Source organism: Erinaceus europaeus, chromosome 1 (assembly GCF_950295315.1).
Source record: "Erinaceus europaeus chromosome 1, mEriEur2.1, whole genome shotgun sequence".
Taxonomy (NCBI): domain Eukaryota; kingdom Metazoa; phylum Chordata; class Mammalia; order Eulipotyphla; family Erinaceidae; genus Erinaceus; species Erinaceus europaeus.
The window spans coordinates 186810452-186863091 of NC_080162.1; the positions used below are offsets into that span (position 1 = coordinate 186810452).

The window sequence follows — 52640 nt, forward strand, 5'->3', positions numbered from 1 at the left end:
GAAGAAGACTAGAGAGCTCTGAAACTGAATTCCATCAGGACTCAGAGAGAGAAGAAAAAAAGAAAGACACTCAGAAGTAGTAAGAGGTACAGGTGACTTAGAAAGGAAGAGAAGGTAAGACCATAGAAAAAATGGGCAAAAATATAAATAGTTAGATGATAGGTAGATAGATAGGTAGGTATAGAAGTAAGGACCCAGGGGGTGGTGCACCTCGTTAAGTGTACACACGTGCAAGGATCTAGTTCAAGCCTCTGGTCCCCACCTGCATGGGGGAAGCTTTATGAGCAGTGAAGCACAGCTGCAGATGTCTCTCTCTCTCTCTCTCTGTCTCCCCCTCCCCTCTCAATTTCACTGTCTCTATCCAAAAATAAATTAATAAAAATACTTTTTTTAAATAGAAATAATAGTCAACTCCTATCTGTGGCCTTGAGAGAACCACTGCAGTCTCCAATGAAGGAGTAAGGGGACAGAACACTGGTGGTACGAATGGTGTGGAATTGTACCCCTGTTATCTTGGAATTTTGTAAATCAATATTAAATCACTAATAAAAAAATTCTAGCAACAGTCTCCACACAAATGGAATTTTAAAAATGTGGAACTGGTGAATTATCTCAAAAATTACTCTATGCTAAAAAACTACTCACAGTCAAATATATGCATGCTTTTTTATTTAACCAAGATGTATACTTTTACTAAGTACATCTGCACCTAATCTTTATTTTTCATTTTTTAAAAGCCATTTGTATTTGTAATTCATAGTGGTTTACAAGATTATATGATAGAGTTCCACACTGCACCCGTCACCATAGTTCTCACAAAGTTTGCGACAGTTTTTATCTTTGTATCCAGCTTTTAAAATTTAATGTATCTAGACTGTTTGTGCACACTAACACATAAACATACATTATCCCAGAAGTCGGGAGGTAGCGCAGCGGGTTAAGTGCACGTGGTGCGGAGTGTGCAGGGGAGTTCGAACCCCCCCCCTCCACACCTGCAGGGGAGTTGCTTCACAGGTGGTGAAGCAGGTCTGCAGGGGTCTTTCTCTCCCCTTCTCTGTCTTCTTCTCCTCTCTCCATTTCTCTCTGTCCTATCCGTCAACAACAACAATAACTACAACAACAATAAAAACAAGGGCAACAAAAAGGAAAATAAATAAATATTTAAAAATTAAAATAAATAAAATAAATACATTATTCCTTCAACAGATATTGCATGTTAAAAACTGTATTACATGATAGGAATAAAAAGATAAGTAACGCAGACAAGGTCTTTCCTTTCATAGAATTTATATTCCAGAAGCCAGTGCAGTCATTAGAGTGTTGGACTTAAAAACTTGAGGTCCCTAGTTCAATTCTTGGCACCGCATGTGCCAGAGTACTATTCTGGTTCTGTCCCTCACTTATAAATAAATATACAAACAATAAGCAAATAAATATTTTTTAAAAGATTTGAAATAATTTATATCCCAATGAGGACAATAAAAGTATATATGTTTTTAAAAAAAGGAAATTAAAAAAAAGGTCTATCACTCAAAAATCTGGGACATATGGTTTCCCAGGGGGTTGCCGTGGTAGAACACCACACTGGCAAGCATGATTCCAGAGTTTGATCCTCATACTATGCCGGCATGATATTCTGGCCTCTACCTCTCTTTCTCCCCTCCCTTGTGAAATAAATAAATAAACTTTAAAAATATCTGGGTCCTCTGAATCCTTCTTGTAATTCCCCAATAAAAAAATAGAAATAAAATAAAATAAAATAAATATTTAAAAAAATATATCTGGAGGGAGGCAGTGGCAAACCTGGTAAAGCATGCGTAGACCTGGGTTCAAGTCTTCAGTCCTCACCTGCAGGGAGGAAGCTTCATGAGCCGCAAAGCAGTGCTGCAAGTGTCTTGCTTTTCTACATGCTCTCCCCCCACTCAATCTATCTCTGTCTCTATCCAATAAAGACACAAAGTAAAATAAAAGTTCTTTTAAAAACGCAGAGGACTTAAAACAATCTGAGGGGCCGGGGGATGGCACATCCGGTTAAGTGCACATAGTGTGAAGCAGAAGGACCAGAGCAAGGATCTGGGTTCGAGCCCCGGGCTCCCCACCTATAGGGGGAAACACTTCACGGTGAAGCAGGTCTGCAGGTGTCTATCTTTCTCTCTCACTATTTCCCCCTCCTCTCTCAATTTCTCTCTGTCGTGTCCAGTAAAATGGAAAAAATGGCCACCAGGAGCAGTGGATTCATAGTGCAGGCACCAAGCCTCAGAGATAACCCTGGAAGCAATTAATTAACTGATTGATTAATTAATCTGGGACAAGGGAATTCTGGGCAAGCAGAGTCTTTGAATTTTGAAAATTGTTTGACATGTTCTAAAAAGAATAGGCCAAAGTGATTGCTCCATAGCAAACGAGGGAAAGCAGGAAAGTAGATTGCTCATGCCATAAAGTATATGGATTTCCCCTGCAAATGATTTTTAGTTATAAACTTTACCGTGCCAAACATGTACCCATTCTCTTTCAGAATCATCCACATTCATCATATGTCTTTGTTCCATACTCTGTCTTTGTAATTTGTAATTAGAAGAGGGCTCTTGAGGCTCAGAGAAATACTCTCAAATCTGGTGAAGAAGGACTTGGGCTTGAGGTAGAAGTGCTGTGCAGACACATGGCTGGGAGATTCCAGAAACTCTACCTGTATTTTGTTCCCTTTTTTAGGTCTTTCTACTTGTGGCACTTATTGGGTCACTGCAGACTATTGTGCGCTTTCGCTTTAAGGTCTATCTTTTCCCCTAACTTATGGCTACATGGGCACATGTGCCCTGTCTCTTGGGCCCTGGTCCATATCTAGGTGTTGGGGCTTTGTTAGGAAGTGCACCACTCGAAATGGAATTAAGGTCCTATGAGCTAGGGTCAATTGGTATGGGTGGAGAGAAAGTTCCAGAACTGGGAGAGATAATGGGTTTTACAGAGGATGGGGAGAGTTCCTGTTGGCTTAGGGTTTAAGAAGGAAATAGATAGTTATTATTATAACCGAGTTATTTGGAAATTTGGTTGACTTTGAAAATGCCATTGTTAGCATTTTCTGTATCATATAAGACCTCACCATGATGTATATCTTTCAATGCTATTTACACAGAGCTGTAGCTAATATAGTGACACAGCCCGTTGCTTCTGGTCTCTCTCTGGTCTAAGACTACAGGTGATTTGATATTTCAAAGAAAAAGTCATTATCAGAAATGTACTAACAATTTAAGCCTACTGTTAAAATATAATCAAGTCACCTATTTGAAGCCTTAAGTGCTTAGATTAATGGAATATATACTCAGAACTGGGTTTTCTCCTCACCTACTTCCTATTTCACTTCCTTCAATCACTCTAAGGCTAACTTTGTCAGACAAAGTAAGGACTACAAAAGTTGGATAAGGGCAAGAGACTGGCATACTTTAAAGATGACTCTTTGGTGATTTCCAGGCCACCTGATCTCCCAGGGCCCTAGTCAGGGAATCCTAGGATTCCCACGCAGACATAATGGGCCTAGATCTCTAACAGATCCCTCGTCCCATTGTCACTGGTCATCTCCATCAGGAACAACATAGTGGACCCCTTTGTGGGCCCCTAAAGGACACTGCCCTGAATGTGGGCAACAATGGTAGTCAACAATGGTAGTGACTGCCCCATTCTCGGAAGGGAGGTTGGAACAAAATCCTCTAACACTCGAAGAAGAGGGGTCTGGCAATGGTTGCAGCCTAGAACATTCCTAGCTATGACCACAGAATGCAAACTCAGACCTATATAGATGCAGAGGTTACACAGGCTCCTGCACTGAATATAGGTCCCAGATCAAATTGATGGGGTTTACAGCTAACGGTATTTATATACTTTCTCCATATTTGGGAACTACTCTCTTTCCAGATCCAGCTTTCTAGTCCTATTTCCAACTCTGACACCATCTCCCCCAAACAATACCTTTGGTCCATTTGCATGTTAACTGTCAGGCTCAGGCAAAAATTAGTAAAGTCATGGGTCTCTTGGAATATACGTAAAATAGACCTACTAGATTTTTTCCAAAATGGAGACCCCCCCCCAAATCTTCATATGCAATATTCTTGCCTTTAGGCTCCTGATTATTAAACAGTTTGTTCTTTATATCTTAATGTTTTTTCAACCACCAAGTCCCAGATCCTACCATGACACCAACCTGACTTCCCTAGGCAGACAATCTCACCAATGTGTCCTGGAACCCCACCTCTCCAGAGCCCTGCCCCACTAAGGAAAGATAGAAACAGGCTGGGAGTATGGATTGACCTGCCAACACCCATGTTCAGAAGGAAAGTAATTACAGAAACCAGATATTCCACCTTCTACACCCCATAATGATCCTGGGTCCACACTCTCAGAAGGATAAGAGTGGGAAAGCTCTCAAGGGATGGGATGGGATATGGAGCTCTGCTGGAGGGAACTCTGTAGAATTGTATCTTATGCCCTTGTCGATACTTTTTATTTTATAAATAACTTTTAAAAAAAGGAACTACCTGTGTTAATAACTGTCATGTAAATCATTATTTCCCATACAAAATAATTTTTAAAAAACTACAACTTTTTTTTATCGGTTTAGGTTTTCATGCCATGTTTCTTTAACACAAATCTGTATCAACTTCTTATACTTCAAATGTTTAAAGGAGGAAGTACATTTTATTGGTTCAGTTGTTTATTAATATCCTTTCATGTGTATTCTTTCTAATAAAATCCTAAATCTGTCTTCTCTCTTTTTTTTTAAGTCTTTATTTATTGTATAGAGACAGTCAGAGAGGGAAGGGGTAGAGAGGTGAGAGACAGAGAGACACCTGCAGCACTATTTTTTATTTTATTGGGTAGAGACAGAAAAAAATAAAATAAAGGGGGGAGAGGGAGAGAGAAAGAGAGAGAGAGACCCCTGCTGCATTACTTCACCACTCCTAAAGCTCAACTGGGGCTTGAACTGGGAACATTGTGTTATGAATGCTTTTCTTTTAAAACCCTGTATTAATATCAATAAAAAGCAGCAGTAGTTATTGTTGTTATACAGGTAAAATATAACATCTTTTTTCTTCTTTTCTTTTTAGATAAAGTGGCAGAGAGAGAGAGAAAGAGAAAGAGACCTTTGTCATTGCACTAGGGACTGGGGTCAAACTTAGGTTCCGCACATGACAAAGCAGTGAGTTATTTCACCAGCCCCATTTTTCATCTTATTGTCGATACTTCTGTAATTTTGTGTGTGAAGAGATTGATTTCTTCTTCTGTACTGGGCTGTTTAATATCACCTGATTTTTTGCATTTAAGTATGTGAGAAATACGAAAGCAAGTGATTATGATGAACTAGGACAGAGACCCTTGCTTTATTATTTTTATATTTGTTTATTTTATTGAAAGAGAAACAGACGGACAGACACACACAAGAGCACTGCTCAGCTCTAGCTTAGGGTACTACTGAGCACTGAACTTGGGATCTCAGTGCCTCAGGTGCCTCTCTTTTTTCTTTTTCTTTTTTAGACTCATTTATTTAGTTTGAGACAGAATGAGAGGAGACAGTTGCTCTGCTCTGACATGAGTGATATCTGAAGGCCTCAGGGGTCTCAGGCATGTGAGTTTGTCCCATAACAAATTGAGTAAGCTCCCCTGCCAAGACCGTTACATATATATATATATATATATCAGCGCTCTGGTTCATGGTGGCGCAGGGGATTGAATCTGGGGCGTTGAATCCTCAGGCATGAGAGTCTCTTTCCATAACCATTATGTTATCTACTCTTTTTTTTGTAAGTTTTTTAAAAATATTTATTTATTTTCCCTTTGTTGCGTTTGTTAACATTGTTGTGGTTATTGATGTCGCTGTTGGATAGTACAGAGAGAAATGGAAAGAGGAGGAGAAGACAGAGGGGGGTAGAGAAAGACAGACACCTGCAGACCTGCTTCACTACTTGTGAAGCGACTCCCCTGGAGGTGGGGAGCCGGGGGCTGGAACCTGGATCCTTACACCAGTCCTTGCGCGCCACCGCCTGATTCCCTATGTTATCTACTCTTAAAGACCTTCTAATTTTTTTAAATTATCATTATTTCTCTATTGGATAGAGGCAGCCAGAAATCGAGAGACAAGGAAGAGACAGAGAGGAAGAGAGACAGGGAGCCAGACACCTGCAGCCCTGCTTCACCATTTGTGATGCTTTCTCCCTTTAGGTAGTTGGTTACCAGGGGCTTGAACCCGGGTCCTTGTGCACTGTAACAAGTGCACTCAAGGGAGTGGGGCTGTAAGTAGTGCAGCAGGTTAAGCGCAGGTGGCAAAGCGCAAGGACCGGCATAAGGATCCCAGTTCAAGCCCCCCCTCCCCCACCTGCAGGGGAGTCGCTTCACAAGCGGTGAAGCAGGTCTGCAGGTGTCTGTCTTTCTCTCCTGCTCTCTGTCTTCCCCTCCTCTCTCCATTTCTCTCTGTCCTATCCAACAACAACAAGGGCAACAAAGGGAAATAAAATATTTTTTTTTAAAAAAAAAGCGAGCTTGAACAAGTGCACTCAACCAGGTGTGTCACCACCCGGCCCCTTAAAAAATATTTTATTTATGTATTGTTTTTTCTAATTAAGACCAGAAAAGCAGATTCGACTTCTGGAGGTGGAGCTACGAGCAGCAGATCGCTTTCTCTCCTCTCCTCTCCTCTCCTGGATCAACTAGGAATACCAAAGGAGACCACCCGGACCGAAACAAGACAGGACTAGAATGACCACAGAAACCCAGTAAATCACCCGTGAGTACAAACACGCGTGGCTGGTGACAGAGAGGAGAGAGGGGCCTAAGGAGAGATTAAGTGACTGCTAACAGTTCGACAGTTTGTCAGTGGAGACACCACCTCCAGTCTGCTCCACCAACAAGGGGACAGCTGAAGGGAGGAAAGGACTCCCCAGAGACTCACCAAGTACAACTCTGAGTCTCCATTGCTACTACCCTCAGAATCTGGAGCAGCAACAGGGAGGGACACCAGGGCACAGAGATCTAACCGGGAAACTCAGGAGAAGACCTATACCTCGGTGGCATAGCTGAAGGGCTGTGAAAGTCTCTTTGCATAACCACTGGATTATCTCTGCCACACCCTGCTTTATCTCTTGGTCAGGAGTCATTGATTAAGCCAAGAAGCCTATTGATAGTTTAAAAGCCCTCAGGCTACCATAGCCTACAGGGGGAAAAAAAAAAAAAGGCTTTTACACCACTGAACTCCAACTCAGGGATTGAAAAAACTGTTAACTTATATAAAATGGTTAAAACAACAAGAAAAAATAATGGAGACTCGAACCAGGACAAGAGTCCAGCTAAAAGTCCTCCAGAGGGCGAAGCACAAAACAACCAGTTCAACATGCAAACATTAGCTACGGAAATAATAACAGGAGTGAGTAAAGAATTTGAAAAAATTGTAATCAGAACTGCAGGAACAACAAATGAGAAAATGGAAGAAAATTCTAATAATCTCATGGTTATTAGAGAGCTGAAAGCTGAAATTGCTGAGCTAAGAAGGCAACTAGCTGAACAAGCTAAAACAGTATCAGAGCAGGGCAACAAAATAGATGAACTCCAGAAAGCAGTAGAGGGCAGAGAGAATAGAATCAATGAGGCTGAAGACAGAATTAGCAAGATTGAGGATGAATTAGAGACAACTAAAAAAGAAGTAAGAGATCTCAAAAAGAGATTAAGAGATGCTGAAAACAACAACAGAGTCCTATGGGATGACTTCAAAAGAAACAATATACGCATTATTGGCTTACCAGAGGAAGAAAGAGAAGGGGAGGAAGAAAGCGTTCTCCAGGCCATAATAGCTGAAAATTTCTCTAGTCTAGACAACACCAAAGACATAAAGATTCAAGAAGCCCAGAGGGTCCCAAACAGAATTAACCCAGACCTAAAGACACCAAGACATGTCATACTTAGATTGGAAACGAATAAGGATAAAGAAAGGATCCTCAAGGCTGCAAGAGAAAAACAAAGAGTCACCTACAAAGGAAAACCCATAAGATTAGCAGCAGACTTCTCCATACAAACACTACAGGCCAGAAGAGAACGGCAAGATATCTATCGAGTGCTCAATGAGAAAGGCTTTCAGCCAAGAATACTATATCCTGCTAGATTGACATTCAGACTAGATGGAAGCATCAAAACCTTCTCAGACAAGCAACAGTTGAAGGAAGCAACCATCACCAAGCCTGCCTTGAAAGAAGTTCTGAAAGGTTTCCTATAAACAACCAGACCACCACAAATAGAACATATATCAAAACACTCTAAAACTCTACAAGAATGGCATTAAAATATCTTCAATCTTTGATATCAATAAATGTGAATGGCCTGAATTCACCTATTAAAAGACACAGAGTAGGAAGATGGATCAGAAAACACAACCCAACAATATGTTGTCTACAGGAAACTCACCTAACGCAACAAGACAAACACAGACTTAAAGTGAAAGGATGGAAAACTATCATTCAAGCCAATGGCCCACAAAAAAGGGCAGGAACAGCTATTCTCATATCTGACATGATAGACTTTAAAATAGATAAGATTAAAAAAAATAGGAATGGACACTACTTAATGCTCGGAGGATCAGTCAATCAAGAGGACTTAACAATTATTAATATCTATGCACCCAATGAGAAGCCATCTAAATACATCAAACTTCTACTGAAAGAGCTACAGCAATATATTAACAGTAACACAATCATAGTAGGGGACTTCAACACCCCACTATCTCAACTTGACAGATCATCCAGGCAGAAAATCAGTAAAGACATAAGGGAGCTAAATGAAGAGATAGATAAACTAGAACTATTGGACATTTTCAGAGTCATTCATCCCAAGAAACTGGAATACACATTTTACTCAAATCCACATGGATCATTCTCAAGGATAGACCATATGTTAGGCCACAAAGACAGCATCAGCCTATTCAAGAGCACTGAAATCATCCCAAGCATCTTCTCAGACCACAGTGGAATTAAACTAACACTTAACAATCAACAAAAGATTAGTAACAGTACCAAAATGTGGAAACTCAACAGTACACTTCTTAACAACTTCTGGGTCAAAGAGGAAATCAAGGAAGAAATCAAAATGTTTCGAGAGTTCAATGAAAATGAAGACACAAGCTATCAAAATATTTGGGACACAGTTAAAGCAGTCCTAAGAGGGAAGTTCATAGCTATACAAGCACACATTAGGAAACAAGAAAAGGCACAAATAAACAGCCTGATTGCACATCTTAAAGACCTAGAAGAAGAACAACAAAGGAACCCTAAAGCAACCAGAAGGACAGAAATTACTAAAGTTAGGGCAGAAATAAATAACATTGAGAATAGGAAAACCATACAAAAGATCAATGAAAGTAAATGTTGGTTCTTCGAAAGAGTAAACAAAATCAACAAACCTTTAGCCAGACTCACAAAACAAAAAAGGGAGAAGACCCAAATAAATCGGATAGTAAATGAAAGAGGAGATATCACAACAGACACTGCAGAAATTCAACATATCATGTGAGGCTTCTATGAACAACTATATGCCACCAAGCTAGAGAACCTGGAAGAAATGAATGATTTCCTAAATACCTACCAACTTCCAAAACTAAGTAAAGAGGAAGTGGATAACATGAACAGGCCCATCACAGCTAATGAAATTGAAACAGTTATCAAAAATCTTCCCAAAAATAAAAGTCCTGGACCAGATGGTTTTACAAATGAATTCTACAAAACTTTCAAAGAAGAACTAATACCTCTACTTTTAAAAGTCTTCCAGAAGATTGAAGACACTGGAATACTCCCTGCCAGCTTATATGAAGCCAACATCACCCTGATACCAAAAGCAGACAGGGACACAACCAAAAAAGAAAACTACAGACCAATATCTCTGATGAACATAGATGCGAAAATATTGAACAAAATTATAGCCAACCGGATACAGCAGTATATCAAAAAGATTGTTCATCATGACCAAGTGGGGTTTATCCCAGGCATGCAAGGTTGGTTTAATATACGTAAATCAATCAATGTGATCCACCACATCAACAAAAGCAAGACCAAAAACCACATGGTCATATCAATAGATGCAGAGAAAGCCTTTGACAAAATACAACATCCCTTTATGATCAAAACACTACAAAAAATAGGAATAGATGGAAAATTCCTGAAGATAGTGGAGTCTATATATAGCAAACCTACAGCCAACATCATACTCAATGGTGAAAAACTGGAAGCATTTCCCCTCAGATCAGGTACTAGACAGGGCTGCCCACTATCACCATTACTATTCAACATAGTGTTGGAAGTTCTTGCCATAGCAATCAGGCAGGAGCAAGGAATTAAAGGAATACAGATTGGAAGAGAAGAAGTCAAACTCTCCTTATTTGCAGATGACATGATAGTATACATGGAAAAACCTAAGGAATCTAGCAAGAAGCTTTTGGAAATCATCAGGCAATACAGTAATGTGTCAGGCTATAAAATTAACATTCAAAAGTCAGTGGCATTCCTCTATGCAAACACTAAGTTAGAAGAAATTGAAATCCAGAAATCAGTTCCTTTTTCTATAGCAACAAAAACAATAAAATATCTAGGAATAAACCTAACCAAAGAAGTGAAAGACTTGTATACTGAAAATTATGAGTCACTACTCAAAGAAATTGAAAAAGACACAAAGAAGTGGAAAGATATTCCATGCTCATGGGTTGGAAGAATTCACATCATCAAAATGAATATACTACCCAGAGCCATCTACAAATTTAATGCTATCCCCATCAAGATCCCAAGCACATTTTTTAGGAGAATAGAACAAATGCTACAAATGTTTATCTGGAACCAGAAAAGACCTAGAATTGCCAAAACAATCTTGAGAAAAAAGAACAGAACCGGAGGCATCACACTGCCAGATCTCAAACTATATTATAGGGCCATTGTCATCAAAACTGCTTGGTACTGGAACATGAACAGACACACTGACCAGTGGAATAGAATTGAGAGCCCAGAAATGAGGCCCCACACCTATGGACATCTAATCTTTGACAAAGGGGCCCAGACTATTATATGGGGGAAGCAGAGTCTCTTCAACAAATGGTGTTGGAAACAATGGGTTGAAACATGCAGAAGAATGAAGCTGAATCACTGTATTTCACCAAATACAAAAGTCAATTCCAAGTGGATCAAGGACTTGGATGTTAGACCAGAAACTATCAGATACTTAGAGGAAAATATTGGAAGAACTTTTTTCCGCATAAATTTTAAAGACATTTTCAATGAAACGAATCCAATTACAAGGAAGACTAAGGCAAGTATAAACCTATGGGACTACATCAAATTAAAAAGCTTCTTCACAGCAAAAGAAACCACTACCCAAATCAAGAGACCCCTCACAGAATGGGAGAAGATCTTTACATGCCATACATCAGATAAGAGTTTAATAACCAACATATATAAAGAGCTTACCAGACTCAACAACAAGACAACAAATAACCCCATCCAAAAATGGGGGGAGGAATTGGACAGAATATTCACCACAGAAGAGATCCAAAAGGCCGAGAAACACATGAAAAAATGCTCCAAGTCTCTGATTGTCAGAGAAATGCAAATCAAGACAACAATGAGATATCACTTCACTCCTGTGAGAATGTCACACATCAGAAAAGGTAACAGCAGCAAATGCTGGAGAGGTATGGGGTCAAAGGAACCCTCCTGCACTGCTGGTGGGAATGTCAATTGGTCCAACCTCTGTGGAGAACAGTCTGGAGAACTCTCAGAAGGCTAGAAATGGACCTACCCTATGACCCTGCAATTCCCCTCCTGGGGATATATCCTAAGGAACCCAACACATCCATCCAAAAAGATCTGTGTACACATATGTTCTTGGCAGCACAATTTGTAATAGCCAAAACCTGGAAACAACCCAGGTGTCCAACAACAGATGAGTGGCTGAGCAAGTGGTGGTATATATACACAATGGAATACTACTCAGCTGTAAAAAATGGTGACTTCACCGTTTTCAGCCGATCTTGGATGGACCTTGAAAAAATCATGTTGAGTGAAATAAGTCAGAAACAGAAGGATGAATATGGGATGATCTCACTCTCAGGCCGAAGTTGAAAAACAAGATTAGAAAAGAAAACACAAGTCAAACCTGAAATGGAATTGGAGTATTACACCAAAGTAAAAGACTCTGGGGTGGGTGGGTGGTTGGGGAGAATACAGGTCCATGAAAAATGATGAATGAAATAGTGGGGTGGTATTGCTAAATGGGAATCTGGGGAATGTTATGCATGTAAAAAAAAAAAAAAGAAGTAGAAACGCAAAGCAGAAATTGACTGAGTTTGGAGTATGGCACCAAAGTAAGAAAGCAGAAGTATACTAGAGTTTGCAGTGAGTACCTCCCTAATACTTCCTCTCCACTTTTCCAAGCTTTGGGTCCATGATTGCTCAACAATTTGTTTGGCTTTGTATGTTAACTCTCTTTTCAGTAACCAGGTTCCAGGTGTCATCAGGATGCCGGCCAGACTTCCCTGGATTGAAGACACCACCAATGTGTCCTGGAGCTCAGCTTCCCCAGAGACCCATCCTACTAGGGAAAGAGAGAGGCAGACTGGGAGTATGGACCGACCAGTCAACGCCCATGTTCAGTGAGGAAGCAATTACAGAAGCCAGACCTTCTACCTTCTGCAACCCTCAATGACCCTGGGTCCATGCTCCCAGAGGGATAGAGAATGGGAAAGCTATCGGGGGAGGGGGTGGGATATGGAGATTGGGCGGTGGGAATTGTGTGGAGTTGTACCCCTCCTACCCTATGGTTTTGTTAATTAATCCTTTCTTTAATAAAAAAAAAATTAAAAAAAAAAAGACCAGAAAAGGAGAAATTGAGAGGAAACAGGAAGATAAAGGAAAGAGAGACACCTGCAGCATTGCCTCACCACTTGTGAAGCTTCGTCCCTGCAGGTGGGGGCGGGACTTGAACCCAGGTCTTTGTACATTGTAAGGTGCACTCTACTGGGTCTGCCAACAGCCTCCTCCCTTTTTTTTTCCTTACATCATTTTCTGTTTTGCTAGGATCAATTACAAACTACAAATCATTTGTATATTTGCATATTCACAGGTGATTACTTAACACGCACGGAAGCATTAAACAGCCAACTTGTAGCTATTTGCATATTCATGGTTAGGTGACATACACACACGCACACACTCTCTCTAAGGGGGCGCACATGCAGCAGGAGCCCTGTTCCAGCCGGCTCTCTGTAGGCGGGGCGGAGCCAGAGGGCGGAAGGGGCGTGGCCTCCCGTTTTCTAGGAGCCGCAGCTGCCTGGTTTCTTCCTTTTCCGCTCGGCCTCGGAGAAGGGAGGATAGTCAGCGCGGGCAGCGATGTGGGCAGTGCGCCCCTCCGGTGTGGCGCGGGCCTGGCCTCGACCTCCAGGATGTTGGGGTTCCCGCGGCTTTACTTATCCTTTTCCTGCTGGGACTCCCGAGTCCGTGCCGAAGACCATACCCATCCCGGGTTTTGGGGGTTTCTGTCCAGGCTCCCGGGGCCTCCACGCCGCGCCTTTGCACCTTTCGTCCACGCGGACTCTGCTCCATGCCAGCTAAGGCGTATTTCGTAAGTAAATGCCTACAAATCTAGCGGACGCCACCTCAGACTAAAGGCCTTTTGTGACTCACATGGGGCCCCGAGGGTGCAAGGCCGCGCCCGGGGGCATCGTGCTCCGCCCTTCGCCGCGACATCCGTGTGGTGGTTTTTTTCCCACCAACAAAAGCAAGTTTGGGCTGTTTACATAGTTTCATTAAGTCTACAAAGGTAACAAGCACAAAGCGAGGTCTTACAAGGAGCAATACCAGAGTTAGTGCAAAATGTATAGTTAACGGCTGCTGAGAAAACAAGGCTTGAATTAAGCTCGATTTTTTTGTACATTGTTAAATAATGTAAGGAAAGCAAAATATATTTTTTATTCCTTTTTTTTGCCCTTGTTTTATGTTGTAGTTAGTTATATTGTCTTCGTTGTTGGATAGGACGGAGAGAAATGGACCGGGATCCTTAGGCCGGTCCTTGCGATTTGCGCCACCTCCCGACTCCCACATAATGATCATATTGTTTAAGTTCATTTTTAAAATTTTATTTATAAAAAGGAAACGCTGACAAAAACAGGATAAGAGGGGTACACAAAATGATCTTTTGGTGTGGAAAGAGATACTAACAGTCTGTACCAGGATCGATCTCCGCAGACAAATCTTAAGCACTTAAGCCGTAAATGTCTTTGTACCAGTGTTTGGGGTTGTGTGTGTATTTCAAATATGCTTGAAGAAAGGAGATATTGCTGCCTCTTCATAAACAAGGTGCAAGCAAATAGCAAAATAGGCCTCCGGGGGACGTAGCTGGCACTTAACGCTGCAGGATTCCACCTGCTCCCAGTGGATTCCGTTTTCTTAATACTCCAGTTTAGGGTTAGCCTAAGGTAGATTGTCGCACTAGGAGACTTGCAGGCCCTAGATGTGTTAGTGACTTTACATGGGTTTACAGAAGAGGGCAGCATTTGGTGTGTTTTCATAAGTAATTTCTGTTGTGTGCGGCGGTCCATCCCCTTTACAGTACCGAGCTCTCAGGCAGCTTGGAATATTTCTACAAAACTGTCAGTATGTCTGGCAAATGAGTTAACACATACTGAAGTCACATTTTTAATTTTAATTTACAGATGCATGAGAACATAAATTCAACAATTATGGAGGTCATCCTGTTTCCCAGAAGACTGGTGACCGACTGACTAAACCCACTAGAAGCATTACACATGTCAATAAGGTATCTAGCTTTATTGTGTCCCTTTTTGGGAGTCATTGCATTCCTAAACAAATATTTTTGGCAAAGAGTTGAATAACTGGCACAATGATGACTTAAATTACCTTTTGCCGTTTACCCATCTGAGAGTTTCTTTGAAGAAATTACTTCTAAGACTGAGATGCCAGTAACCTATGTTTATGTTGACTTCTCAGATACATATATTTTTTATTAAACTGGATGAAAATGTTTCTGTATACAGGTAGCCAACAATTTTCAAGTCTTGCTGTAATGTGGACTTACTCTTTGTATCAAGTAAGTGACATCTTTCCATCAAATTAAGCACAAAATTTTTCATTGTCACTGTTACTTTTGAGTTTGTCAGTGGGAATTGTTTTTCATTCTTGGCTTCTGTTTCCCAGGGGTAATAACATGGAACATTTGGTAAAGGAGATTTGATCAAGAAGAGGACGGAAATGACTGAAATGTTATTTTGTTATTATCATAGAATAAACTATGTAAAGGACATAGAATATTTTGAATTGCTGGATAATAAATTGTTTTCATATAGACTGTCGCTTGAAGGTGATTAGCAGTTGGGTATCTGTAGCTCCCATGCCCATGGAGACTTCTGGGGAGGACCTTAACTTTCCTAGTTTTCTCAAGACTTCATTTTGAATTGTTCACAGTGAGGCTGACATTTTGAATTGTTCACAGTGAGGCTGAGGGCGCGCACACAAAGCTAACAGACACCCTGGAATCTAGCCCAGCAGCAAGGCAAGCAGTATGTATCTGCAGAAAATTTTTAACTGGGAGGCTATTTGGTATGCATGTGTGAGGACCTTGGTTCAGCCCCCAAGTACCACATGGAAACTACCTGGCCTTGAGACAATTGTAAAATATTTTTACGGGCAGTGGGTTAAGCATACTTGTAAGGATCCCGGTTCGAGCCCACCTGCAGGGGAGTCGCTTCACAGGCGGTGAAGCAGGTCTGTAGGTGTCTGTCTTTCTCTCCTCCTCTCTGTCTTGCCCTCCCCTCTCCATTTCTCTCTGTCCTATTTAACAATAATAACTACAACAAAAAGGGAAAGTAAATATTTTTTTTTTAAATTTATTTTAGGTGGAAATAACTTGAGAGGGAAGTAGAGATTGGGAGAGAGAATTACAACAATGCTTTACCATTTGTGAACTTTCCATCCCCTGCTGGTGAGGACTGGGAACCCAGTTCTTCGCAGGTCTAACAGGTGTGCCACCACCCAGACACCCCTCCCTGCCCGTTTATTTTAATGAGGAAGGTACTGAGACCAGAGCACTGGTGGGCTGAGGGAAATTGAAACCGGGACTTGAGGCTTTATTTTTAAATGGGTTTCTGGTGTACTTCATGTTATCACCTGAAGCATTAAGTGACTGTACTGCTGAAGTAGAGCTGAAGAAAATTGTCCTTAAATTGTTTACTCATCACTAGCAAAGATAGCTGTCCCAGGTCCATACGAAGCAATAAACTGTTGGAGTTGTTGTTGGCACTGAGTCAGATAGATATCCCTTTGCTCTAAAAATTCTTCACTATATTGTTCAAATGGGAATACCGCGTTTGGAGCAACACAAAATACCGTGGCCCCTAAGTGAAGAAAATAGGGTATAGATGAGAAATACTAAATATGAAGTCAAATTCAGCAAACTTTTCATTAAGCTGTTGATAACATTTTGATACACATGATTTAGGGCAAGAGAACTAGAGCATGCTTGAGCCGCTTGAGGCTGTACTCAAGTCTGAGAGTCCAACAATACCCCTTGTCCCTCTTCAAATAATGGTAAATGTCTGGGACCTACAATATGACTGTTCCTAGGCCAAGGTTTTTTTTTTTTAGAAAGGGAAATGAGATGATTGATCACATCTATTACTGGTATAATCAACAGCGTCAGAAGTCATGACACTTGTGCATAAAGCAAAGATTAATTTTTCAATCCAATGTTAAATTTAGAATTTTTTAGATTGTGTTTAAATACAAACACCAAGTAAAACTCAACTTTTGTAGTATTAAATTGTTACACTAAGGGCCTGGCGCTAGCAAAGTGCAAGGACCAGCGTAAGGATCCTGGTTGGAGCCCCACCTCCCCACCTGCAGGCGGTGAAGCAGGTCTGCACATGTCTGTCTCTTCCCCTCTCCATTTCTCTCTGTCCTATCAAACAATGACAGCAATAACCACAACAATAAAACGATTAAAAAAGGGCAACAAATGGAAAAATGGCTTCTAGGAGCAATGGATTCAAACTGAGCCCCAGCAATAACCCTGGAGGCAAAAAAGTTCCATTAAATGAGTACATAATAAGGCAGACCAGATAATGTAATTGGTGTCTACACAGACAAATCCTGCTTTAAGTATGGAGTAAGAAATGTAAAGATAAAAATATATGTAGAGGCAGTCAAGCGGTAGCACAGTGGGTTAAGTGTACATGGCACGAACCTACATAAGGATCCTGGTTTGAGCCCCCGGCTTCCCCACCTGCAGGTGAGTCGCTTCACAGGTGGAGAAGCAGGTCTGCAGGTGTCTTGTCTTTCTGTCTTCCCCTCCCCTCTTCATTTCTCTGTCCTATCCAACAAGGATGACATCATTAACAACAATGAAAAACAAGGGCAATAAAAGGGAATAAATATTTTTTAAAAGAATTAAAAAAATACATGTAGAGCCTTTCTACTTAGTTTTAGGAATGAGTATTTCTCTTGGCACAATTCGGGATGACTGTTAACCTTTTCCTGGGGGATCATGAATCTCGAGGACATTCTCTGTAGTACAGGCCTCCCTAAGCAGGCAGTTAATAAAGCACATACATGTGCACACTTGTATATGATTTAGAATTCACAAGTCCTTGAGACTGAATCCTATTTGGGTGCTGGGGGAGGTGGCTGAGATGTGGAGTATAGTACCTGAATTATGAGGGCTTAGAATCACATGCCAACCTTGAGTGGCATCTGGTATCTCATGAAATATTTTTTAGGAAATTGAAATGGGGAGTCGGGCTGTAGCGCAGTGGGTTAAGTGCAGGTGGCGCAAAGCACAAGGACCGGCATAAGGATCCTGGTTCGAGCCCCGGCTCCCCACCTGCAGGGGAGTCGCTTCACAGGCGGTGAAGCAGGCTGCAGGTGTCTTATCTTTCTCTCCTCTCTGTCTTCCCCTCTCTCCATTTCTCTCTGTCCTATCCAACAACAACAATAATAACTACAACAATAAAAAAACAAGGGCAACAAAAGGGAATAAATAAAAAAAAAAATTGAAATGAGGATGCTTGACTTAGAGAGCAAAGTTCTATGAGAAGTTAATAGTGCAAATTTTAGGGGCCCAGTGGTGGTGCACCTGGTTGGGTGCATGTATTACAATGCCCAAGGAACCGGGTTTGAGTCCCCTGTCCTCACCTGCAGGGGGAAAGCTTTACAAGTGGTGAAACAGGGCTGCAGGTCTCTGTCTCTCTCCCTATCACCCTCCCCCTTGATTTCTGTCTCTATCCAATAAATTTTTAAAAATAGTACAAATTTTAAACACTAAAGCACAGGAAAACCAGTACATTTTTTTCCCTTTTGTTGCCCTTGTTTTTTTCATTGTTGTAGTTGTTATTGTTGTTGTCATTGTTGGACAGAACAGAGAGAAATGGAGATAGGAAGGGAAGACACAGGGGGAGAGAAAGATGGACACCTGCAGACGTGCTTCACCCCCTGTGGTGGGGAGCCGGCACTCGAGCCGGGATCCTTACTGGTCCTTGCGCTTTGAGCCATGTACACCATGTGCGCTTAACCCGCTGCGCTACAGCCCAACTCATTTTTTTTTTTAAGTCCCAGAGTTTAAACCAAGGTTTGGTTTGAAGTATGATTATCTTCATCAAAGTTTATGTCTCATCTAATTCAACAAGGAGCTTTGAGAGAGTGGTTCTCTTTATGAGCTTAATAAGGAAAATTATAATAAGCTCTACTCGTTTAATACAGTGAATATTGTAGACAGTAATATCAACTAGCAATTTAGAGAATCATGGTGATACAAGAGAGTAACATTTCTTTTTTTTTTTCCTCCAAGGTTATTGCTGGGCTCGGTGCCTGCACCATGAATCCACCGCTCCTGGAGGCCATTCCCCCACCCCTTTTTGTTGCCCTTGTTGTTGTAGCCTCGTTGTGGTCATTATTACCATTGTTGATGTTGTTCGTTGTCGGACAGGACAGAGAGAAATGGAGAGAGGAGGGGAAGACAGAGAGGGGGAGAGAAAGACACCTGCAGACCTGCTTCACCACTTGTGAAGCGACTCCCCTGCAGGTGGGGAGCTGGGGGCTCGAATCGGGATCCTTAAGCCGGTCCTTGCACTTTGCGCCACGTGCGCTTAACCCACTGCGTCACCACCCTGGAGAGTAACATTTCTTACATTACTAATTCCACTGTGGAAAAATAGTGCTTGTTATTATTTTTTTTTAAAGGAGTGGAAGAGAATTGTAGGGATATCAATACACTGTAAAGCACTAACCCCCTCAATAAAAATACATATTTAAAATCACTTCATTTCCCCCTCTACTCTTTATGAAAAACTTGAGTTTTATGCATAGTAAACAAAATGATAAGCAGTAAATCTTTAAATGTTTCTCACTGGTTAGAAGTGTATATTCTTTAAAACATTTTAAATACATGTTACATTTTAAAAACATTTTAACATAATAATTATGCTTAAATATTATTTGTGTTAAATTTTTACCATATTTCAATGTGAGAGATATCTCATATAATAAGGCTGCAATTAGTACATCTTCTTTAAGCACTTTATTCCTTAAATTCAGTCGTGCATGGGCTTCAGACAGGGAAACTCTGAAAAAAATTATAATCAGTCAACACATAATAGATGTTGACTTATGTAAAAGTACTTTGAGCAGAACCAAAGCAAGACATAAATGGGTATAGGTCACACCTTAAAGAGGGGTAGATAGCATAATGGTTATGCAAAGAGACCCTTGTGCCTGAGGCTCTGAAGTCCCAGGTTCAATTCCTTCTCCCCACCACCATAAACCAGAGCTGGCCAGTGTTCTAGTTTTAAGGAAAAAAAAAATTTCTTTAATTCAGCATATCCCATATATACACATATATGTAGTTACAAAGTATTTTTCCTCCCAACTTGAATAGACTTCTAAAACAAGTTTCTCACCCGGAAACCTGTTTTATTTAGTTGATGTAACACTAGTTTATGAGGTTGTTTTAGGAGCACAAAGCATGTGTTGTCACAACATACTACCAAGGGGCCAATATTCTCTCCACCAGTCAATAACATCTTCTTTAAGTTAGTCTTGATTACCTGATGAACTAATTTAAGCTCTCCTTAGGAAAATGTAAATGACTGAATGACCGCTGGAATTGGAAAACAAAATCTGGGTTAAATTGCTAAAACTTCAGCTGTGTGACTTTACATAAATCATTTGATTTCTGAGATTTTTAAGAAGCGTGGCTTAAAATGGGGATAATAATTCATAAGATTACTGTGATTTCAAATAAGGCATTTGAAAGTTTTGTGACTCATCTACAAAGATTATGTAAATGTAAACTGGAATTGGCTTCAATGCAATGTCTACCTACTAGTCCTACTATGTTCTGCAACTATAGAACAAGCCTGTAACTTCTTAAATGTGACAGCTCTTCAAATATTCAAAAGCAGCTTGTATAGTTGTTTCATGTTTTATTTTCTCCAAGATATCCTTAGTTCTTTATTATATTAGATACATCTCATATAAATGGAAATTCATTTGGAGGGGTAGGCTAGGTGCTAGCTTACCCAGTTAAGTACACATTTTCCCATGGATAAGGACCTGGGTTTGAGCCTTGGGCCACAACATGGAAACACCATAGAAGGGGAAGCTTCAGGGGGCCGGGTGGTAGCTCAGCAGATTAAGCACACATGGTACAAAGCACAAGGATCCTGGGCTCTCCACCTGCAGTGGGGTCACTTTACAAGTGGTGAAGCAGGGCTCCCCTGTCTTCCCCTCCTCTCTTTGTCTCTGTCCTTTCCAACAATAACAATAACTACAACAACAATAACAAGGACAACAAAATGGAAAAATGATGGCCTCTAGGCACTGAGCCACAGCGATAACCCTGGAGGGGAAAAAAAAAAAGCTTCAGTGTGGTGGAGCAGTGCTTGTGTGTTTCTCCTCTGTGTACTTCCTGTTTCTCAGCCTCTATTGTGTAGGAGCAAAGCACAAGTGGAAGCCCTGCCTGGGGGGTGGGGTGGGGGTTGATTTAGTGAAAACAAATGACTGGCAGCTTGTGCCTTACAATCCAAGGCCTCATTCACTGTGTCACCTCCCGGGTCACCTGACTAGAAGCTTAAATGATGTAGCAATATAATAAATGGAATTAAGTCACCTTCAATCCTGTTGGAACAAGGTAAATTTTAAATCAACCCACCAGCTATCAAAGGCAGAAACAAGTAAAAGAGATTAATCAAAAAGATATTTAAAAAGTATTGGCTTTAAAATTTTGTCTTGAATACCTACAAATGTTTTAATGCAGATGCTGACAATTTTGATCCACATAGAGAATCTGTTCTGATTCTGCGACTTGCTAGATAATAGCCATGAATCATTTTTTCAGCCTCCGTGCTGAACTCTACATTCAAATTCCTTGCAAAAGCCAGCAGCTAAATTAAAAGTGTGAAAAAGAGATTTGACTTGATTATACAATTTATAGTATAAAATTCGAATATAAATAGTCTTTTTACTTTAAAAAACCAGTATGTTAACGTGACACCAAACTTTATTTACTGCCCAGGGCCATCCCAAAACCATTAAGAATTTTAAATCACATGCTTACACTTGTAAAGACCATTAAACTTTATCCAGAAGAAGCTCTTCTTTTGTAATGCAGAACTAGCCTATATAAGGTATTTGAATTACTGTCAAGTCTTTGCAGTGGAATAAAGGCCGCCACACACACGCAGCGGGAGAAGCTTCTCTTGTAAACTCATTTCCCCTAATAGTTTTACTTCCTTTGTTGATCTGAAGAATCATATCCTCTCCTACTTGCCCTTCCTTTTTAAAGAATTTCTCAATGCATGTATTATTATTACTATTACCACCACCACCACCACCACGGTTACTGCTGGGACTTGTTGCCTGCACCATAAGTCCTGTGCTTTTCCCCCCGCAGTGGGCAGGGGAAGTAGGGGGTGGGTTTGAACCCTGGTCACTGGGCATGGTAATGTGTGCACTGAACCAGGTATACCAGGGCCTGGTCACCTTTCCCTTCTTCTAAAGAAGAAAACTGAACACTTCTAATGTGGGAGGCAATGTGTTAGGTACTATGACGGTAGAGATTCAGTAAAATTTTGATAATGAGCCCTCAACACAACATCACTTTTTTTTAATGTATTTTATTTTTCTTTAATTTATGCTTCATATGTTTGACTTCTTTTTTTTTTTTGCTTAGTATTGACATTTTTATTATTTCATTTTTTAAATTCCTTTGTTGGATTAATGGTTTACAGTTGACAATAAAATACAATAGTTTGCATTGCGTAACATTTCCCAGTTTTCCACATAACAATTCAACCCCCACTAGGTAGGTCTTCCTCTGCCATCCTGTTAATTCATTTTTTATTTGAGATTAATAGCAGGTTACAAGATTTTTCATTACATTATACACCACCCCACTACTAAAATTCTGTGTCCCTGCCCTCTCACCTCCCAGAGACAACCACCATAGTTCTCACAAGTCATAGTAAGTTTACTTGTCTGTTTCAGCATCACTCAGTCTTCACAATATAGTTACCAGATTTTTAATCATCCTAGTTGGTTTTTGTTTTTTAACCCATAGAGCCAAAAGGAAAATTTAAGCACAATAAAATTGTTAAAAACTAACCATTATAAAATTGTTAAAACCTACAATGCTTTTTTTATGAATAGCTCTTCTTTTTTTTAAAGTTTTACTTATAAAATGGAAACACTGACAAGACCATAGGATAAAAGGGGTACAATTCCACACAGTACCCACTACCAGAACTCCGTATCCCCTCCCCTGATAGCTTTCCTATGAATAGCTCTTCTAAGGATCTGGATATGTCCCAGGTTAGATACATTCTGTGATATGCCCTGAGTTGTACATCTTAGGTCTTCTTTTCTCCCTTCCTCCCCCTCTTTTGGAGTGTATATTAACACCATTCCTGCCACCAGAGGCCTGTGTCCCTACCTCCACCCCCCTATAGTGAAGCTGAAAATCTACCCTTAACCCTCCACCCAATTTTTTACTTTGGTGCAATACTCCAAACTTGGTCAAATTCTGCTTTGTGTCTTATGTCTTCTGTCTTCCTATATTCTACAGTGCCCTTCAGGCCTTCAGAACTGGATAATGACACTATACAAACAACATCAGTAGCTCTCTGTATGGAGACATGATGCTATGCCACTAGTTGGCCTGCTCCGGGAAAGGACTTTTTGCCACAGATACTAGGAATGCTGTTGGCGATGGCCTCCAGTTGTCAACTTCTTCAGAGACTACCTCAGGCCAGCACATATCAAATGAACGATTGAACTGGAAGTGGTAGGGTGTTATAAATCTGCTCTATTTTTATTCAAAGTACCACAGTTGGGGTCTGAAGACTATCTTTGGGCCTGCATATAATTTCTGCCTATTTTTTTCTCCTTTCCTTGGGTGATAGAAGGACTCCAGATAAATGCTGGCATACTGAAGCACATCATAGTCTAATTTCTGGAATAAACAGGCTGCAACATGTTCCAGTCTCCATTGTGTGTGATGTACAGATTCACCTCATGGAAAAATAGTTTTTACTGTTTCAGTAAGCTAGTAAAGCCTACAGCTGTTTGCTATCGTATGGTGAACATCAAAACTTACTGAAATTTGTCAAACCCTCATCCCAATGACTCCATAATGAATTATCTTACTATAGTCAGGCATGTCTTCTCACAGTTGCTACTTTTTATGTCTTTGCTTCTATGATTATTTTATTTTAATTTTTTGCCTATGTTAACCATCCTTCCCTGACATCTAAATCTTAGCTTTTCTTTTTTAAAAATATTTTTTATTGTTTGTTACAAGATTATAATGTTACAGTGTGTATAGTTTCACACCACACCCACCACCAAAATTCTGTATCCCCACCCTCCCGCCTCCCAAAGATAATCACTGTTGTTCTTACAAACAGTTTGCTTGCTTGTTCTGTTTGGACTTTTTTTTTCTTTTTTCTTTTTCCAGGGTTATTGCTGGGGCTTGGTGCCTACACTGTGGATCTACTGCTCCTGAACGCCATTTTTCCCCCTTTTGTTGCCCTTGTTGTTTATTGTTGTTGTAGTTATTGCTGTTGTTACTGTTGGATAGGACAGAGAAATTGAGAGAGGAGGGGAAGACAGAGAGGGGGAGAGAAAGATAGACACCTGAGGGGGCCACGTGTTGGTACACCTGGTTAAGCGCACATATTATAGTGCTCAAGGACCCAGGTTCAAGCCTCTGGTCCCTACCTGCAGGGGGAAAGCTTCACGAGTCGTAAAGCAGGGCTACAGGTGTCTCTCTGTCTCTTTCCCTCTTTATCTCCCCCCAATTTATCTCTATCTCTATCCTATAATAAATAATTTTTTAAAAAAAAAGAAAAACTAAGATTTAAAAGATAGACACCTGCGGACCTGCCTCACCACTTGTGAAGTGACGCCCTGCAGGTGGGGAGTCCGGGGCTCGAACCTTTTGCCTGTCAGTGTGCTTTGCTCCATGTGCTCTTAACCCTCTGTGCTACTACCCGGCCTCCTGGATTTTTTTTTATTGGCAAGTTCATGTAAATTAGATCTCTAGGCTCCACATATGAGTAAACCATCTGGTAGTTGTCTTTCACCTCTACTTCTTTTTCTAAGCATAATCATCTCCAGTTCCATCCATTTTGTCCCAATGCATACAATAGCATATTTTCTGGTTGCAGAGTAATATTCCATAGGATATATATCCCATAACTTCCTTAGCCAGTCATCTGTTGATAGGCATCTAGGCTTCTTCCTCTCTTTGGCTCTTGTGAATGATGCAGCTATGAATATAGGAGTGCATATGTCTCTTCTAACTAGTGTTTGAGAGTCCACTGGATAAATGCCCAAGAGTGGTACTGCTGGACCATAAGGTTATTCCATTTTTATTTATTTAAGAAGCGTCCATACAGTCTTCCCAAGGGGCTGCACCAGTGTGCATTCCCACCAGCAATACAGCACAGGCCCCTTTTCTCCACAACCTCTCCAACACCTCTCATTGCCTAGTTTGTTGATGAAGCCATTCTCTCAGGTGTGAGATGGTATCTCAGTGTAGTTTTAATGTTCATTTCTCTAATGATAAGTGAAATAGAGCTTTTCTTCATGTTTGTGTGGGCCATGTGTATCTGTTCTTTAGAAAACTGTCTGTTCAGGGGCTGCTGGCGCAGTGGCGCACCTGGTTAAGCACACATGTTACAATGCGCAAGGACCCAGGTTGGAGCCACTGGTCCCCACCTGCAGGGGGAAAGCTTTGCAAGTGTTGAAGCAGTGTTGCAGGTGTCTGTCTCTCTCCCTCTCTATCTCCCCTCTCTATATATATATCTATCTCCCCTCTCTCTCTTTCTTCCTAACTCTCAATTTCTGAATGTCTCCATCCAATAAATAAAGATAATTAAAAAAACCTGTTTAGTTCTTTGGCCCATTTTTTATTGGATTATTTGTGCTTCTTCTATGTCGGGCTGAGCTTCACTGACGGGAGACAGATGACCAGGGACTCATGGCTGGGTTGTACGCAGTATCTCTTTATTCACGCAGGACACAGCACAATCTAAACCAAGCTATGCTAAAACTAAACTAAAGTAAAACTCACAATGCTGTCTTTATATATACTTGCCAAGTAGGGTGTAAACAGGATGTGATATAGAGAGGGTGGAGAGAAAAGTGACTGGTGAAAATCAGGGTGTGACAAGGAGAGGGGGCGGAGCAGGCGAGAATCCTATCACTGGAGGGAGGGTGGTGCTTAGTGATTTATGTCAATAGACCGCAGCTTTGAGTGGGATCAAACCAGTGCCATACAGGCATGGCGGTGCTTGGTTAAATAGGATTAGAGACAGAAGCGGGGGGAGCTGGCATACTACCCACCACTTCTGTAGATCTGGATCAGTTCTGTGTAGATGTTTGGTATCAATCGTTTGTCTGAAGTGTGAAGTGCAAATACCTTCTTCCATTTACCCAGTTGCCTGGTAATCCTTGTATAGTTTGTTTTTGATGTCATGCAATCTAATTTTTTATTAGTTTTCATTTCCCATGCCCAGGGGGTTGAATTTCTAAATACATCTTTGATGTGAAAGTCCTGCAAAGTCTCACTACTGACATTTTCTTCTATAAATTTAGAGTTTCTGGTCTAGTTTCTAGATCCTTGATTCATTTTGATGTGGCCTTAATGTGTGGTGTTAGGTCTAGTTTCACTTTTCTACAAGATCTTAGCTTTTCTTAAGCCTAATTAAGGTTATACTCTCCCCATAAAGTCTTCCAACTCCTGTATTCTACTTGATATATTTCTTTCTAAATTCCAAAATACTTCTAAGTACCACCCACTTTAAATTGTCCCTTGTGACCTGAAATGGAATTGGAGTATTACACCAAAGAAAAAGACTCTGGGGTGGGTGGGTGGGTGGGTGGGGAGAATACAGGTCCATGAAAAATGATGAATGACATAGTGGGGGTTGTATTGTTAAATGGGAATCTGGGGAATGTTATGCATGTAAAAAAAAAAAAAGAAGTAGAAACGCAAAGCAGAAATTGACTGAGTTTGGAGTATGGCACCAAAGTAAGAAAGCAGAAGTGCACTAGAGTTTGCAGTGAGTACCTCCGTAACACTTCCTCTCCACTATTCCAAGCTTTGGGTCCAGGATTGCTCAACAGTTTGTTTGGCTTCGTATGTTAACTCTCTTTTCAGCCACCAGGTTCCAGATGCCATCAGGATGCCGGCCAGGCTTCCCTGGATTGAAGACCCCACCAATGTGTCCTGGAGCTCAGCTTCCCCCAGAGACCCACCCTACTAGGGAAAGAGAGAGGCAGACTGGGAGTATGGACCGACCAGTCAATGCCCATGTTCAGTGGGGAAGCAATTACAGAAGCCAGACCTTCCACCTTCTGCAACCCTCAATAACCCTGGGTCCATGCTCCCAGAGGGATAGAGAATGGGAAAGCTACTGGGGAGGGGGTGGGATATGGAGATTGGGCGGTGGGAATTGTGTGGAGTTGTACCCCTCCTACCCTATGGTTTTGTTAATTAATCCTTTCTTAAATAAAAAAAAATTTTTTTAATTGTCCCTTGTGTCTTTTTTTTCTTAATATAGTTTTTAATATTTATTAATTGGATAGAGGCAGAGAGAAACAGACGGAAGGGGAGGAGGGGGAGGGAGAGAGAGAAAGATACCTGCAGTATTTCTTCCCCCTTGCGAATCTTTCACCTAACCGGTGGGAACTGGGGGCCTGAACCTGGGTCCTTGCACATATTAATGTGTACTCAACCAGGTGTGCTACCACCCAGCCCTAAATTGTCCCCTGTTTTATATGTCTTGTCTTTAATTCAGCTAGATGAGGAATTTATTTCAATGCAAATCCAGAGATGAATCAGTGGTCTCATGCATGTACATTACCACTGCTCCGCCTCCACTGCCACCTTTCACCCATTTTTAGAATGAGAGAGCTAGAGGCAGGAGTGGGAGGGCTTGAGGGATGTTAGGGAGAAGAGAACACAAAGCGCTGTCTGCCCTCTGTGGAGTTCTTGCTATTCTCATGTGGTGCAGCAAACCCAGAGGCTGCTTGGTAGAATGGACATTTTATTTTTATTTTATTGGATAGAGACAGAGAGAACTTGAACGGGAAAGCGGAGATAGAGAGAAAAAGGGAGAGACATTTTCAGTCCTACTTCACCACTTGTGAAACTTCCTCGCTGGAGGTGGGGGCTTGAACCCAGTCATTGTACATGGTAATATGTGTTCTTAACAAGGTATACCATCACTTGGCTCCCATGACAAACTATTTTAAAATAATGTATGTTTCTGTGAGTATGAGAGAACAGAAAAAGCACACACACTGTAACAGAAACATTGAGTAACTACCCGGTGTGTGTGGCAGGTGTGTGTGTGGTGGGTGTGGGGGGCAGTACAATGGCTATGCAAAAAAGATTTTCATGCCTCAGGCCCTCAGGCTCCAGATTCAATCCGATGTTATCACCATAAATCAGAGATGTGGAGTACAATGATAATAATTTTTTTACAATGCGTAGATCTCTCTCTTTAAGGTTTGCTTACTTATTATTACTGAGAGAGAGAGGAAGAGAGACACCAAAGTACTGCTCAACTCTGGCACACAGTGTTGTCAGGGATTGAACCTGTGGCCTCTGGGGCCTCATGCATGGAAGTTGACTGAGCTATCTCCCAAGTCCTAAATTGCTTTAAAGATTTGTGTTCTTATTGTTGCTTCCAGGGTTATCAATGGATCTCCCTGATGGCACTATGGGTCTATTGCTCCTGGTGGCCATTTTTTTTTCCATTTTATTGGAAATAAAAGAGAGAAATTGAGAAAGGAGGGGGAGACAGAGAGGGCGAGAGAAAGATAGACACCTGCAGTCCTGCTTCCCCACTTGTAAAGCATCCTCCCTGCAGGTGGGGAGCCAGGGGCTCGAACCTGAATCCTTGCCCAGGTCTTTGCATTTGGCACTGTGTGCACTTAACCAGGTGCTCCACTGCCTAGCCCCCTTTAAATTTTTTTTAAATATTTATTTTATTGCAAGAGAGAGAAGTTTCATATAAGACAGAGACAAACCAAGGCTCCACTTTGTACATGAGGTGCTAGAGACCAAATCAGGAACTTCACACATGCAGGTCTGATGCTCTACCAGTTGGGCCATTTTCCCAGATACTAAGGGTGACTTTCGGATCTTGTCACTGTCCCCTAGAGGATGCTCACTGCTACTGGGGCCTGAGAGCTGTGGCCAGAAAGATAGGAAACAAATATAGACTTGGCCACCTGTGGTTCATATTCCAGGGCTGCTATCCAGGCACTGGAGGAGTTTCTGTGTAGATCACAAGTTTCGGGAGTCAAAGCTGTTCCCTGAAGGGATCTAGAAGCTGCTGCTTAGGAAGAAGGAAATAAGGAAGAGGGGGGAGGTAGACCTCATCTATGCAGGATGGGCTGAGAAATTATTTGCCTTTCCTCTCGTCTGTGTCCCAGGATCCTTTCAGGGGCATCACCATAGGGACAGTACAAGGGTCGTCTGGATGGTCCAGTACATATCCAGCATGTTCTGAGCATGTAAACACTGCCTCCTGCTCTTACTCCTGTCCCTGCTGTTCAGATGCTGAACAATGAGTAATACTCATTCACCAATGCTCTTTTTTTTTTTTTTTTTTTTGCTTTCCTCCCCTTTTGTTGCCCTTGTGGCTTTTATTGCTGTTGTAGTTATTATTATTGTTGTTGTTATTGATGTCATCGTTGTTGGATAGGACAGAGAGAAATGGAGAGAGGAAGGGAAGACAGAGGGGGGAGAGAAAGACAGACACCTGCAGACCTGCTTCACCGCTTGTGAAATGACTCACCTGCAGGTGGGGAGCCGAGATCCTTATGCCAGTCCTTGCGCTTTGCACCATCTGCGCTTAACCCTCTGCACTACCTCCCAACCCCCACTCGGTGTTTTTTTTTAAACTCTCTGTATTTGAGAGATTCCCATTCTTGAAGAAAGTTTCAAATCTCACAGCATTCCACAAGGAGGGAACGTATATACTGGCTTGGAAGGAAGAAAGGACCTCAGAGGTAGATAGCATAATGGTTATGTAAAGGAAGAAAGGACCTGAAACGACTGAGAGTTCTGTTACCTGGGTCATTTCTTTCTCTTTTTCTTCATGGATACAGAAAATAATCCCAGTTTTAAGTGTCCCTTTCAATATTCCTATTGCCTCATTTTCTTTGCAGTTGCAGGCCTGATGTAAGGCCTACAGAGTGCCTTTTTGTCTGTCTTGCTGGAGGTCAGGAGCTCTGAAGGTCCTGGAGTATAGATATGTGTCCGCCCTCTGCTGGACAATGGCGCACCCGCAAAGCCCAAGGTTACCGTGCGCAGGTCTTGTGCTCAAACCTCCAGTCTCCACCTGCAGTGAGGGAGGCGTCACGAACAGCAAGGGAGTACAGTGGGCGCTGTCATTCCCTCGCTATGTCTCTCTCCCCCTCTCTCTTTTAAAGATTTTACTTATTTATTAATGAGAAAGACAGGAGAGAAAGAACCAGACATCACTCTGGTACATGTGCTCCAGGGGACTTGGGAGTCCAATGCTTTATCCACTATGCCACCTCCCGGACCACCCCCTCTCTTTCTCTATCATAATTTTTTAAAAAAATATTTTTATTTATCTATTGTTGGATGGAGACAGAGAGAAATTGAGAGGGAGGGGATGAGCTAGAGAGTGAGAAAGACAGAGCATCTGCAGTCCTGCTTCACCAGTCTTCGTTGTTAGATAGGACAGAGAGAAGTGGAGAGTGGAAGGGAAGACGGGGAGAGAAAGATAGACACCTACAGACCTGCTTCACCGCTTGTGAAGTGACTCCTCTGCAAGTGGGGAGCCGGGGGCTTGAACATGGATCCTTACGGTGGTCCTTGCGGTTTGTACCACCTGCGCTTAACTGCTGCGCTACCGCCCGACTCCCCAACAATTATCTTTTTGAGTGTTACACACAAACACACACATGTGCTAATCAGTTCTGACACCCTGTAGTTGCAGAGATTAAATCTGGTATCTCTGGGTCCTCAGGCATGAAGTCCTCTGCTCTGAACACTGGCATATCTCCCAATTCTGCACAGGTATGCCTGATAATCATTTGATCTATCTTTACCTTTTCAAAATCTTCACTTGTAAATTGTTGAGAAGCTACATAAAGTAGTCCTTCAGGATAAACAGCTTTCTTTAAAGTATGCTGCACAATTGGAAGAAGTGGACAACAAGGAGACGACTCATTGCAGTTAATCAATAATCCAAATGTCTCAATGAGATTAGCTGGAATCAAGCTACAATCCTATAAATAAAGGCAAAAGACAAATGTTAAATTATAGCATTTTCACAAACATTTTGAAAGAAATTATAACTTAAGTATTACTTATATTAAGTACTTAGGGGGCTAGGAGATAGTTCATCTGCCCCAGACTTAAGCCTTGCACAAAACCCCAGAGAAGAGAGGGAAGGAAAGAAAGAGCGACTCTACAGCACTGCTCCACTACTGGTGAAGCTTTCCCATCCCCACGCCTCACATACAGGTGGCCACCAGGAGCTTGAGCACGGGTCCCTGCGCACGGTAACACGTGTACTCTACCTGGTGTGCCATTGTCCAGCTCCCATAAAGTAGTTCCTGTATAGCGTGGGAACTTGGTGGTTCCTAACTGCTGTGACCCCAATGGGAGTTTGGGACAATTAGCATACGAATGAAATTAGCCGGTGGTGGAGCAGACCGACAAGGGGATGTATGTAACCAAGGACTTCCAGCAGCTCACTCTCTTGGCTCAGTCACCTGCATCATGGCACTTGCCATTTGGTGTGGTTCCGGGTTGATCTTTTCACATGGTGATTTTGGGTAACTTACTTTCAGACTTTGGCCTTTTGCCTGTTTTCCTAGCTAGACTTCTTGCTGGGAAATGTGCAGATGTGGCTGAGCTTGGCAGGGCTCACAACATGCTACTATGGCCCAGCCTTTTATTATCTACATATTAATCTTCTGCTTTGTCTTACAAATGACTAAAGGTCTCCTGCCTAATTCCCCCCAGGGTATTTTTATTAATTCTACCAGTTAAGACCCTCGCAACAGTTGCTAAGAAAGTTCCTATCTTTCCAGCCTCTTCCATTTTTCCCCACCCCTCTCCTAACCATGTATGGTACTGTCATGCCACTTCCTTTGCTGTCTTGTCTCTTCCGTGTACCCACCTGGAGGAGAGTGCGCGTGCAGACCAAGAGGCTGATGCTGGCCATTGCGGTTGGCGCCACATGGCTTAACCAGGTGTGCTAGCGCCCTGGGTCATCTCTCTCTCTCTCTCTCTCTCTCTCTCTCTCGACGCTAGCCCGACACTCCTCTCATTCACAGTTATGAATGACTAAACCTCTCTTTTGCTTCACCTTAAATAGAGCCATTTATTTTGCAGTAGCTAATATTTGCCCTTTACCCCTGTATAAGGCCTTGAATTGTTTCAACCCGTTCCCAGTGTCTCACAGTGAATCCTTTATGTGCCTCAGCCAAAGCCCCTTTTAAGTTTCAACAACTAACATTAAAAAAATGTTCTTTATTAAGTATATTTTCACACATTAGTCATTAAATCTTCCCCACTACTTAATTTATAGTGATCAAGTACTGGTTTTATATGACTAAAAACATGAGAAATCTCAAACTATTGCATCGTTATCTAATGTTAGAAAATAACTGAATACAAGGGGTGGACGGTGGCGCATCAGGTTAAGCACACATAGTACAAAGCACAAGGACACATACAAAGTTCCTGGTTCGAGTCTCCCCCCCCCCCGCAGGGGGGTTGCTTCACTGCTAATGAAGCAGGCCTGCAGGTGTCTATATTTCTTTCTCCTTCTCTATCTTCTCCTCCTCTCTCAATTTCTTTCTTTCCTATCCAATAAAAAAAAAATGGAAAAAATGGCCACCAGGAGCAGTGGATTCATAGTGCAGGCATGGAGCCCAGCAATAACCCTGAAGGGAGAGAGAGAGAGAGAGAGGGAAATTGAATACAGAAATGGTTTGACAACAAAACACTAAGAAAACCAAAACATTAAAACCTGTGACTGAAACCCCGAAGAACACACACACAGACACACACACACACACAGACACACACACACAGACACACACTGAGACACACACACACACACACACACAGACACACACACACACACACACACACACACACATGTATATAATATATGCACATATATCTTACCATCTGACCAATTAGAGTGTTGGCTTTATGTGTATTTCTTCTTGGAGCTGAATCCATATCAACAAAGGACCAAAAACTGCACTGAAGTGGAAAAGTCATTTGCTGATCAATATCATCCCCGAACTTCTTTCCTGGGATGTATACTGTGATACTTCTGCTTTCCACAACTAAGTCAAATGACATTATCCATTTGTTATTTAAGTTCATTTTGTTACATACATTTAAAAATTAATACAAGTACCATATGGAATTCTACTAATATTTGGATATTAAAAATGCAAGTAAATTTAGTTGTTTTTTTTCAAGGTATGGCTATAGTAGAGGATCTACCATAAAAAAAAATAAGGCAACAGGGTGGAGGGAGATAGCATAATGGTTATGCAAAGGGACTCTCATAGCTGAGGCTCGAAGGTCTAAGATTCAGTCCACACACCACCATAAGCCAGAGCTGAGCAGTGCTTTGATAATAATAATAGTAATCTTGCAGTGGGTGGCAAGATAGATCACCTGGAAGACTACCTGCTTTTCCATGAACATAACCTTCAGTCCTGTGGTATATTTCCCTTTCTTTCTCAGTCTCTGTTTCTAGCCAAAAAATGTCAGCAGTGAATTTGCATATTACATGTGTCTGGCTTTAACGTCTAAAGGTAAAATGAAGGGACTGGGAGATAGCTTACCCCGTAGAGCACACGCGGCCATGCACAAGCAACTGGGATCCAGACCCTGGTTGCCTCATGACAGTACCTCAGTGGGGAAGCTCATGAATGGAGGAGCAGGGCTGAAGTGTTTCTTTATCTCTGTTTCTCTCGCTCCCTCTCCCTCTCTGTCTCTCAAGCTCTAAAAAAGGTAAAGTGAGGGGACTTGGGCCATAGCGCAGAGGGTTAAGCGCACATGCTGCAAAGCACAAGGACCGGCGTGAGGATCCCAGTTCGAGCCCCCGGCTCTCCACCTGCAGGGGAATCGCTTCACAGGCGGTGAAGAAGGTCTGCAGGTATCTATCTTTCTCTCCCCCTCTCTGTCTCCCCTCCTCTCTCCATTTCTCTCTGTCCTATCCAACAACGACGACATCAACAACAATAAAAAAACAACAAAGGCAACAAAAATGAATAAATAAATAAAAATTAAAAAGAGTTTAAAAAATTTAAAAAAGGTAAAGTGAGAAATGTCATTTAACTTTCCAATTCCTAAAAGGTGTACAATACAATCTTTATGGTTACATAAGTACTTGATGAGACTATAAGGCAAACATGAAAATTAATTTAAAAAATAGTGTTTACCTGATTGAAGCTGTTCAAGTTTATCTTTTTTGTGTGAAGCTAAGTCTCCTATAAAGCAGATACCACCTTTAGCTAGCAAAGCACTACCAGCTTGAATGCTACCTGCTCCAGTTCCATATTTATTCCTGGATAGAGTAGGAAAAATTTCTGTAGAGACCAAATGACGTATACCACGAGGCACAAGGTTTATACTAAAATTCAAAAGCCTAGGGAAAAACAAATTATTTATTACTATTTTTTAGAGTTTGATTTTTCAGAAGCAAAAATGTATAGCAGCAACACAGTTAAGTTTGATTTAATGTCTAATATCAATGCTAGGAAACTGAAAGGGAAAACACTTGTAAATACATTCTAGAAGACCATTATCTCTCTGATCTCCAAAGTAGGAAATGACAGTAAACAAAAAGAAAGAAAGAAAACTATAGGTGGGGGTCAGGCAGAGGCACATTCAGTTAAGTGTACATATTGCCAAGTGCAAGGGCCCGGGTTCGAGACCCCACTCCCCACCTGCAGGGGTGAAGCAGGTATGCAGGGGTGAAGCAGGTATGCAGAGGTCTTTCTCTCCCTTTCTGTATCTCCCCGTCCTCTTTCAATTTCTCTCTATCCTATCTAATAAAAAATAGATCCCAGGTTCAATCCCCTGCACCACCATAAGCCAGAGCTTATCAGCGCTCTGGTTAAAAAAAAAAAAAAAAAGTGGGAGGTAGTATAGCGGGTTAAGCGCACCTGGCGCAAAGGACGGGCATAAGGATCCGGGTTCCAGCCCCCAGAACCCGGACTTGCAGGGGCGTCGCTTCACAGGCGGTGAAGCAGGTCTGCAGGTGTCTATCTTTTTCTCCCCATCTGTCTTCCCCATCTCTCTCCATTTCTCTCTGTCCTATGTAACAATGACGACATCAATAACAACAATAAAACATCAATAATAACTACAACAATAATAAACAACAAGGGCAACAAAAGGGAATAAATAAATAAATATTTTAAAAAATATATAAAGAGGGGACCGGGCGGTGGCACAGCTTGTTAAGTGCACGTGGCGCAAAGTGCAAGGACCAGCAAAGTGCAAGGACCAGTTCAAGAATCCTCCTTCGAGCCCCCAGCTCCACACCTGCAGGGGGGTCACTTCACAAGCGGTGAAGCAGGTCTGCAGGTATCTATCTTTCTCTCCCCCTCACTATTTTCCCTTCCTCTTTCAATTTCTCTCCGTCCTATCCAACAACAATGATAACCACAATAACAATAATAACAAGGGCAGCAAAAGTGGGAAAAATGGCCTCCAGGAGCAGTGGATTGGTAGTGCAGGCACTGAGCTCCAATGATAACCTTGGAGGCAAAAAGGAAAGAAAGAAAGAAAGAAAGAAAGAAAGAAAGAAAGAAAGAAAGAAAGAAAGAAAGAAAGAAAGAAAGAAAGAAGATTATAGGTTAACATTCCTGATGAACACTGATGAAAAATTTTTTTCAACAAAATCTTGGCAAATCATATCCAAAAACACATCAAGAGAATAATCCATTGAGATCAACTGGAATTCAACCCAAAATAATAAATGTTTACTTAAATATTAGTCTGGGGGCCAGGTGGTGGCAAATCTGGTTAAATGCACACATTACAGTGTGCAAGGACCCAGGGGCTTGTGGGGGGGGGGGAGAAGCTTCAGAAGTGGTGAAGCAGGACTAAGGTATCTGCTCTCTTTCCCTCTCTCTATGTCTCCCTCCTCCTATCATTTTTTTTTTTTTTTTTACCAGAGCACTGATCAGCTCTGGTTTACGGTGGTGCAGAGGATTGAACCTGGGACTTCGAAGCCTCAGGCATGACAGCCTGTTTGCATAATCATTATGCTATCTACCCCTGCCCTCCTCTCACACTTTCTGTCTCTATCCAATAATAAAAATAAAGAAAATGTTAAAAAAAAAAAACAAATAAATATTAGTCTGCTCAGATAAATTCTAAATATTCATCTTGTAAAACACTCATGAAAATAATTAATTTGTATTATGTTTACTTATTGGATAGAGACAGCCAGGTGACAGGGAGAGAGAGAGAGAGAGAGAGAGAGAGAGACACCTGCAGCACTGCTTCACCACTCACAAAGCTTTCCCCTTGCAGGTGGGGACCATGGATTCGAACCTGGGTCCCTATGTACTGTAATATGTGCTCAACCAAGTGCACTGCCACCTGGCCCTGGAAAATAATTTAAACCAATGTGTGACCAGTTTATTATTTTTAAAAAATAATGTAATGTATTTTACCTGTCTACAAGCAGATTATCACTTGTTATAATTAAAATATCCAGGCAGTTTCCCAGTTCCTTATCACAGTCACTTGTTTGCACTAGACTCATCAGCAAACAGAGCTTGAGCAAATTGTAAGTCCCAGGAGGCACGATATGTGAAGCAAAAATATTGGCAAGGATAGCAGTAAATTTCCAGCATGAACTGGAAGTTAAAGAGAGGAGACACCTAAAATTGTCGCTAATTCCTGAAGGAACTGAAAGTAAATATGAACAGATGTATTAAAAGGAGTTTTAAAGTAAGAACAAATTACAGATATTCAGTTTTGTTTATCTAAAATATTATAAAATTATAGTTATTTTAATGATTCCATACTGAAATCAGTATAATTATATTAAGTTATAATAAGAAGCAACTCTGGTCTGTCATTTCCATTGCAGGACTGGTAATAAAACAAGGCCATCATTCCACATGTTCATATAGATAGGCTGTTACTTGAGAGCAAATGTTTCTTTTTCCTTTTAAGATCAATGTGAACAAAGTCAGATCATAGAGATCCTGTATTGCAGCGTTTGCTTTAGTTTTACTTTTATAGTAATGATGCCATTATTTGGGGTTTGGGGGCAGAATGGGAAATATCTGAATGTGGTTGTTAAAAAGGTTTTATTGCAATACACAGCACTATCCTATACTGTATTGTCAAATTCTAGATCTTCTCTACTCCCTTACTCTCTTCAACTCCTGAGATGAGTGATTTAATTCAATTGCTGAGGAGCAGTAGTTGGTCCTGCAGAGCCTTGCCCTTTACTACCTTTTTATTTATTTATTTATTCCCTTTTGTTGCCCTTGTTTTTTTATTGTTGTAGTTATTGTTGTTGTTATTGACGTCGTTGTTGGGTAGGACAGAGAGAAATGGAGAGAGGAGAGGAAGACAGAGAGGGGAGAGAAAGATAGACACCTGCAGACCTGCTTCACCACCTGTGAAGTGACTCCCCTGCTGGTGGGGAGCTGGGGGCTCTAACTGGTATCCTCACACTGGTCCTTGCGCTTTGCACCATGTGCATTTAACCCACTGCACTACCACCCGACTCCCACCCTTTACTACCTTACTACAGCAATTCCCACCCTGGGTAGTTAAACCTGTCTAATCCTAGAGCCCAGCATGAGAAAGCATACTTCTCCACCCATACATTATGTCAGGTTCTGTTTCTTTTTTAAGATTGCTATAAAGTTTATTATTCACTTTTCTTCAACATTTTAATTCTTTGCAGAACTTTTCTTTTCAAAGACCAGGAGAGGGCTGGTAAGATAGAGTTAAGGAGTGCTACGGTTAAAAGGAAGAGGAGGAGGAGAACAGAAAAATCAAGGACTAGGAGATAACTTCACCCAAAAGAAGCTTGCTTTTAGGGTTCGAGTCTCGCAACACATGAGAGCAAAATGGATAGAAGGTACTAGGGGAATTCCACAGATGGTAAAGTGGTGCCGTGATGTCTCACTTCTCCATTTTCTCTTACCCTACCCCATTCTCTCTCAAAAATTAAGAGACGCAGGGATAGATAACATAATGTTTATGTAAACAGACTCTCATGTCTGAGGTTACAAAGTCCCAGGTTCAATCCCCCACACTACCATAAACTAGAGCTAAGTAGCGCTCTGGTAAAAAAAAAAAAAAATTAAAAGAGATAAACAGCTATTAAAATCCATTTGAATTTAAATTCAATTTAGGCCTGTGTTATTGTAAAAGATTTTCTAGGGATTCCAAAAAATGTGACCCTATTCAAGATTTAACCAGAGTTTTCTGCATTAACACATCTGAGTCAAGTTCAAAAAGCAGGTGTACTCTTCACATTGGTTTGCACTAGTTTAGATGTATTATGTTGGAATTGTAAAGGGAATTATCCATAATAGAGGTGATATTTTGGCCCTCAATTGCCTTTCTCTATTGTCTTAATTCTCAGTTAATTCAGAACTCTGATAGGGAAAAGTATGTTATTTTCTTAGGATCTCTTTCTCAGATGATAACAGTTCCTTAGCATTACCTCAGAAAAATAAAGGATAGTGTAGAAAAATAATTAAAAAAAATTTTTTACTTATTTTCCTTTTTGTTGCCCTTGTTTTATTGTTGTCGTTATTGATGTCGTCGTTGTTGGATAGGACAGAGAGAAATGGAGAGAGGAGGGGAAGACAGAGAGGGGGAGAGTAAGATAGACATTGGCAGACCTGCTTCACTGTGAAGCGACTCCCCTGCAGGTGGGAGCTGGGGGCTCAAACGAGGATCCTTCCACAGGTCCTTGCACTTTGCACCAGGTGCACTTAACCTGCTGCGCTACCACCTGACTCCCAGAAAAATCTTTTAACTAATCTCTAACTCTTGGCAGCCTGAAACATTTTTCTCACTACTAATCATAAAAATAAATAAATACATAAATAAATTTTAGCCAAAAGGGATTTAAAAAAAATTATTTATTCCCTTTTGTTGCCCTTGTTGTTTTATTGTTGTAGTTATTATTGTTGTTGTCACTGTTGGATAGGACAGAGAGAAATGGAGAGAGGAGGGGAAGACAGAGAGGAGGAGAGAAAGATAGGCGCCTGCAGACCTGCTTCACCGCCTGTGAAGGGACTCCCCTGCAGGTGGAGAGCCGGGGTTTGAACCGGGATCCTTATGCCGGTCCTTGTGCTTTGCGCCACCTGCGCTTAACCCGCTGCGCTACAGCCCAACCCCCAACCAAGAGGGATCTTTACTGTGCACAAGACTTGCTTGAATTCTTTCCCAGTACTTATAATCTAAGACCATCTTACTGAGTAGTCTGCATGTTTACTGTCTACCATATTTTCATCAGCATACATCAAGATGCCAAGACATTCCTCACCCCTTCCCTCCCCAGAGTCTTTTACTCCAAATTTCACCTTGTATTTTCACTTCTGTCCCTCAAACTTTAGTTTTAAAAATCAACACACAAAAATTCTGATCCTTCACTATAGAGAACTTGTATGGTTGTAACCTACAAATTATATATATATATATTTACCATATATATATTTACCATATGATTTAAGAGCAGAAACCTTGGCTGTCCTGATTACAACTATATCCTTAGTGTTTAGAAGTGTGCCAAGCCATAAAATAATGCTTATTTTTTGAATATTCAAATTAAAGTCAACTGAATATGTTAATGTATGGTACTAATCTTTTTCTCACCTTTTGGACTGCAAAGAGTGATACTATTTGCCTCTATACAGACAGAAGTTTGTGAAGTTTTCACACAGGTTGGAATTCCAATGATTTTGTATTCATTTCCTATATTCATTTTATTTACTAATTCATCTGTAATTAATCATTAAAATATGTGTTTATCATAACCATATGACTCAGATATAGAACTAGTAACAAGTCAGTAGCTGAGTTAGTCATATTTACTATTATTTTATTTTTAGTATGCTATTCAAATAGAGTGGAACTAATAATGTAAGTTGAGGTAATTTTATTGTTGGTAAAAATTTAATACTTATATGCAATGAGGAAATAACTTCAAGAAGCATGTGAAATAGCAACTAGTCTTTGGTTCTATAGAGAAGAGGAAAAATAAGATAATTCTATGTAACACAAATCATGTAATTCAATGATAAGAAATACCAATAAAAATAAGCACATAAGTAATTTTTAGAAGAAATCATTTCAATAGGTATTATTCACTGTCAACTGTACAGATAAGTTACTTTTACACACATTAATTATAAACTTTAATATAGATATTATTATCTCTATTTTAGATATTTTATTTCATTGCTATTTTTATTTTTTTGTTTATTTACTATTGGATAGAGAAAGAGAAATTAAAAGAGAAGGGGCAGAGGGAGAGAGACAGAGAGACACCTGCAACACAGCTTTACCACTTGTGAAGCTTTCCCCCTGTAGGTAGGGATCAGGGGCTGGAACCTGAGTCCTTGTGTACTGTAATGTGTGCACTTAACCAGGTGCACCACCACCTGGTCTCATTATCTCTATTTTATACGTGAAATGATTAAGTGACTTGTACAAAGCTACATAATAAGTAGTAGCACCCAAATACACAACTAGATCTGTGTACTATCTTCCAAGTCTATTCTATTCTGTTCTGTTCTGTTCTGTTCTATTCTATTCTTTTTTTGTCATTTACCTCTTTATTTATTCTTTTTTTCTTTTCCTTAAGATTTTTTTTTATTATTGGGGAATTAATGTTTTACATTCGACAGTAAGTACAATAGTATGTACATGCATAACATTCCCCAGTTTCCCATATAAAACAATACAACCCCCACTAGGTCCTCTGAATCCTTCTTGGACCTGTATTCTCCCCACCCACCCACCCCAGAGTCTTTTATTTTGGTGCGATATGCCAATTCCATTTCAGGTTCTACTTGTGTTTTCTTTTCTGATCTTGTTTTTCAACTTCTGCCTGAGAGTGAGATCATCCCATATTCATCCTTCTGTTTCTGACTTATTTCACTCAACATGATTTTTTCTTTTTTTTTTAAATATATATTTATTTTCCCTTTTGCTGCCTTTTTTTTTAAATTGTTGTAGTTGTTGTTGTTATTGATGTTGTCGTTGTTGGATAGGACAGAGAGAAATGGAGAGAGGAGGGGAAGACAGAGAGGGGGAGAGAAAGACAGACACCTGCAGACCTGCTTCAACTCCTGTGAAGCGACTCCCCTGCAGGTGGGGAGCCGGGGGCTCGAACCAGGGTTCTTTACACCAGTCCTTGCGCTTTGTGCCACCTGCGCTTAACCCGTTGTGCTACCGCCCGACTCCCTAACATGATTTTTTCAAGGTCCATCCAAGATCGGCTGAAAATGGTGAAGTCACCATTTTTTACAGCTGAGTAGTATTCCATTGTGTATATAGACCACAACTTGCTCAGCCACTCATCTGCTGTTGGACACCTGGGTTGCTTCCAGGTTTTGGCTATTACAAATTGTGCTGCCAAGAACACATGTGTATACGTATCTTTTTGGATGGATGTGTTGGGTTCCTTAGGATATATCCCCAGGAGAGGAATTGCAGGGTCATAGGGTAGGTCCATTTCTAGCCTTCTGAGAGTTCTCCAGACTGTTCTCCACAGAGGTGGGACCAATTGACATGCCCACCAGCAGTGTAGGAGGGTTCCTTTGACCCCACACCCTCTCCAGCATTTGCTGCTGTTAACCTTTTCTGATGTATGACATTCTCACAGGAGTGAAGTGGTATCTTATTGTTGTCTTTATTTGCATTTCTCTGACAATCAAAGACTTGGAGCATTTTTTCACGTGTTTCTTGGCTTCTTGGATGTCTTCTGTGGTGAATATTCTGTCCTTGTCCTCCCCCCATTTTTGGATGGGGTTATTTGTTGTCTTGTTGTTGAGTCTGGCAAGCTCTTTATATATGTTGGTTATTAAACTCTTGTCTGATGTATGGCATGTAAAAACCTTCTCCCATTCTGTGAGGGGTCTCTTGGTTCGGGTAGTGGTTTCTTTTGCTTTTTAATTTGATGTAGTCCCATAGGTTTATACTTGCCTTAGTCTTCTTTGTAATTGGATTCGTTTCATTGAAGATGTCTTTAAAATTTATGTGGAAAAGAGTTCTGCCAATATTTTCTTATAAGTATCTGATAGTTTGTGATCTAACATCCAAGTCCTTGATCCACTTGGAATTTACTTTTGTATCTGGTGAAATACAGTGGTTCAGTTTCATCTTCTGCATGTTTCAACCCATTGTTTCCAACACCATTTGTTGAAGAGACTCTGCTTTCCCCATTTAATAGTCTGAGCCCCTTTGTCAAAGATTAGATGTCCATAGGTGTGGGGGTATTCTATTCTATTCTATTCTATTCTATTCTATTCTATTCTATTCTATTCTATTCTATTCTATTCTATTCTATATTTTGGATAGAGACAGAGAGAAGTTGAGATAGGGAGATACAGAGACACACCTGCAATACTGCTTCACTACTTAAAAAACTTTGCCCCTGCAGGTGGGAGCTAGGGGCTTGAACCCTGGTCCTTGCATTGTAATGTATGTGCTCAACCAGGTGTGCCACCACCAGGCCCCTCAAAATCTGTCCTTTCATTCAAAGCGTGTACTTATTCTTCTCTCACACATACAGATTGAGTAAAGCTTGTGCAAGAAGTTCAAACTTTATTTATTTATTGCTTTATTGGGGGAAATGGTTTAGAGTATAGTTGTTAGCACATAGGTACAGCTTCTCAACCTCCCAAGGTAGGTATCTGCAGAACACTCTCACCCCCAACCTTGGATCTTTTTCATCACCATACATCAAGATGTCAAGACATTCCTCACTCACTCACTCCCCAGAGTCTTTGACCCAGTCTGAAGTTCACCTTGTATTTTCACTTCTGTCCCCCAAATTCTAGTTTTAAAAATCGACACAAAAAATCCTGATCCTTTGCTACAGAGAAATTGTATGATTGTAACCTACCAAAGATAAGTTTAGGTTAAGATGGTGGCACACCTAGTTGTACATACATGTTACAAAGTGCATGACCCAGGTTCAAGCTCCCCAGTCCCCACCTACAGGGGGAAGCTTCATAAGCAGTGAAGCAACGACTGAGGTATCTCTCTTTCTCTTTCTCCCACTCTAGTTCTCCATTCCCTCTCTGATCCTGTCCAATAATGAATAAAGAAATGGATTCTTAAGAAAGGACCAGTTTGCAAGGAGAAGCAAGAATGAATTTATCTTTCTGAAGATCACAGTGGATGACGTTGGAGATGAAGTCGATGAATTATGGCTCTCAAGCATGAGGTCCTGAACTCAATCCAAGGCATTGCATGGGCCAGACTGATAATTTCTTCCTTTTGTCAGTAAGTAAACAATTAAAAAGAAATTTAAGAAAGATCACAGTGATTTTCATTTTTTAAAGCTTCTGTCTCCTTGTGTATAAAAAACCTTTTAGCTGCAGGGCATAATGGTATGCCCTATAGATTTACTTGAAAGGGAAGAATCAGGCTCAAGAAGTGAAAGTATAAAAACTTAAATCAATAAATCAACTGAAAACAACTAAACAATACAGAATGAATAATAAAATAAAAAGAAAAGAAAAGCAGAGGGAGTTGGGCGGTAGTGCAGTGGGTTAAGTGCACATGGCGCAAAGTGCAAGGTCAGGTGTAAGGATCCGGGTTCGAGCCCCTGGATCCCCACCTGCAGGGGAGTTGCTTCACAGGCAGTGAAACAGGTCTGCAGGTGTCTCTCTTTCTCTCCCCCCTCTATCTTCCCCTCCTCTCTCCATTTCTCTCTGTCCTATCTAACAAAGACAATGACAACAAGAATAACTACAATAATAAAACAAGGGCAAAAAAGGGGAATAAATAAATAAATATTTAAAAAAAGAAAAGCAGAAATCATTATCTCTACATATGAAAAAATTTTGATATTTCATGGAATGTCATTTAGTGGGTATGTCCTGAGGAAGACAAGAAGATGTGAAGTCTGGGTATCTTTTGTGATGTCAACACCAAAAGACCCATTTTTATTAATTTATAAATTTTATTTCAGGTTTATGTGAGAGATTACATAAATAAATGGTTTTTCTGTAAAAGTACAAATTGGGGTTGGGAGATGATTCACCCAACAGAACAAATGCCTTAGTAATGAAAGATCCTGAGTTTGAGTGCCAAAACTACAAGGGAGCAACACAGACACCACCAGGGGAAGTGCCCATGGTAGGTGACATGATACTGTCATGTCTCTCTCCTCTCTGTCTCTCCCCCTCAAATGAAAAGGTTGGGCGTGTGAAGTTGCTCAGTTGTGTCACATGTGCATGAGGTCCTGAGTACATTCCCTGGCACTGCATACACATAAATATAGTATAAATTGGACAGCCACTTACATTGTGGTATTTATATATATTATACATACATATTATATATATACTTTTATATACATATGTATAATATGTATATATTATTGAATGAAGTAGTTAAATTGCCTGGTTTTGAATTGTGGTTCTTCCACTTAACAGTTATGTGATCTCAGAACAGTTATTATTATTTTTTTAAACTTCTTTATTGGGGAATTAATGTTTTACATTTGACAGTAAATACAATAGTTTGTACATGTATAACATTTCCCAGTTTTCCATATAACAGTACAACCCCCACTAGGTCCTCTGTCATCCTTCTTGGATCTGTATTGTCCCCACCCTCCCACCCCAGAGTCTTTTACTTTGGTGCAACATGCCAATTCCAGTTCAGGTTCTACTTGTGTTTTCTCTTCAGAACAGCTACTTAATGTCTCTGTGTCTCAGTTTCCATATTGTAAAATGGAAATAATAATAGGGTCTAGATATAAAGTTGTTCTGAATAAGAGTACCTGGCAATAGTGATTGCTATATACAAATTACCTATTACCATCTGGATTGTCCGCTTCCTATATCATTTTAGGCCATGAGAAAAAAGTGTTCCTGTTTGAGTCTCTACTTTCCTAATTCATTTTGTGGTTTCTTATACATAGTTGATACCTTTGATTTTTTTATTTTTATTTATTTATTTTTTACCAGGGCACTGATCAGCTCTGGATTATGGTAGTACAGGGGACTGAACCTGGGACTTTGGAGTCTCAGGCATGAGAGTCACTTTGTATGACCATTATCTACCCCTGCCCAATCTCTTTCTAGACAGTTTAATTACTCCTTTTTTTAGCCTGGGGAAAAGGGCTGAGGCCACTCTCATTTTCACAATTCTACTTTCTTTTCTATTTTCCTTCCTTCCTTCCTTCCACCCTCCCTTTCTTTCTTTCTTTCTTTCTCTCTTTCTTTCTTTCCTTCTTTCTTTTTTTTCCGGCTGCTCAGCTCTGGCTTATTGTGGTGCAGAGCCTCAGACATGAAGAAAGTACTTTGCATAACCATTATGCTGTCTCTAGCATATAATTCAGTTTTCTCAATGCAGAGTCAACTCTTGCCTGGGTGATACACACTGATAATGACTTTTACCAGGGCCCGGGCAGTAGCACAGAGGTTTAAGCGCACATAATACTGATAATGACTTTTACCATAATGGCAGATTCTACCTTTATTCATGTTTTCCTTGAACAGTTAATAATATAGCAATGTTCATTAATTTATTTAACAAATATTTCTGGAACCTTTACAATGTACCCTCAAAAAGTTTATATTCAAATGCAATTACCTCCAAAATGTACCAGATACACAGCACACAGCAGAAGATCATCATTACTGATATTGATAGTTGGGATCCTGGTTCTTGGCACATAGTAGATGCTAACAACGTTTTTCGGCCTATAGGGTTATGGCTAGGGCTCAGTGTCTGCACCAAGAATCCACTGCTCCTGCAGCCATTTTCTCCTTTTTTTTTTTTTTTTAAATAGAACAGAGAGAAATTTAGAGGTGAAGGGAAGACAGAGAGGGAGAAAGACAGACACCTGCAGACCTGTTTCACTGCTTATGAAGTGACCCCACTGCAGATGGGGAGCCGGGCTGAAGCTGGGATTCTTGAGCGTGTCCTTGCACTTCACATGACTGCATAATGTGTGCTTAACCTGGTGCACTGCCGCCCCGCTCTCTACGCTAACAACTTTTTCATCGATGGTTGTACAATGGGGTGGATAATTAATATATAGATAAATACAATGCTTTTAAAGCATTTTAGACTAATAAGACGTATGAGACTTAGGCTATAGAAGCAGCATTCAATCAAGCATACACAAGTCAACTGCATATTTTACAGTTTGCTTCGAGTTTAAACAGTTTACTCACCTCTTAGGAAAATGGTAAGCGATTGAAACCTAAATGGTTGGTTGTTAGAATGTCCTTGAAAAGCATGAAGTGCCTTTGTGGTTATTATTTCAACTATCTGTTTATCTTAAGGCAAAGAGCAAGAGAATTGATTATTATAATACATACACACAATTTTATATACGATTTAATTCTCTATATTAAAACATCTTAAAATAACAAAGACAAAGTGTAAATTCATTTTTACCACCAAGTACTCTAAACTTTCTGTCTTCCTGAAGTGAAGATGCACATAGATTACACACAAAGTCATTTCTCACTGTGGCAGACTCCGTAGCACCAGGCACATGCACTCTTATATACTGAAATCCTGAAAGAAAACAGATGTAAACTAAATTTTATTTGGAGTAAGCTATCCACTTCCAACCCTTAAAAATCAATCTAGGGGCCAGGTGCTGCCACTCCTGGTAGAGTGCACAGGTTGCCCTGTATGAAGACCAGGACTCAAGCCCCAGGTCCCCACCTGCAGAGGAAAAGCTTCACTAGTGACCAAAGGGAACTCCACAGATAGTGAGAGGTGCTGAAGGAGTTTCTCCCTTTATCTGTCTTTCTCTCAACCTCTATCAAAAAAAAAAAAAAAAAAAGGCCTTCAGGAATGAGGGAGTTATGCAGGCACCAAGCCAGAAACGAAAAGTAATTCATTATCTGTATGGGGACTAAGAGCCATTCAACAAACATTTACTGCATGGGTATTTCTTGCCAGGCAATGTACTAAGACAATGGTGACATAGATGCTTAAACATACAATTCCAGTAAGTGGCAACCAGAAACACGTAACTTCAATAGGCGGTATTCATTTGCAGAGTGGCCTGAGAAGGAAGGAGGGATAACCAACATAATAAAAGGAGGAGATGAATGGTAATGATATCGGAAAGAAGTCATGTAACTGTGTGTGATAATGACAAGAACTTCAACAATACCAGAATCTCTTTTAAGATAATGAAAAGAGGGGCGGCAGAGAGAATACATTTTTAGATTATACAAAGTCAATTTACAAACATTAGGAGATACCAAATTTTACCCCATTTTTCATTCTGTGAATGTTTCATAACTAATTGCAAAAATAGTTTGGGATTAAACAACAAATTGCTTGATACTTTGATTTTGCATTTTATTTTATTATTTTTTAATTAAAATATTTATTTATTCCCTTTTGTTGCCCTTGTTGTTTTCTTGTTGTTGTTATTGATGTCGTCGTTGTTGGAGAGGACAGAGAAAAATGGAAAGAGGAGGGGAAAACAGAGGGGGGAGAGAAAGACAGACACCTGCAGACCTGCTTCACCACTTGTGAAGAGACTTCCCTGCAGGTGGGGAACTGGGGGCTCAAACCGGGATCCTTACGCTGGTCCTTGTGCTTTGTGCCACCTGCGCTTACTTAACCCGCTGCGCTACCACCTGGCTCCCTTGATTTTGCATTTTAATACTTACCTCTTGAAAGAGGACATGTGTCATCTGAACAAAGAAATCTTGCACCTTGAGTGTACTTGGTTACAGTCGTCACTGCAGTCACAATTCCTTGCATCATATAAAATCTCTGAGATGTATAATCAAGTGGAAACTCACAAAGGTCAAGACTATAACTTGGCAGAGAAGGTAAGTGTGTTAACTTCAGCACTATATTAATCTAGTAAGAACATAAAATGGTATTAGTAAAAATTTCAGATCCAACTGCATTTGCATTACTATATGCATATATGTGTGCTACATTTGTAAATACATTTATTGGTAGACAAGTAAATGATTTGTTAATGTAATCAAGGTTTTATGTAAGAGAAGATACATTTAAGTATAAACTTAAAGAATTAGGGCCAGACAGTAATGCACCTGGTTAATGCACTAGTCCCTGGGTTCAAGCCCCAACACCTCCTCCCCTACAGGAAGGGAAGCTTCTCCAGCAGTGAAGCAGGGCTGCAGGTGTCTTATCTTTCTCTATCCCTATTTCCCCTTCCCTTTTAATTTCTCTCTATCCTATCAAATAAAATAGAAATAAAAGGAAAAATGGCCACATCAAATAAAATAGAAAGGAAAAAATGGCCACTGGGAGCAGTGGATTCGTAGTGCCAGTACCAAGGCCCAGTAATAATCCTGATGGCAATAAAGGAGGGAGGGGGAGGGGAGGGGAAGGAGGAGGAAGAAGAAAAGGGGGAGGAGGAGGAGGAGGAGGAGGAGGAGATGAAGAAATAGGGTCTGAGCTGTTGCACACCTATTTAAGCACACATATTACCATGTTCAAAGACCTGGATTTGAGCCCAGCTCCCCACCTGTAGGGAGGAAGCTTCATGAGTGGTGAAACAAGAACTGCAGGTGTCTTTCTCTCTCTCTATTTCCTCCTTCCTTCTCAAATTTCCTCCGACATTAAATGAAGAAAAGTAGTGGAGGAGGAAAAAAAAAAAAGGCCACCCGGAGCAGTGGGTTTGTCATGCAGGCACTGGGCCCAAGCCAATAACCCTGGTGGCAATAAAAAAATTAATTAGTAAATAAAGATGAAATTTGGTGGTGTAATACTATAAACTAATACATCTCAGTCATAGTTATATAGAGGTTCAATGTACTGTTATCTTTATTTTGGGGTATGTTTGAAATAAATTATTACAAAAATGTTAGAAATTATAAAAACAAGAAAGTATTTATGTAAAAATTCCAGGGGCGGGGTAGTGGCACACCTGGTTGAGTGTACATGTTACAATGTCCAAGGACCTGGGTTTGAACCCCAGGTCCCCACCTGCAGGGGGAAAATTTCATGAGTGGTGGAGCAGGGCTGCAGGTGTCTCTCTCTCTCTCACTCTCTCTCTCTCTTCCCTCTAAATTTATGACTGTCTCTATCCAATAAATAGGTAAATAAAGATACATTTTTTAAAATTCCATTGAGCTTTGGAAAAAACATATCCTTATTGTAAAAAACTTATTAACGCAAAACATTTCCTTATAAGTCATCTTGAAAGTATTGTATCTTAGTTTACATTGCTATATTTAATGGAAACTTACTTGAGTTTCAGTTTGTAATTGTCCAATTAAAGAGAGAGTTTTAACAGCAATAAAACAGACCTGTGATTTTAAACAAACCAAAAAGTTACCAAAAATTCCAAGTGGCATAAAATTTTCTTTTTTAATAAATGTATATTTTTATGTGTTTTATTCTAATAAGAGAGACACAGAGAGAGAGGGAAAGAGAAAGACACCAGAGCACTGCTTAGCTCTGGTTTATGGTCGTGCAGAGGATAGAGCCTGGGACTTTGGAACCTCAGGCATGAAATTCTTTTGCATAACAATTATGTTATTCCCTCCCCCCCATTATTTCTTTAACTTACTGACTGGAAAACCTGAGTAGCTTTTAAAGGTTGATGTAAAATGTGATTTCCAAGTTCAGCATCTAGTTCAACAACATCAGAGGGGTTTATTAAAATGCTGAATCGATAGACAGCATAGCTTTGTTTTGAATCTGTAAATATGCACAAATGTAAAAATGATAACTATAAATAAGAACTGAATTTTAAGTTTCTAAATGAGGTCACCTTTGCTGAACATACCATTATAGTACTTGCAATCATCTATAAATTTTTGGAGACTTCTACTTTTGTCAAGATAGATAAGGGCTGCCTCTTTCATTCTTAGAGTTGACATTTTCTCTTGTTTAATGATTCTTCTTTATCTCTAATTAATTCACAATTGCTGGAAAAGTTCACAATGGTGGAATTCATAGAAATAATAAAACCCTAGAAATTAAATAAATTAAAATTTAATTTGAATATTTAATAAAATTTAGACTGCTAAGCTTAAAATTGAGAGTAAATAAAACTAGCTAAAATTTTTAAGATTAAAAAAATTCCAAAAGTGAGACAAAACTTTGCTTTTCTTCTTTACCAGATATATATATATATATATCCTCCAGGGTTATCGCTGGGACTCGGTTCCTGCACTAGGAATTCATTGCTCCTGGAGGTTTTTATTTCCCTTTTGTTGCCCTTGTTATTTATTGTTGTTGTCATTCTTATTATTGTTGCTATTGCTGTCACTGTTGTTGGACAGGACAGAGAATTCAAGAGAGGAGAGGAAGACAGAGAGGGGGAGAGAAAGATAGACACCTGCAGACGTACTTCACCGCTTGTGAGGCGACCCCCACCCCTCACAGGTGGGGAGCCAGGGGCTCGAACCGGGATCCTTATGCCCGTCCTTGCGCTTCACGCCATATGTGCTTAACCCGCTGCGCTACCACACTGCCCCCAGCTCTTTTTTTAATTTTGATTTTTTTCTGGGTCTTAATTTGTATTCGTATCTCCACAACTTAATACAGGTTATTTATAAGGGACATAAGCAAATATTGTAAATTTCCCCATATTCTCTTAATATATATCATTGTATTAAAAAATCTCTTTCAAATATCTATGTCATCATACTAATAGTTATCATTTTAGTAATAAAATGATAGTTTAACCACTATCATTTTTTTTATAATCAGAAATCTTTTTTATTTTTAAAAATAGTTACTTTAGGAGCCAGACGGTGGTGCACCTTGTTAAGCACTCACATTTCAGTGCATAAGGACCCAGGTTCAAGATGGCCCCCCTGCAGAGGGAAAGCTTCATGAGTGCTGAAGTAGGACTGCAGGTGTCTGTTTCTCTCCCTCTCAACTTCCCCTTCCCCTCTAAATTTTTCTGTCTCTACCTAATAAATATATATTAAAATTTTTTTTGAACTTATTGGGGGCTGGGTGGTGGCACACACAGTTAAGCACACATAGCACTAAGCACAAAGATCTGCACAAGGGTTCGAACCCCTGCTCCCCACCTGCAGGGGGCACGCGTAACAAACTGTGATGCTGGTCTGCTGGTGTCTTTCTCTCTCTCTTATTCCTCACTCCCCTCTCAAGTTCTCTTTGTCCTTGCTAATAAAATGGAAAAATGGCCTCCAGGAGCAGTGGATTCGTAGTGCTGGCACCGAGCCCCAGAGATAACCATGGAAGCAAAATAAATAAATAAATAAATAAATAAATACATAATTTTGATAAAAAGCAGATATTGAATGGGGAAGGGGAGACAGAGGAGAGACACCTGTAGCACTGCTTCACTACTCATTAAGTTTCCCCAGCTGCAAGATTCAAACTTAAAGAGGCACCATAAAAGGCCCTTTTAGAGTGGATATTAAAAAATGTTGTGGCTGGGTGGTAGCGTAGTGGATTAAGTGCACACGGCACAAAGTGCAAGGACCAGTGCAAGGATCCCTGTTCGAGCCTCCCTGTTCGAACCTCCGGCTCCCCAGGGGGGTCACTCCACTAGCGGTGAAGCAGGTGTCTTTCTTTCTCTCCCCGTCTTCCCCTCCTCTCTCGATTTCTCTCTGTCCTTTCCAACAACGACAGCAATAACAATAATCACAACAACAACTATAAACAACAAGGACAACAAAAGGGAAAAACTAGCCTCCAGGAGCAGTGGATTCGTAGTTCAGGCACCAAGCCCCAGCAATAACCCTGGAGGAAAAAAAAAAAATTGAAGGAGCCAGGCAGTGGTGCACGTGACTGAGTACTTGTTACAATGTGCAAGAACCTGTGTGCAAACCCCCAAACCCCCATACAGGACGAAAGCTTCACAAGTGGAGAAGCAGTGCTGTAGGTGTCTCTCTCCCCCTACCTCCCCCTTCCGTTTTGATTTCTCAATCTCTATACAAAAAATAATTTTTAAAAAAATAAAAAGAAAGGCGGAGGGTAGATAGCATAATGATTATGCAAAGAATCACATGCCTGAGGTTCCAAATCCCCAGGTTCAATCCCCTGCACCACCATAAGCCAGAGCTGACAGTGCTCTGGTAAAATAAATAAATAAAAAGAAAAAAAGAAAAAGGAAAATCCTTTGTGAGTCTACCTGAGGTATTAATATGTTCAAGTAAGTGATTAAGTACCCCTTGATGGAGTGGTTTAAAAACAAAGTGATTGGCGGGGTACATAGCATAAGTTATGCAAAGTGACTCTCATGGCTGAGGATCCAAAGTCCCCCAACACTACATAAGCCAGAGCTGAGTAGTGTTCTGGTTAAAAAAAAAAAGAGTGGAGGGAAGGGATTCCGGTGGCAGCCCAGTGGGTTACGTGCATGAGGCGCAAAAGGTGCAAGGACCCGCATAAGGATTCCAGTTGGAGCCCAAGGCTCCCCACCTGTAGGGTAGTCGCTTCACAAGCAGTGAAGCAGGTCTGCAGTCCTCTTTCTCTCCCCGTCTTTCCCAATAACCCTGGAGACCAAAAAAAAAAAAGGCCTGAAAGTGATGAAATTGTTTCGTAAATTCAAACTAAGTAATAAGGCATTGCTAACCAGGGAAATCTCAGAACATAATTTGAGACCCAGCATCTCCTAATGGCTTTAGAGAATCAGCTGGCCTCTCCTGCACTCAGTGTCTTCCTCTGTAGGATATGAAGGGGCTAGAGTAGATGAGAATGTCTCCTACAGCTTTAAATGTTATATTAGTGGCCAGTAGAAAACATTACAGCATAGCAATATGTAGAGAGGGGAATACGTACGATTAAATAAAAACCAGCAAGCACTAATTGGAAATTTAGATGACAATAATTGTATTAGTTCTAGGAATAAAATGATTAAGATT

The 52640-nt window shown here is 40.6% G+C and overlaps 1 protein-coding gene, 2 long non-coding RNA genes and 1 other non-coding gene across 5 annotated transcripts; 3 read left to right on the top strand and 1 right to left on the bottom strand.

The window, feature by feature from the left end:
• Positions 1-13348: 13348 nt before the first annotated feature.
• LOC107522735 (uncharacterized) lies at positions 13349-15366 on the top strand. 2 transcript variants are annotated; one of them, XR_001601594.2, is made up of 4 exons: positions 13349-13630; positions 14717-14820; positions 15059-15111; positions 15219-15366. It is a non-coding gene; the product is annotated as an uncharacterized LOC107522735 (long non-coding RNA). The 2 variants fall into 2 exon arrangements; XR_009552161.1 differs by having other exon boundaries at positions 13349-13626.
• On the top strand, positions 14896-14985 carry LOC132542928 (small nucleolar RNA SNORD87). Its single transcript, XR_009553897.1, has one exon. It is a non-coding gene; the product is annotated as a small nucleolar RNA SNORD87 (small nucleolar RNA).
• An 862-nt stretch (positions 15367-16228) lies between the features above and the next one.
• On the bottom strand, positions 16229-49763 carry MCMDC2 (minichromosome maintenance domain containing 2). The gene is made up of 14 exons (XM_007527068.3): positions 49583-49763; positions 49364-49494; positions 49041-49100; positions 47484-47679; positions 46243-46365; positions 46017-46121; positions 39469-39594; positions 36288-36525; positions 34041-34246; positions 32764-32930; positions 30669-30848; positions 21312-21454; positions 19526-19635; positions 16229-16414 (listed from the first exon to the last, which is right to left on the bottom strand). The coding sequence occupies exons 1-14, from the start codon at positions 49674-49676 to the stop codon at positions 16248-16250; spliced, it is 2046 nt and encodes a 681-aa protein (XP_007527130.1). The 5' UTR covers positions 49677-49763; the 3' UTR covers positions 16229-16247.
• Positions 23125-43141, top strand: LOC132540951 (uncharacterized). Its single transcript, XR_009552163.1, has 2 exons — positions 23125-23352; positions 42888-43141. It is a non-coding gene; the product is annotated as an uncharacterized LOC132540951 (long non-coding RNA).
• Positions 49764-52640: the final 2877 nt, after the last annotated feature.

What these genes read in the sequence shown, in the direction of transcription:
- MCMDC2 (XM_007527068.3), bottom strand. Translation starts at nt 49,676, where the DNA reads ATGTCAACTCTAAGAATGAAAGAGGCAGCCCTTATCTATCTTGACAAA. An exon ending in AAAGTTTAGAGTACTTGGTG is followed by an intron (nt 46,122 to 46,242) that starts GTAAAAATGAAT and finishes CTTTGCCTTAAG; the next exon opens with ATAAACAGATAGTTGAAATA. An exon ending in GCTTACCATTTTCCTAAGAG is followed by an intron (nt 39,595 to 46,016) that starts GTGAGTAAACTG and finishes GATTAATTACAG; the next exon opens with ATGAATTAGTAAATAAAATG.